Raw genomic sequence first — 72,089 nt, 5'->3', positions numbered from 1 at the left:
AGTCCATTAACAGCCAGGTTGAATAAGAATATGTACATGGGCTTATGGAGAGATGTGTCCAAGCAGATCACCAGCATCAGTGTTATATTTGCAAAAACAGTTGTAAGATATACTACAAGAGAGATTACAAAAACTCCATAGTTAAGTGCACCAGGAGGTCCATAACTGGTAAAAACCAGAGTGATGTTCAAACTTTGCAAAATCATTTTCCTGTTGAAGAGAAACAAATGCATTTTGCATTAAAAATAAAAAATGCAGTATATAATATTTTAATTCAATATTACATTATGAAATATCCATTTACATACTGTTTCTAGATTCCCTTGTCTTCTGAGGATATGAGCTGCTGTACAGTAGCTTTATATTATTTTGTTCTACAAGGCCCACCTCCACTGGATTTCATCTTATAGGCCCTACCCCTTTTTATCTCAAACTTTTAAACTATAATAGCAGACAGAGAAGTGTTGATCTTTTGGCAGCAGTTTTATTAAATATATGAGATAATGCAGGATATGGGTAATAATATCCACAAGAATGGGAGAACATCAACATAACAGCTTTGTAATTTTTCAAAGTACCACACATAACAAACAAACAACATTGTACTGCACACACACTCACAAAGAAATAAAAAGAACTAAAATAAAGTAAAAAATAAAAACAAATTAAAAAATTAAAATAAAAAATACATGTAATAATAATAATAATAATAACAACTAGTAAACTAGTAACTAGAGGTTCCATGGTAAAGAGCTGCAAAACATTTAATCATCTGGAATGCCCAAAGATAATGTACATCTCAACCCTCAAAGGAAACATTAGACGTTGGTTGGAGTTTGTCTAAATATCCAAGAAATAATCCCCAGACAGCGTAAAACTTTTCAATGGAGTTAGACCTCAAAAATCTTTCCAGTCTTTCCATTAGTATGACAGAGATGACTTCCAGTTCTTTTATGTAAGTCTCTTGGCCACGAACATACCCAGAGTAAGGGCCAGTTGTAAAGTTTTTGGAAGGCTAAGAGCTGTGTTATAGGCCTTAGACTAGAGTACCAATCAAAAATGCTTGTCCAAAGTCCCGACAGTAAAGGGCAAAATTGTGCATCATAGAAAATTTGATGGATACCAGGTCTTTTAATTGTGATAATTGATCATTGGCAAATTTGGTTTTTATCTGAATCAGGTCTCAGCTTGTGTATGCAAGTTTTTGAGTTAGCCTGAACTTGCATGCAGCATAGACAATTTTATAATGGATAATATATAATAACAGCATTTTGTTCACTTAGATTATTTTCCTGGCCGACAACTTTTTTTTCCCTCTTCTCTCTTTCAGGGCTTTAGCTTTATATCCGAAAATATCAGCATAAACAACAGATCATGGGGATTTACTTATTTTTGTGCATGTGAAGGATTATGTTTTGGATATTGGAACATGAGTGAAGTACAAAGCCTTGTTTACATGATGAAAAATAATAATTTAGCATTCAAATGTCAGGAGCCCAATGCTTGAAAAATAATAATTTAGCATTTCATTTTAGCTTGACATTTGTATGTTGTTTATAATGAATGCCACTATAGACTAATTTGTGTTTTATTTTATTTGTTTGTTTTGTTGTTTTGTGGCTGTTACACATTTTGCTGTACGAGTGCAATCCTGACTCAATCCTGACCCAGTGACTGATGGAAATGAGTGTGAATTGGGGGCACTATTTTCAGATATGTACAAGCTAACAGAAGACTAAACTTGCTCAGGAGACAGGTAGACTACAAGAAGGAAAGAAAAGAAAACAAAACAATTTTAATTTGTTAATTAGTTTTTTTTTTTGTTTTTTTTTGACTCACTAAACTACCCTTTATCTGCTAATGTGTGTTTAAAAAGTCTCTTCTCCTGTTTATTTAATTTGTTCCTAATCAGTTTGTCTATTGTGGAAAATAGTTTTATATTTGATGAGAGATTTTCAATGGATAATTCTTTGGAATACCATTTTCTTTGTTCGTAAACTACCAGACAATGAAAAAAAGGGGGAAAATAAAATAATATAATGTCTGAAAATGGAAATCACAACAAACTGTTTAGAATAACAATTTAAATATAAATTAGAATTTCAGTCAATTTCAGTCCCAGTTGCTTCCGAGAACCTTCTTCTGGGAATGACTCAGTTCTGAAAAACATGTTTACAGCCTAGTGCAAAAAATGATTTTGGTCTATATAGCTAATTTTGCCCTTCATGACAACTGTGAGGGAGGTGAATTTTTTTTATAACTTGTCTGTTTAAATTATATTAAGCCTTAAAGTTCTGCATAATTAAGGGCGTGGCCACGTGAGTGACAGGTGGATTGCCGCTGCTGACACTGCTGATGCGCTAGGTGGGCGTGGCTTCAGGGACCAGCTACCGCCTTTTTGCCCATTTTCGATTATCCGGGAGTGATGCGCTGTGACGCGCGGCCAAGATGGCGACGGCCCGCTCTGCACACTTTGAGCTTCAAAACCGCTCTTGAGGAGTCTATGGGTGACGTCAAGGACACTATGTCCATGTTTTTATACAGTCTATGGTCATAACAAGACAACGTCACACCATGTCACATGCTTCTTTCACTGTTCCGTGTTGATATCTGACCACAACAGGACTGAGAAACCTCTGTAACCACGACATATCCAAACAATAAACACACGATTACAATAGTAAATGGCTGGTATGTGATTTTCTTGAGATTTGGGGCATGTGTATAACAATATTGAAAAATGTACATCTGAAATGATAACTTGTGCCGCGATGTAAAAGGCTATAAATAGCATATTTTTACAACAGTAAACAACCAAATTCCACCTGTGATCGCAAATGGAAGTTATTACAAACACTCGATCGGGATTTAAAGTGAGTTTTGAGTAAAAGTGTACTAATAATTTCATAAATTGTCTAATGTAGCTTGATGCTAACGTTAGCTTTAATGCAGCTACAACAGGTGCAGTACTCTTCATAATGCATTTTTGTCACAATAAATCATGTAAGGTCGTAATAAAATGTTTTGTTGTATTTTTATAGTAAGAATTTTAATAATAGAGGAGTAAAAGTATAGCTGGGAATGAAGGGAGGTGGCTTGGTAAAACTTGAAATACCAGAACAATGGCTAATAATGGCTGAATAAAAACAAAAGAATAGTGATAAAAGAATAATGCGGATAATGTCTCATACCTGGCCGATGTGTGAAAGGCTCGTTTCATAAGAACAATAGAATCATGAATGGGGGAATATTCAGAGCCCCAAATATAAAGGAACAGCATAAAGGAATGTTTACATAAGAGATTACAGGAGATGACAGGGGCCATAAATCAATCTGATTAGCCTTCTCTAAAAACACACATGACATGGCCTTAGAAATTGTTTCATAAAATTCACAGTTTTACAGATTATATTAAGAAATTTCAAATGAAGCATTAGTAGACTTGTGACTTTAGCTACATTATGTTTCTAAACTCATATCCTACATCAATTTTTTTTTAAATACATTTAAAAAAAAAAAGTAATATTTTAATTTTTGTTTTTATGTTTGAGTTTATATATCACTATTATCATAACAGTCTGAGTAATTCTGATGCCTGAACAGTAAACTTTGAAGTGTCAGCTTTGTGAACATATGTTGATTATGTATCTAGTCAGAAAGAATCATGAGCAGAAACCTTTTTATTTTGGGTATGTCATTTCTGTCTCCATGCCGAAAATAGGGGGTGACTGGTAAGGGGTTAAAACTTTCCACCTCTCGTACAACCTGCCACTTCCTGATTTCTCCCTCCTCCCGATCTTTAGTTTCCTACCTTAACACCTACGAAAAAAAAAAAAAAAACATGCCCAGTCCATCAAAAGTTATCCAATTTTTCACAAATTAATATACAGCGACCCTTCTCTTGAAATAAACAATCCTCAAACATCTCTTTTGATTGAAGGAATTCAGCGCTCTCATCCTCCAAGCCCGGATGCTAGACAAATGATAACTTTAGACATTCTTTCTAAATGTATCCACATTCTCCGCACAGGCTACAGCTCACTTCATACCATTTGTACACTCAACGCTATGTTCATACTGGCTTTTATTTATTTTGGTTTCCTAAGATGCTTGGAATGCACAAGGCAGACAGCCAAAACCTGGATGTTTTGGGCGATGTTAGGGTCCTGGCCGGGGTGTGTCCCGTGTGGGCGGCGCTTATGGCTACTCTATGTCTACATCCCCTCGTGGCCCTCTTTTTGTTGATGACATTTTTGGTTTCAAAAACATATAAAACTCACCCTCGTCCAATCAGGCATACCCACAGAAAGATTTTCCAGTCACTCCTTCCGAATCGGGGCAGCAACTACAGCAGCTCAAAAGAGGCCTCTCACAGCAGCAGATCCAAAATCTTGGCTGACGGTCATCGGACGCCTTCAGGAGCTACATCAGGACCAATCATTCTCACATAAAGAAAGCCCATCTAACTCTGATCAGTTAAATGAAATTTGATACTGCCGCTGCCATACCCTGCCCAATTTGATACCACCACTGCAGTGCCCTTCTCATTTGATACTGCTGCTGTAGTGCCCTGCTCATTTGATACTGCCACTACAGCGCCCTGCTTAATTTGATACTGACCTCCATCTGTCGTTTTGAAGCCCATTTGCTTTTTCCGCTCCCTTCGGTCATAGTGAGAGCCCTCCATCTGACACTTTAAACCACACCACCTATTCAGCTTCAAGAGGGGCGCCCCCTTCCAGTGCAGCAGAGCCGCAGCTCCCTTCAGACGCAGTGAGAGTCCCTCACCTGGCCTTCCATCATGCTTCTCATTCGGCCCTTCTCACACACTACACTTTTTCTTCACAGCACCCATATTTTTGGGGGGCTACTAACAATTTTCTCTGGCTGCTGTCTCATGCCATTAGCTTCTTGTGGGGAGTTCTCTGGGTTCGAGCTCTATCTGAGCTCAGAGCCCTCCCTCTGGACAGCACGCCAAATATGCTAATTATTGCTCTATCATATTATATGTTAGTGCAAACTCGTGAAATAAAGAAAATGTTAACCCATATCTTTGTCTAGTTGTGGTTTTATTCAATCACTAGTGTGCACTCTAGTAATGAATTGATGTGTTGCTCTTTGATCTTTAATGAGTGCATGAGGGACGACATGCACCTCTAACACAAAATATTTTGGGTAAATTGTTAAAGAAACTGAATAAATACATATAAATTTATAAACATGTAGACAAAACAATTAATCCCTCAAACAAAACATCAATTTCTCATACAAAAAAATACAAAAGTAGAAACTAGAACAAATGAAATAGAATAGCCTATGGCCTTAGCCATCACAGATGTATACTTGACTTATACTTAAAAAAAGTGTAAATTTATTTGAGCTATATGTAGAACACTGATTAAATGTTCTTAGTTATATGTTAATTGTATTTGTACCTGACACATTTCCATAGTCAGGGTGTCAGTAGAAGCCCCGGATGTGTACGGAAGTAGGTCATCTTCAGTTACATGTGATAACTATAAAGTAAAGTATTAACATCATTCAAAAAAGTCAGTTGTGTGTCCATCATTCATCACTATACTTGTGCTCTGAGAATGTTTTCATTGCTATATGGTAGGGGGCGCAACTACACATCTTCTGTACAGGATTTCCGAAAGACAAGCGAAGAAGAAACCAAAAAAACAACAGATGATTCCACATGTAATCTAACATGATCATCAGACATAAAACAGCATCAAAACTGTGAAATGTTATGGAATAAAATGTTGACCCATGAAGAGGTAATAATGATTGTCAAGCTTTGGGGTGTTGATCGACTCCATCTATGTTTTGATTATCATTCTGAATCCAATTCATAGTCTTTTTTCAGCTTTTTGTATAAAATGTTGTTTATTTCTTCATGATTTCTTTATTGATAAAACTTACCCATTCAAGTGTTTATAAAAAAAGAATGCATGAAGCTAGAATACGATGTTATTGTTTAAAAGTAGATGCCCTGTTCTTTCTTTTTGATGTTTTGCATGTTCAGATTTCCATATAACAAAGTATATACAAATTAATAAATAGGAACATTGTAGTATACTTGAAGTATGATGTAAATTTCACTTAAAGAAAACTTACAAGTATACTTGCAATATAAAACTACTAAACTAGTAGTTTACTGAGACTATATTTCAAAGTGTACTAACTTTCACTTAGTATAGTTTCAGTACAAACTAAAAACAGAGGTAAACTAGTTGTGTACTCAAAGTTGTCACACTTGTTGGTGTGTAAATCAAAGCTCACGACGAAGGAGATATCAAAATAGTTATTTTAATTATCCACAGAGGAGAGAGGGCACAACCAAACACAAACACAAATCCTCAAACATTAATAGCGGACAAAGGAATAAAGGAGAACACAGACTTTAAATAGTAATAGACTTTGAATGTAATCAGTGGGAAACCGAAACAGGTGTGGGGCTAATTAATTAACTAATTAATTAACTAAACAAGAAAAGAAACATGACCAAATAAGGAAACTCAGTAAGAACAGAAGTCCATAATTGTGATAGTTCACCCCCTCCCGGAACAGTGCGTCCCCGCACCGACAGAAATAGTCCAGAGGAGGGAGGGTGGGGGTTCAGGAGGTGGGCATGGGGCAGGCAAGGGGCAGGCAATGGAGAGGGAGCATAGACCATAGTACCAGGGTGGAGTGGATGGAGGGAGGAGCCGGGGAGGAGCCCAGAGCAGGAGGAGCCAGATGGAACTCCAGAGGCCAGCCAGGATAGTGGCCCATGGTGGAGTCGACGGTAGGAGGAGCCATGGTGGAGAAGGAGCCGACAACACCAGGGGGGCAACTGACGGAGACAGAGCCGATGGATGAGGAGCCCAGGATGGAGCAGAGCAGCTGCAGACCCAGGGTGACACCAAAGATCCGGTGGGCCAAGGCGGAGCAGAAGGCTCAGGCGACCGAGGCGGAGGCGGGGCTCCGGAAGACTGCTGTGGAGCCGGGGGGACTGAGGATGGAGGTGGAGCTGGAGGGAAGGAGGAGCCTGAAAGAGCTGGTGGGATGTAGTGATAAGGCGAAGTCAGAGGAGTGGAGTCCCGAGGTGGTGGATGGTCATCGACAAGGTGGAGCCGGAGGGATGAGGGAACCAGTGGAGCTGGTGGGATGACGGGCTATGGTGGAGACGAGGGAGCTAAGAGCCAAGGCGGAGCCGGAGACTGGAAATCCTGAGGTGGATCAGAGCACCCAGATGGCGCTGACTGAGGGTGAGCTGAGGGACTGACAGGCACCAGCGGAGATGGAGCTGAGGAACTGGCTGGTTTAGGAGGAGGTGGGAGAGGGAGGCTGGGAGGGAACACATGAGGACTTGAGCTGGACGGAACCAGCGGAGATACAGGAGATTCAGGGCTGGGCAGAACCAGCAGAGACACAGGAGATTCAGGGCTGGGTAGAACCAGCGGAGACATAGGAGGTCTAGGAGTTACCTCCCCAAACCAGTCTATTAAATCCATTTCAAAAATGTCCATAAGTTCATCTGTATATGGTCCAGTGACCAGTGGCATCTCACCCTCAGCAGCAGGAGTGTGGGCAGGGCCTCCCTCCAAGCCCTCGATCTCCACCAGTACTCCCACGATGCACGGTGTTGCCGGCTCACACACCTGGTCAGTCGCGCTCTTGAGTCCTAGCTCCGGGGCGACGATTGGCTCTGTAATCATATCTGGCTCTGGCTCTGCGGCGGGCTCTGACACTTGCTCTGTGCAGCGGGATGACAGCTGGCTGGTCTCTGGTTCAGGAGTGGGGCTGGAGATATCCTCCTCAGCGGGACAGACGGTGAACGGTGATCTGTTATTCTCCAGCACCCACTCGACAAGTGGCGAAATCCTCTTTGGGACCGTTCGCTGGTAGGCGTGCCTTATACCGCTCGCTCAGGCCGGCGCAATAGAATGCACAGAGCGAGCTGTCTGGGATGTCCGTAAGGCATGCCAGATCGAAAAAGTCCCCGGTATGGTCCTCCAGCGAACAGTTCTGTTGCTCCAGGCACAGGAGTAGGACTGCTGGGATTGCCATTCCGGGAGGGGGTAAAAACAAAACAAGAAAAGAAAGAAAAACGCCGATAAACTTTTTCACTTTTTAGCTCCGCTATTCTGTCACACGTGTTGGTGTGTAAATACAAGTGCACGACGAAGGAGATATCAAAATAGTTATTTTAATTATCTACAGAGGAGAAACGGCACAACCAAACACAAACACAAATACAAATCCAAATCCAAATCCTCCAACATCAAAGATTTATAGCGGACAAAGGAATAAAGGAGAACACAGACTTTAAATAGTGAACGTATTCAGTGGGAAACAGAAACAGGTGTGGGGCTAATTAATTAACTAAACAAGAAAAGGAACATGACCAAATAAGGAAACTCAGTTAGAACAGAAGTCCATAATTGTGACACAAATTAAGTAAAGTTATACTTAAATAAATAAAGAAATTTAGAATTAAGTTCTATAATTTGGACCAATTTTATTGAAATAGTACACTTATCATGTATACTACTAGTACAATGATATTTGTATACTTACTCCATAAAGTATACTTAAAAATATACTTGAAGTCTACTTAAGTATATTTAATAAAATAATAATTAATAATAATAATAATAATAATAATAATAATAATTCCTTACGTTTATATGGCACTTTTCTGGGCATTCAAAGCACTTTACATAGAAGGGGGATCTCCTCAACCACTACCAGTGTGCAGCATCCACCTGGATGATGCGATGGCAGCCATATTGCGCCAGAACATCCACCACACACCATCTTATTGGTGGAGAGGACAGAGAGTGATGAAGCCAATCAGCAAATATGGGGATGCTTAGGAGGCTATAATGGTCAGAGGCCAATGGGCAAATTAGGCCAGAGTGGTGGGGTTACATCCCTACTCGTTTTCAAAAGACATCCTGGGATTTTTAAAGATCACAGAGAGTCAGGACCTCGGTTTAATGTTTTTTTTCGAAAGGCGGAGCTTTTTGTCAGTACAGTGTCCCAGTGATCCAAGTGCGGGAGCTAAATAGGCCTCGAGGCCAGAATACGTTTTAGTGAATAAGCTGGTTCCCTATCTACGAAATGCGGCGGGGGGTGGGGTGGGGGGTGGTTGTGTACCGGGACAGGTGGATTAATGGGTGAATGAAAAACAGGCTTTAATTTGGATACATGAAACACAGGATGAATTCTCCTGTACGCCAGAGGGAGTTTGAGGCTGACTGCCACCGGACTAATTATCTTGGTGACAATAAATGGACCACTAAATTTGGGAGCAAGCTTATTAATGATGGATCGGAGAGGGATATTCTTAGATGAAACCCACACTTTTTGATCCATGATGAAGACGGGAGGCTTCTACCGGTGGCGATTGTTGTGAACCTTGGTGCGCGCCCCCACCTGGAGAAGGGTCAATCTGGCCCTGGTCCAGGTGCGTCGGCACCTCTGGACAAATGCGTGGGCAGAGGGGACTGTGACTTCAGACTCCATACTCTGAAAAAGTGGTGGCTGGTACCTTAAACTACACTCAAATGGCAATAGGTCCGTAGCTGAGACTGGTAACGAGTTATGTGCGTACTCAACCCATGAGAGCTGCTGGCTCCAAGAGAAGGGGTTCTGAGAAGCCAAACATCGCAACCTTCGTTCTAAACCTTGGTTGGCGCTCTCCGTCTGACCATTACTCTGGGGATGAAACCCAGAAGAAAGACAAACAGCCGCCCCCAACAATTTACAAAACTCTATCCAAAATTAGGAAACAAAATGAGGCCCCCTGTCAGACACCACGTCCATCGGGAGGCCATGTATGTGAAAAACGTGGTCAATGACAGCAACCGCTGTTTCTCTGGCAGATGGTAATTTAGGCAGAGGAATGAAATAGTTGCCTTCGAGAACCGGTCCACCGTGGTCAAAACCACTGGAGGTCTCTCATCCAGATACTGACCAGGCTTAACCCTGCTTAGCTTCAGTAGGCAACCAACCTTGGGCTGCAGGGTGATATGGCTGCTATAAAGCTATGAAGTATACTTCTTTTTGGTAAAGGTATACATCATTAAAACACTAGATATTTATTTTAATATTAACACATTGAAACTGCATAAATGATTGAATAACATTTCCGAGTGACGTGTTTAGGCCTCATCTGCCCATAATACGTTCTGCCCACAATTAGCAATTAGCTCATAGCTCAATTACATGATGTAACAATTAAAATAACACTCATAAACTTTTCAAAAGTACCTTTCAACCTCAAGTTATTTGGCACATTCACATAATATTCTTACAGTTTTAAACAGAACATTTATTTTTTTATATGTCTTTAACATTCAACATGTATATAATACTACAGCATTTAATATTTGAACACCATTTACCCAACATTCAAAAAAAAAAAAAAATCAGTAATTGAGAATTCAGTTCACTTATCAAGATAATTCAAATGACTCAAGAAAGGAAAAAACTCTTTGTAGCGTTCATGCAAACATCCACTTGTAATCACTGATTGATGATCTGCAATCTGCAATTCAATCTGCACTTCTATCTCAAAATCTCTATTATTTCTCTGATACAACTGTAAGTTACACTTGTTTAATCTTATTTTTCTCTTCTTTTTCAGGAGCACCAAACTAATGTCTGCATCAGGAGCTGATTCACCAGCCATTTCTTTCTGACCAAAGAACATTCTCTCCCAGTCTCTCTTGGTATTGCCAATTTAGGCAGGGCTAACTTTCTATTAATCTAATAGAGGCCAATTGTCCACATGTTCAATTAAATAAATATTCTAAATGAATTTATTTGAAAACATTATGAATTTTCTTATTTCCTTAAAAAAAAAAACACTCTCAACTTCAAAGATAATAAATAAAAACTTATGCATTTAAGTTCTATCCTAGCCATCTAACAACAATTACCCCAATTATAATAACATGATTCTTTTAAAATGTTCCCACACCTACAGATTAATAATGCTAAATGTAGATCAGAAACATGTCGTCACATCTGGTAGAGCCCTGCATTTCAGCCTGCGCCCGATGGAGCCCGACTTTTTTACTCCCCTCAGGCCGGGCTTCGGACCAGTTTTTACGTCATAAGTTCAGACGAGGGCCTGTTTTAGGCTTCTCCATATTTTTATATTTTACATCCATCAATTAGTGATGAAAATAAATTGCCAAACTGGTAGAAACAACACGAGACCGTGCTGCCGTGACTGTCAAGAGCGGCTCGATGGTGTTTATTGTCGTGCCGTCAGCACAGCTGAACAGTTCTGCATAGTAATTGCATAAGTAGTAATTTAAAACTTTCTATAGATATATTTATCATGTCTGTGTGGCATGTATTCACTGAGGTTTTGTTCATTTTTGAACTCCTGTTAAAGATGAGACGGCAGAAAGTGCATCATTTTTGTGTTCTTTGTCTTATAAAAGCACAAAGTTTTGTTGATAATATGAGTGCACACAAATATAAGTGGACCCTTTGATGGATCACTCAAATCAGAAAGAATGTGTAGCTATGATGATGGCACTGGACAAGAGCGGGAAGTTATAGTTCTCAAGGAATTTGTTTGTTACTTCTAGATATGCTACTGAATATTTTCAGCTGAAAACATGATTTAAACCAGTACTATAACACGCAATCACTCTCTCAATAATGCATTCAACCAAATGTAATCTTACAGTGCTACTTCATCTGTATCTGATTTTGAATGAGCAGAAATCTGTAAGAAATGCATTGATCCATAGGTCAAATAACTGATGAAAACCTAGTTATTTTCATCACAAACAAAATTTGCACTGCAAAAAGCAGCAATTATACCTTTTAATGCTGACAACCATGTTATGTCGTAGGAAAAAAGTTTGCACACTAGTGTTCCAATAAGCCACTTTTAAACTCCCCTGTTATTTTATTTGTTTTATTTTTTAATATGTTATGAACAGAACTATGATATTTCAAACATACTGAAATACTTTAGCCACGGAGTGAAGGGTGAAGGCAGAGCAGTGTTTCTACGAGGAGTGGAGCGGGAAATGGTGAACCCGGAGTGGATTGATTATTAAATGCTCAGAGCGCGGAGGGGAAAGTGTTGACGCTTCAATCCGCTCACACTCTGCCGGACACCGCCACACAAATGTGGATTTTTGTTAATGACTGTCCTCTTACAGGATTTAACAAAGGCAGCTCACTACCAATTACAAAAGACACTGGAACAGTCTGTCACAGGCAATTCTAGTTGCATTTCTCATCAATTAATTTCTTAAATTATCCTTTGACTATGTTCTGGCCCGCAATCTAGTGGCGGTTTTTTTTTTTTTTTTAGCCTGGATGCCAAACTCACTTGCCAACCATAGCTCTATGGCAATGTTTGAGTGACTTCTAGCCTTCCTGCATAAAGTATGCTCTGTAAAGGGAATGTCTCGTAAAGTTATTTATTTCTACAAGCCAATGCAATTCAGTGGTCAAGATATGTGAAGGAAATTTGCTCCCTAAAGAAATCACTTGAAAATCTGTTGAGCTCATCTCCACCCTAGCAGCAGAAGGGCTTTATAAAACAACCCAGCCACAATCTTTTGCAATGCACATGAAGGCTGATTTGCATTAGCAACAAGGTACAAGTTGATGGATTTTTTGCTGAGTATTATATTTGCAAATCCTGCATGTTACACAAGGTTTGCAGAGATGTATTTAAAGTTAGTGTAACAACCATTTAAATTGACACTAATACTTTGTAATATTTTTTCATTTATTATATTCATTATTATTATATGTTCTTTAATAATAATACTTTGTTATGATGTTAATTCATTAATACACTGTTTTCATGTTCTATATTTGTCTTTCCATCCTGAAGGATGAACAAGTCTATTGGTTTTGATCTGGTATTTTCAACCTATGACTCACTGGGCCCACGGAAATATGTATTGACCATTTTTATTTTTTTTGTTTACTCAGTTTCAACCTTAGCAAACATATTCATAATGCTTGTTATATACTTAGAATCGAGTCTCCATAAACCAATGTATATATTTTTGTTTAACCTGTTATGCAGTGGACTGCTCGGAAGCAGTGCAGTTTGGCCAAAAGTGCTTTCAAATCTCCTAACTGATTTGCACACTAGTTCATATGAGGGGTGTCTTCTTCAAGTCTATTTGCTTAGTATTTACACTGTTTGCACTTACTTTACTTTAACAGTAATGGCCTATGATAGGTATATATCCATTTGTAAGCCATTACAGTACCATAATATCATGAATCCTAGTAAAATTAAAAGTTGGCTAATGATAAGCAACTTAATTCCTGTTTTCTCAGTAGCTGGTCAAATATATTTGACATCAAGAATTCCCTTATGCAGCCATACTCTTAACAAACTATTTTGTGATAATCTTTCAGTCATTAACATATCATGTAGTACAAGTAGCTTCAGCCTTTTAAGCAATGTGTATGGTTTGCTTATAATAGTTTGTTTATCCGTGCTCCCTACATTTCTAATTGTGCTGTCTTATGTTAAAATACTTTCTGTTAGTTTAAAGGTGTCAGAAAATAGTCAAAGCAAGGCACTTGGAACTTGCATTCCTCATTTGATAATCTTCATTAACTTTTCAATTGCCACATTTTTTTCTGTTATATATAACAGACTGACTGTGATTATGCCTATCGAGATGAATGTTTTTATATCATTCCAAGTAACACTATTGCCACCACTTTTGCATCCAGTAATATATGGTGTTAGAACCAAAGAGATCAGAAAATGTACATTTAAAATAACACAGAGATTGTATGCATCAACAAACTGTTATTATACTTCAAAACTAAAAGTACCTAAAATATTTGCAATTTCAGGATCTCTGTAATATACTTGTTTTATAAACAGTTCTATGTAAACCTATGGACAACCAAGGGCATAATTAAAAGCAAATACTCCTGTACAATGTTTTGTCTACTTTCAGACTGTATACAGAGCCCACAGTGCAACATGTGCAAATTATTCTAATATGTATTCTTCTTCTTTTTCTTCTTATTTGTCTTCTTTTTCTTTCCATTACTGATTATATTATCATCATAACAGTCTGAAGGAAAAGCTTTAGCATGTGTCCATTTGGTTAAATGACAGCAGGACTCAAGCTGACATGGACACAAAACCTAATGATATGTTGCCCAGCATGATTTGAGAATGTTATTTTGCCTCAGTTGAATGAAGAACATCTGATCTTAGTATTACAGTGGAGTTCACATACTGGATATGCTTTTTCCAAGTTTAAAGGGGGAAAAAAATGTAATGTGTTCAAAACATTAAATTGTGATCTCAGATTTTTGACCCCACTGCAAGCTTATTTAATTGGTTTAGCATATAAATCTATTTTCGCTTGTGTAGACTGTAAAATGTACTAATAGTGGCCTAGAAAATTAATTCTACCATTACTTTGTGCTAATATGGTCAAGCCATACAGTAGCTTTACCTGTCCGTTTAGTACTGTGACACTATTATTTTAATATATTTCAGAAGAAAATAAAAAAGGCACATTTTGTATGATTACATGATCAGCACTCATTTATTCAAATCTCCTACATCTCAATAATATTTATGAAACATACATCCTGATTAGTGGTGATTTGTCACCATCTAGTGTTATCTTTGGGTTGGGTGGTTCTTTTCATCAACATGGTAAAAACAGAGATTTTTGAAAGAGACACAGACTTTATTTCAGTTTTTTAGCAAATGTGTTCTTACTCTTTCTCTTTGTATTATGTGTTTAAATTATGCTTTAAAATTCAGTAGCCTACATCAGCTTTTAATTCTCACTGATAGCACATAATAAACTAAATAATGCATTATTGACTCTAATGTTACCTTATTCACTACCATAACTGAGATTCATTTAATGTTTTGTTTCAAAAATTAATTTTGCTCTGACTGAAGGTATAAGATATTTACATAAATATGAAAATTAATATATAGATATGCAGACCAAAGCTTCATTAGCCTTTTTTTTTTTTTTTTTTTTTTGGTTAATGCAATAGTGTAATCTTGTCCACATGATGGAGCATGTCTATAAGGAATACTAGCCTACATAAAATGCTGAAAGTAATGCTACTGTGTACTCGGTTTATAAATTTAGGTTATTAAGTTTTAAAGGTGAGCTCACAGAATAACAAAAATGCTGTTCTGTCCAAAATAGAGAGAGAGAAAAAAGTTAGATTATTGTAATGCTTTATTTGGGTGGTTGTTCTGCACGCTTAATAAACAAACTCCAGCTGGTCCAAAATGCAGCAGCTAGAGTTGTTACTAGAACCACGGAGTATGACCATTTTAACCCGGTTCTGTCAACACTGCACTGGCTCCCTATTAAACATCATATAGATTTTAAAATCTCTTTAACCTGGCTTACACATAACGCACTAATACGCTTCTAATATCCAAATCCGTTAAAGGATTTTTAGGCTGCATTAATTAGGTAAACCGGAACCGGGAACACTTCCCATAACACCCGATGTACTTGCTACATCGTTAAAAGAATGGCGTGTTTTGTTTAAAGCGCTATATAAATAAAGGTGACTTGACTTGACAAAACATGCACACAAGATGCAAAACATTACATATCTCTTGCAAAAGCAAACACTCACAAAAAACTCTTTATACTCTTTTTTTTTTTTTTTTTTTTTTGGCAGTAAAAGTAACTCTACACACAAACATCAAATGGTTAGCCATATACACTCCAAATTGCACGTATATGACAAATGTAAAACACTACTACTGTATCTTATGTATTTTGCTTGGTCAGTGTGCAATGGAGTGCACACTGCAGTTTGTCAGAGCGCTCACATGTACAATTATGTGCATTAATACTGTATATACAGCATATTGTAAGGATCCACCCGCTAGCCCAAAAAGCGGAATCCAGTGGCCTGGTCAAAGGTTTAATGCATATTCGGTCTTTTATTTGCGCTTCTGAATTTATCAGGATTTAGTTTGAATTTTAGTCTAGCTGCGTGTTTAATCTGACTCCAATTTTATGTGATCAATAAATTTGGGCAATATTTCTATCAAAAGCTGATCACAGATATCAATTGTTTATTTATTTAGATATTTGAGTATTCTGAAAATCCCATACTTTCAATTATTCGTTCACTGCAGACCCGGTATCGCTTTAGAAGTAACATTTCGGCCGATTGAATGCTCTTCCCGGACACAAACTCATCAGTTCTGATCTTAAACATTGGATGCAGGGTAAATATCTACCTTTAAGTCGGTCGCGCCCTGCTTACTCGTACAAAAAGCATAGGTTTTTATATATTTACGAAAACTGCAACTTATTTAAGACAGTGATAGTCAGAAATCGAAATGGAGTCAATTGATGTGCCCCATGCTCCATCTATTAAACCTTTCGTATGAACTATCCTGAGCACAGATTTGAGGTAATACCTTCGCTTTAATCTACTAGTAATAATGAATTAAGAATAATGCAGAATAAATCAAATATAACAATTTATTATCAGTCAGGTAAAATTGTATCATGCCAATTACATAATGAAAATAATTAGAAGCCAATTTAGAAAGGATAGTGTAATTGTAAATCACATTGTAGTTGTGTTGCAACTTTGCTTCTGCACAAAGACACTGTAGCCATATTGGGAACGGCCAAGTGATCCATGCAGGAGGCACACAAATTTAACATAGTCACACATGTAACAGTTATCCTAATTTAAGACACATGGTCTAAAATGCATAGCAAAGCACTCAGGTATTTTAGAGAATAAACTATACAGTGTGCTCTGTAGGCACAATGTGTTTAACACAATTAAATTTTTGAATAAATAATAGTATACCTGACTTCAGGAAGATACATAGTATGGAACATATGAAATACACTCCACACTACGGGCTTTCTGGCTACAGAATCACGCAGTAGTGTTTTGTAATTTCCCTTAAATACTCAGACCAGACAACAAAGAAATCTTCAAATCAGTTGTAAAAACATAAAAGACCTTTTGGTTCTTTAGGTTCCAGTGATCACATCAGGGTCACACCTGGCTGGAGATAAACATTCTCAAAGACCCCTAAAGGGGGACACACCCGCTTCACAGCAGAACACAATTCTACAAAAGTTTTCAATCTCTCTTATAATACAAGTGACTACTGTGAAATTGAGACCATTTACCAATTGCACAAAGACCTTTAAAATGATACCAAACATGAAAAGTTTACAATCATGAATCCTGAAGATATAGTAAATGTTTTATGTGAGCGTAACAACTTTTAGTTGCCTGGACCATGTGCCCTAGGGGGAAGGATGGGTGAAGGTACCAAAGAGCAAATGGTCTTTCTTCCAGATCTTCCTATCTGTTTGTATGACTCCACGAGGAGATCAAAGCCCATTGTCTTGTTGCATTTGCATTTGCATTGCGAGAGTTCCTGAAAGTCTGGCTTCACAAAGAATTCATTTCATAAGGAAATAATTTCACTCCTTACAATATAGTTATACATATTCAGTATTCGGTACACATTTTCTCTGTAAAAAAATCAATAAATAAATAAGAGGGTGGACATCATTTCATTCTCAAAACACAATTTTTATTGGGTTTTGATTTGAGGATGGACAAAATAATACATCATGTGCATCATGTCTCCTATTTGGGTCTGGCCACTACACAGGCCTACTCCATCGCATGTCAAGAATGGGGTATGCGTTGGTGGGGCTAGTGATCCTATAACTTTCAACCTATAAAATTCAATACCATGCTGATAAGAACTCTTCGACGGGGTTCAGAAATGAAGAATATAGAGGCAGGCTGAGCATTAAAACTTGTGGATGGTTGATGAACCAGTTGTGGACCAGATGATAACAAGCCTTGACTGCTCTGGTTCATTCCTAGGGTCACTGGGAATAAGCATATTATGCAGGGTAAAAAGAAAGGTGATAATGTGGGTAGCATTGTAAGGACCAAGAGTTGCAAGATGATGAAGGACACCATTCTGACCAATGGCTGCACACATTGTGATGTTGCCACCACGCTGTCCTGGAACGTTGGAAATGGCACAGAGTTGTTTCCCCTACGTCTTGTTTTGGTTAAGTGAAAGCGAACCTCATCCACATAGATAAAATAGTTCCATAACTCTCTGAAACAGAACAAAACATTATTGTATGACGGTATGAACACACTTAGACCAGTCAATAGCCGCATTTCCACTGTCGGGCCAGTGCGAGCCAGGGCTTAAAACGGGCCAGGCGGGGCTAATAGCCTCGGGCCAATAGCACGAGGCCAGAATAGCGCTGCGTTTCCACCGTCGGGCCAGAAGCTCCGCTGCGCTTCACTAAAACCTGCCCTTTACACGCCTCTCTGGAACAATGTCATGCAATCCAATCATTTCACTAACAAAGAGAAGTTATCAGAAAACTAATGAGAAATAAGTCACTGGAACTAGCGCGATCACAAAATGAACACAATAACAGCGGTCTTTTGTTTGCATGCTTTGTTAAATATTCAAATTCAAAAGCATCAATGCTTTACTATAAGTGATACATTGAGCATAATGAATCAATTTATCAGGACTCAAAATTAATCACACAGAAATAAATGTATTTCTACTTTATTTATTTTTAACGCTTATGAAAATAGCCTGCTTATTCAGTGAGACTGTTTCTGTTTATTTGTAGCCACAGCCTATATACGTCACATTTAGAATGAATGATAATAACTCTATTTTTATAAAAGCTCCTGAACAAAAATCATTATTATATTTTGATGACATGCTAGGCGGAGCTAAACTCTCGAGACGAGACTTATGACAGATAAAATATGTTACTAAATAAATACACAATTGCGATAGAGAATAAGAAGCTGACGTCTGATTTCTCCAAGTGGTTGCATTTACCATGTTTAGTATGGTAACGTTAATGTTTAGCGTGCATAGTCTTTACATCGCTTATAAATATTTCTGCCTTTTATGATGATTATAATCCACATCGGATCGCGTTATTTCAAACACTCGCTGCTGACTGAAAGTGAGTTTTGAGCTCAGCTTATTTTTTAAAAGTTTTTAATGTTGATGTTATAGCGGTAATCATTCTGAAATGAATGGCGCTGACACTCTCCAGATGCAAATAACCACTCCTCTAGCCCCAGCTGGCCCGCTTTGGCCCAAGGTTTTTGTCGGGCCAAAAAACCTTGGCCGTTGGCCTCGAGGAAGCCACGACGAGGGACGATCAAGCCCCGGAAGTGACAGTGGAAACGCGACTGGCCCTGGCACGCACTAGCTCGCCCGCTTTAAGCCCAACAGTGGAAACGCGGCTAATGTAGCACAATAGACTGTACTAGTGACACAGTATAGCTTACCTTTACATATTCATAGTGCAGTTCTTTTACTCAGACAGATTTTTGTTCAAATGGTAACTGAGTTGCTTCATACAAATCTGATGGTTTAACAGTAGTAGGCTAAGTCTGGTTAAACTCACCCCATTTTTGTTTCTGAATATTATGTTCTCAGTGATTGTGTTGTTGTGGTTTTCATAAAGTTTATGCTGTTGATTGCTATGACCATATTTACATGTGTTGTTCCAGCTCTGCTTTAAACAACCATTTTATTTCATACAGTGAATGGTCATCTAGCAATTCTGCAAGATGTAAATGGTGAGGCTGCACAATTTATTTCAGTACGCCATACTGTGTACACAGTACAGTATCTGTGATTTTTATCCTCTATCCTCTTCCTTGTTGCACTCGTTGTCCTCTTCCCACTTGCCTCTTCCTCATCCTCCTCTTACTCTCAAATTATCAAATTAGGAAAAGGTTTTTTCACACATAATCAATGGGTGTAAGTAATCAGTAAATAAGTGTGGCATTTAAATAGCAGCATTAAACACAAGAGCTGTTAGTTTTAGTCTAATGTAGAGAACTGTATTTATTGTTTTGGAAAAAGTCTAACTCATTCAGCCCTTTTTTCCCCTCTCAAAAATAGTACAGAAATTCAGTGTTATTCTATATGATCCTACTCATTACCATTGACACATTAACCAGTCCAGTCAATACTTTCTGGAAAATGACATTAATAATAGACAGAAACAGAAAAAAGCCTGTGTCATAAGCCCTATTCGCACGGGATTAGTATTATCTAGGGACCCCCACGCCCCCCCACCCCATCTGAATTTTGTGAGGTGCATTCGCACGGGATAAGCGAACCCTGTGATTTTACTCAAATTTACTGACTTATCTCCCGGATACCCGGATGTCAAGGCTTTGAGAGTCCCGTTCTATGGTCCAGATGGATTTTAAAAACATTTAAAAAAAAAAAATTAATATAGTTTCTTGTGCTGTGTCATTTACATTCCACCAGGTTAAAATAATATCTCAAGCTTTATTCTTGATTTATTTGTAACACATTAAAACTTTTTCAGCTTTCTCTTTCTTTAAATTGTATGGTGTAGTGATATGACAGCACCCAAAATATTATTAAACACTCCAACGCAGCTCCATTCTTCGCGGAAGATGGATAAAAAGGCGCACAGGAAATAAAAACCTCGAAAAATGATATACAACCTGCCAAATCCAACCAAAATCAAAGAGATGTCGATTTGCACGGGACTAATATTATCATAGGACCTCGGTTTTCGGAGAAATATGGTAGGTCTTTTGCGGGGGAATTTTTATTTTACAAATTACAGACATGACCAATTTGCACGGGATTAAGATCACAGACCACCTCCGCAATTTTTACAAATGACTGGAGGTCACCAGGTAATACTAATCCCGTGCGAAAAGGGCTTTAGGTTACAGAAACAGAAACTGCAGTCCTATGATACAGCAAAAAGGAGATAAGCTCAATTTCTCTGTGGGAGTAACACACAGACTCATGGGAACAAAACACTTTGTATTTAGAGACCATGATATATGTCAATCTTTCATTTAAATGTTCAGCAGTGTAATGGGGGAGTACAATGTGGGTTGATTTAATACTTTACTTAGTTATATATTAATGTTATGTTAGTCACGTTGTGAGTCATTCATTGGACTTGCTGAAGGGCCAGAGTTTTCTTATTCAAATTCATAACAACATAACAATCAAAAACAAAAAAGGTAAAGTTCTGTGGATGATGATGATGATGATTATTATTATTATTATTGCCATTAGCAGTGCAGAAAATGATTAAGCTTCACACTACAGAGTTTACATTTGTTGGTACAGTATTAATTATATGACTGTAGTGAAACCTGCTTATGTCTCTTTTTATTTTCATCAGGTTCATTTGGTGAACAATACACTGTGTACAAAGGTTTTAACATGAAGCATCTTTCTGCACAAAATCTCTCATTCAGCGAGTTCAGGTTAAATGGTTTCTACAGTCTAGGAGAATGGAGGCCTTTTTTATTTATCCCTTTCTTTCTGATGTTTTTATTGGCTATCACAGGAAATTCTATTCTTATGTTTTTGATCAAAACTCAAAAATCTCTGCACTCTCCCATGTATATTCTAATAGGTGTTATGGCAGGTGTTGACTTGATTATGCCTATATTTTTTGTACCTAACATGCTTCTTAGTTTTTTATTCAGTTGGAGTGGGATATCTCTAACAGGTTGTTTAATACAAATGTTTGGCATTCATTTTGTTGGAGCACTGCAAATTACTTTGCTGTTTTGGATGGCACTGGATCGTTACTTTGCGATATGCAAACCTCTTTACTATCATAAATACATGGAAATTCCTAACTTTCTAAAGTTTGTTTTTGCACCATTAATCAGAAATGGACTCCTGATTGTCACCATGGTCTCTCTGGCTGGAAAACTGACATTTTGTGCAACAAATGTTATTGATCACTGTTTTTGTGAGCACATGGCATTGGTTCAGTTAGCATGTGAAGATATAACTTTTAATAATATTGTAGGACTTCTGGCTGCTTTCTTTATAGCAGCGGCAGATTTTATTCTCATTACTGTCTCTTATGTTGTAATGTTTATCTCTGTTCTGAAATCTGGAAAAGTTCACATGAAGGCCTTTAACACCTGCATTACTCACTTAATTGTCTTGTCAATTAGTTTGACAACTGCTTTGATTTCATTTTTGTCATATAGAATAAGAAATAACATTTCTTCCAATAACCGTATATTTATAAGCATCATCTATTTATTTTTCCCAAGCTGTCTACACCCACTAATCTATGGATGGAGAATAAAAGAAATAAGGCAAACATTTCTTAAGTTCATAAACAAACCAAATGTATTTCCTTTAAAAAATTGAACGGCTGTTACAAATGGATCTAATCTATACTACATAATATGATAGTACTTTGAACATGTAATTAATATAAGAATCTATTGTTATGATTGTTATAAAAATTGTAAGATTTCTTGTAGTTTTTTGTTTATTTCTTTATTTTTACAAACACAACTAAAGAGATGGGATCCTAAATACAGATGCAAATCTAATTTGTCATTTGTAGTTTGACATGAACTAGTAAAGTACTGCATATTATCAACATTACATAAATTATTATTATGATTATTATTATTATTATATTAAAAAATAGGCACGTTTTTATCGGTGACGCACAAAGGTGTATTGTCACACTTTGTGGTACAATAAGCAATTTGATTTAAATTCAGTAAAATAGCACAAAGAAATTTAGGAAAAATAGATGCTGTAAACAACTGCACAATGAAAATGGATACTGCATTTTAATACATGTGTGACATTCTGACTGTGGTAAGTGGATCCATTGAGCTATTAAATCAGGGCCCGGTTCCCCAAAACGTTCTTATCGCTAAGTAGTTCTTAACCTATTCCTTAACCTCTCTCTTAATGTTATGGCACGATTCCCGACACGTTCGTACGCTAAGTATATCTTCTGTAAGTCACACTTTCGTAAGGTTGGTCTGGACCATTCGTAAGCTCTCTCTTAGCGTTGTCTGAGCTCAAGACGCTAGTCGCCGCCACTTTGCAGCAGTCTTTAGAAATCAGCGCAGCGCAGTACAAGTCCAACTATGGTATGTTGACAGTGTTGTGGCTCAAAAATGATTTTATGTTATGGACATTTTAAGACTAATAATAAAATATGTTCGCAATGGATACAGGCCCAGGGGCATGTCTAGAGCATTTTAAATGGGGTGGCCAGTCTGGGGCACTGGCTCAAAAGAGGTTGGCGGGGGGACATCTGCATATTTATGTGGGATTCACTCTCGAAGTAGCAGTGATTGACACAATGATGACCAAAGCAATAGACGGGAGAAAATATGTGCAAATGGGCATTAAGACTAGAGCACCCTCACTAATTTTAGAAGCACCATCAGTGATTATTTCTGGAACCTGGTTAATACGCTTTTATTGCAAAACTATATACAAAACAACAAAATACAAATGCACTTAATAAAACAATTGAATAAATGCATATTTATAAGTTAAGCACTTAACTAAAATAAGAAGACTATTAATAAAATAAATAACTAAGGCTGACTATAATTAGCTTGCTTCCATTTAATGAGATAAGCCTACTCATCTGAATTAGAAAAAAGGCGCTTCTAGTCTTCAGTGATACAAGAACGTTTGAGCATACACGTTATCTTTGAGCAAAAGCAGAGCCAATTCATAAAAGAACAATGTATATTTAAAAGCACACATCCAGTTTTGTGTGAATGAAGGAAATCCACTTGCGAGTGGAGATTCGTGCTCGTGCATTACATGGATCACTAAACATTATGCGCTCTCGATATGTCAAATATCACGTTATAGAAACTGCCTAAAATTAAGTATAAAGAGGAGAAGAAAGCGGCCGTAGGCAGCTACACATGCCAGGAACCGCCACTGCCAGATGCAGTTAGAAAATTACTTAAAAAAAGTCTATCTCAAGACATCTGGGGGGGTCACCTGGGGTGGCCAGCCAAATTTCAGGGGGGGCCGGTGCCACCCCTGGCCACCACGTATAGACACACCTCTGTTAACAGGCCTATTTATGAAGTTGACTTTATTTGGTATCAGAACTAAAATGGTGGTAATTAGCCTAGGCTATTTCGTAATGTCATTAAAGTGTTTAAATTGGCAATCACTTTTGATAATTAAAATCTGGCAAACAATTTGGCTCTAAATGGCTAAGATCTATAAATGGGTAAGCATGGTGGTGTCCAGTGAGCGACCAACTATGGCAGCGATCCAACGTGTCCTTGTATTGAATCAAAGACGGCGCCGGCCGCGGAGCCGTTTAGTCCATGTCAATTTTTTTATTCGGCAAAACTTAAGCCCTTTTGAGATTTTGCCTGACGTGCTATATTAAAAAAAAAAAAATCGCCTCCCAAGACAACTCATTATGGAGCTGCTGGACCTTCTCAGACCTGCGCTTGCCAGGGTAACGCGGTGGAATTTTGCTTTAAGCTCTGAAGTCCAGCTGCTTGCAGCGCTAAGGTTTTTTTTTTTTGCCACAGGGAGCTTCATCGAGGTCGTGGGAGAGGGCTACGGCCTAAGCAAGACCTCGTGTGGAGGTGCGTCCACACTGTCACCAACGCCCTTCTGCACCATGCAGGGGAATTCTGATTGTAAAGTACCTTACCATTAGTATAAAAGTGTATTACATAATTCTTAGAAGTCGTTAAACCCTTGTCAAGAAGCGGCACAAGTGGCACAACGGGATAAGGAGGGTGGATGATTAGCGAGGGATACCCGGTTCGTCTACCCGTCACAACATATCGTGTGAACATATTACTGAAGATTTGATAATTTAATTAATAGTCTATATTTTACAGATAACTTAAACTATGTTAAAATAAATGTTACTGGAATAATTTGAGGAATGTTTCATTTGCATAGAACGTGTTGTCTTTCTTAACGCCGTAATGCACCTTTGCGTGAAGTTGAAAATCAATTCCTGAGCAATCGATGCCAACTTATTCAGCACATTCACTTGGGACAGCGCCTTTGTAACGTCGGATGTAAGAGGCAGCTTGTTAAGAAGCTTCCTAAGGCAATAGTATGTTCCTGCACAACTGGAGGCTGCAGTTTCAGGACCACATATCTAGGACCGCAGTTCTAGGACCCTAGTTTTTCGTGACAGCGCCACCTACCATAATGGATGATATAGCGATGGCTGCAGTTTCAGGACCGCAGTTATAGGACCCTGTTGGTTTAGTTTGTAGTCATGTTTGTATATAGCATCAATATATTAATCTCAGTAGTATTTGTTTTTAAATGTGAATTTTGATTTAAAATGCATCAGAGGTTAATTACTAAGTGTGCTTTGAGTCACAATTTTAAATTTAAACATGAATTTACACAAAATATAAATGAAAACTGTATATCAATTTTAAAACAACTGTAAAAAAATGGAGAACCTCAAAAGTCTTAGTCTCTTGAATTATACAGTATACTGATTTACCTCCTTAAGGTGAATTAGCTCATTATCAGGTAAGTTAAAGTTGGAATCAGCGTATGCAGTCACTAAATTACAGCCGATATTTTAAAGGTTGTTGAGAGGCAAGGCAAGACACAAGAATGATTCAAGAATGTTTATTTATATATAAATTATGTATATATGTGTGTGTGTGTGTATATATATATATATATATATATATATATATATATATATATATATATATATATATATATATACTACCGTTCAAAAGTTTGGGATCAGTAAGACTTGTAATGTTTTTTTTTTTAAAGAAGTCTCTTCTGCTCATCAAGGCTGCATTTATTTGATCAAAAATTCAGAAAAAAAAAACTGTAATCTTGCAAAATGTTATTAGAATATAAAATAATGGTTTCTATTTAAATATCCTTTAAAATATAATTTATTTCTGTGATGAAAAGCTGAATTTCCATCATCATTACTCCAGTATAAAGTGTCACATGATCTTCAGAAATCATTCTAATATGCATTTACATTACATTTACATTTAATCATTTAGCAGACGCTTTTATCCAAAGCGACTTACAAATGAGAACAGTAGAAACAATCAGATCAACGAGAACAACAACGGTATACAAGTGCTATGACAAGTCTCAGTTAGTGTAGTACAGAACACGTAGCCAGGGGTTTTTTTTTTTTTTTTTTTTTTTTTTTTTTTTTTTGGGAATATGATAGAAAAGAAAAAAGGTAAGTACTAGTATTAGTTGGTTAAGTGCAGGCGAAAAAAGATGAGTCTTTAGATGTTTTTTGAAAATGAGTAAAGACTCAGCTGTTCGAATTGAGATCGGGAGGTCATTCCACCAGCTGGGAGCAGTCCAGGAAAAAGTCCGTGAGAGTGATTTTGAACCTCTTTGGGATGGCAACACAAGGCGTCGTTCACTTGCAGAGCGCAAACTTCTGGAGGGTGCATAAGATTGAACTAGTGAGTTTAGGTAAGTTGGCGCCGTGCCAGTGGTCGTTTTGTAGGCAAGCATCAGTACCTTGAATTTGATGCGAGCGGCTACTGGTAGCCAGTGTAACCTGATGAGGAGAGGAGTAACATGGGCTGTTTTTGGCTCATTGAAGACAACCCTCGCTGCTGCATTCTGGATCAGTTGTAGAGGCTTGATAGTACATGCAGTAAGGCCCGCCAGGAGAGCATTGCAATAGTCCAGTCTGGAGAGAACAAGAGCTTGGACAAGAAGTTGGGTGGATTGCTCTGACAGGAAGGGTCTAATCTTCCTAATGTTGAATAAGGCAAATCTACAGGAGCGGGTCGTTGTAGCAATATGGTCTGTGAAGCTTAACTGATGATCCATCACAACTCCTAGGTTTCTGGCTGTCCTGGAAGGAGTTATGGTTGACGAACCCAGCTGTATAGAGAAGTTGTGATGAAACGATGGGTTAGCTGGAACCACCAACAGTTCAGTTTTAGTAAGGTTGAGGTAAAGGTGATGGTCATTCATCCTGCTAGAAATGTCACTCAGACAGGCTGAAATGCGAGCAACTACCGTCGGGTCATCTGGTTGGAATGAGAAGTAGAGTTGAGTGTCATCAGCGTAGCAGTGATAGGAAAAGCCATGCTTCTGAATGACAGATCCTAATGACGTCATGTAGATGGAGAAGAGAAGCGGTCCAAGTACTGAGCCTTGAGGAACCCCAGTAGCAAGTTGTTGTGACTTAGAAACTTCACCCCTCCAAGACACCATGAAGGATCTATCAGACAGGTAGGAGTTAAGCCACTGGAGTGCGGTTCCAGAGATGCCCATCTTTCTGAGGGTGGACAGGAGAATCTGGTGATTAACAGTGTCAAAAGCAGCAGACAGGTCCAGCAAAATGAGTACTGAGTATTTTGAAGCTGCTCTTGCCAGTCGCAGGGCTTCAGTAACCGAGAGCAGGGCAGTCTCAGTTGAGTGGCCACTTTTGAAGCCAGATTGATTGCTGTCCAGGAGGTTGTTCTGTACAAGAAACATAGAGAGCTGGTTGAACACAGCTCGTTCGAGTGTCTTTGCAATGAATGGAAGAAGGGATACCGGTCTGTAGTTTTCTAGAAGTGCTGGATTTAGAGATGGTTTCTTCAGCAGTGGGCTTACCCGAGCCTGCTTAAATGCTGAGGGAAATGTTCCAGAGTGAAGAGAGGAGTTGATAATGTGAGTAAGTGAAGGTATGACTGAAGAAGAAATCGCTTGAAGGAGGTGAGTGGGGATCGGATCCAGAGGGCAAGTAGTAGGATGACTGGACAGGATAAGTTTGGAAACGTCCGTCTCTGAGAGTGGAGAGAAGGAGGAGAACGAGTGAGCATTAGTCGTTGTGAAGTTATCCTCAGTCTGCGGCGTGGAGAATTGGTCACTGATGGTTCTTGTCTTATTTGTGAAGAAAACTGCAAAGTCATCAGCTGTAAGAGTCGATTGAGGAGGAGGTGGAGGCGGATTAAGAAGAGAAGAGAAGGTTTTGAAGAGTGTCCGAGCGTCACAACAGTTGTTAATCTTGTCGTGGTAATATGATGTTTTAGCAGTGAAGACGTTTGCAGAGAAGGAGGAGAGGAGAGACTGATACACACTGAGGTCGGTAGAGTTTCTTGATTTAAGCCATTTCCTCTCTGCAGCCCTGAGTTTAGAGCGATGTTCACGGAGTACATCGGACAGCCAGGGGGCAGATGGGGTGGTGCGTGCTGGTCTAGACGACAGTGGGCAAAAGTTGTCCAAGCAGGAGGTCAGAGTGGAACAAAAAGTGTCCGTAGCACTGTTCGTGTCCAGAGCTGAAAACTGCGAGAGTGAAGGAAGTGAGGATGCAACCACAGAGGATAGGCGAGATGGAGAGAGTGAGCGTAGGTTCCGTCGAAAGGTGACCCGCGTTGGAGCGTGTGCCGCTTCTGGAGTATGTGTTAGATTAGGAGTAATGAGGAAGTGGTCTGAGGTGTGCAGTGGAGTAACTAAAGTGTTGTCCACTGAGCAACAGCGCATGTAGATGAGGTCCAGTTGGTTGCCCGATTTGTGAGTGGCTGTAGTAGAGACTCGCTTGAGATCAAATGAGGCGAGCAGAGTGTTGAAGTCAGCAGCCTGGGGTTTATCTAGGTGGATGTTGAAGTCACCAAGCAGTACCAGAGGAGTACCATCTTCAGGATAATTTGATAGCAGCACGTCCAACTCCTCCAAGAAGTTTCCCAATTGACCTGGGGGACGATAAATGACCACAAAGTGGATTTGAACAGGGTGGGTTACAGTAACAGCATGTGATTCAAATGAACCGTGACCTGTAGGTGGTGGTTGAAGATCAAATTTCCAATCTTTCGATATAAGGAGACCAGTACCTCCACCCCTCCCAGTCGTACGAGGGGTGTGGGAACAAGTGAAATGAGTGGAGAGGGCTGCGGGAGTGGCAGTGTCCTCAGGTTTGATCCAGGTCTCAGTCAGTGCCATGAGGCTGAGACCAGAATGAGTAGCAATAGAAGAAATGAAGTCTGCTTTGTTAACAGCGGACTGGCAGTTCCAGAGACCAAGTGGAATAGAGAGCGTCGGAGTAGAGGTCAGAGGGACAGGCCTTAGATTTGTCAGGCAGGCCTTCCTTCGACGTACATAGCGTGCTCTCCGAGTGTTAGTAGTGATAGTAGAGATCTGAAAGCACATAGTGACTACAAGTGAGCAAAATAAGTATTTGCGGAAGAGCTGTACAAAAATTGAAGGGGAGAAAAGCAATACTCAAGTGCCCTGTCGGTGTCCTTGCTCGGTGGAGTCGCGCAGGTAGAGTCGATGGTCTTTACACTCGTTGGTCTTCACACGAGGAGGCTTCACACGAGGGCTGCCGCGACCGCTGCCGCGGTGACACCTACCACTTATATATTTGCCTGATTACCTGTGATTGAAGTCAGCTTGTCACGCCTCTCTATTTAACAGACCGAAACTGTCCAGTCCCGCGATAGGCAGACGCAAAACCAAACGCCACAATTCACACGTAAGACACACAGTGATTAAAGCAAAGTTTCCCTAGCAACGATAATCACGCAGTACTCTAATGAGAAAACGAGGCAAAAACACTTACAAACTGCTGTCCTTCTCTGTCGCTCGACTGTTTCTTCTGACAGGCGTTTACAAAACAGCTCTTTAAGTACTTTTTACCGGCTTACTGGCTATTGTCACGCCTCTCTATTTAACAGACCGAAACTGTCCAGTCCCGCGATAGGCAAACGCAAAACCAAACGCCACAATTCACACGTAAGACACACAGTGATTAAAGCAAAGTTTCCCTAGCAACGATAATCACGCAGTACTCTAATGAGAAAACGAGGCAAAAACACTTACAAACTGCTGTCCTTCTCTGTCGCTCGACTGTTTCTTCTTTCTGCTGATTTATTATTAGAATTATCAATGTTGGCAACAGCCAAATATTTTTTTGGAAGCTGTGATGCTTTTTTTTCAGGATTCTTGGATGAATAAAAAGTTAAAAAGAAGAGCATTTATTTAAAATAGAAATCTTTTCTAACAATATACACTACAGTTCAAATGTTTGGGGTCCGTAAATTTCTATTTTCTTTTTTTGAAAGAAATTAAACCTTTTATTCAGCAAGGATGTGTTAAATTGTTAAGAAGTGATAACAAAGATTTATATTGTTAGAAAAGATTCATATTTTGAATAAATGCTGTTCCTTTTAACTTTTTATTCATCAAAGAATCCTGAAAAAAAAGTATCGCAGCTTCCATAAAAATATCTGGCAGCACAACTGTTGATAATTCTAATAATAAATCATCATATTAGAATGATTTCTGAAGGATCATGTGACACTTTAAACTGGAGTCATGATGCTGGAAATTCAGCTTTGCATCACAGAAATAAATTATATTTTAAAGGATATTAAAATAGAAACCATTATTTTATATTGTAATAACATTTTGCAAGATTACTTTTTTTTTTTTCTGTATTTTTGATCAAATAAATGCAGCCTTGATGAGCAGAAGAGACTTCTTTAAAAACATTACAGGTCTTGCTGATTCCAAACTTTTGAACGGTAGTGTATATATATATATATGTATATATATATATATATTTTTATATGTATTTTTTTTTTTTATTTTTTGCGACAACATCACAACAGCACCAAAGCGAACCCCTTTTCCATCAGTTGCTGCATGGGTAGAATGGCTGTAGGCTTCAACTCTAGAGAAAGAGAGAGCGAGAGACAGAGAGAGAGAGAGAGATAAATAAGAAACATTTGTTTAACATATTCAACTGAAATATATATATATCTGATGCACACTTATGCACTGTTGGATAACACTTATGCACTGTTGGAGTTTTAGAGAGAGAGAGCCAAACAGAATATTCATTTTACTGACATCTAATCACAAACTTCAAATGTGTAAGTACATAAGAGCAATACCCACCAATTGAATGATCTCCCTTCTTTCCTCAGTTGTTTGTCAATCTTTCTATTAAATTCTTCCACTTCACTGAAATAGTTATCAGAGAACAATCACTTTTGTGATAACAGAAATATCAGTAGCAAAATGGTGCACTAGGCATTGTGTGGTGATCATTCATATTGTACTCTGACCTGAAATGATAATCTGGAACAGAAAGGAAGACTTGTTAGAATATTTTGAGATCATGAAAATATCCCTAGTGCCTTTTTAAATCATCTGTCCTACAATGAGCCTAACCAAATCCATAAAATCACTTCATATTGGCCATGCAGAACATGACAGAAACTAACACATGATAACAATGGACTGTATGTGGAGTAGGCCTGCAGATTAGGCCAAATTGTAACGAGCTATTAAAACTGCCAAACGCCTCATTCATCATTGCAAAACAATGCCAAAACAACAGGCTAACACATAGTGCAACTAGGCAGTCAGTGCAGTTTAATTATGAAAGATATTTTATACTTAAATATGGTAAAACAACGAGTATTAAGCCAGTATTCACACTAATACATTAAGCTGCAGGTAAATCTTACAAACCTTACATCAACCATGCTCTTGTCATCTGATAAGTTTAATTAATGTGATGGCTAGATTCACTTATAATACTTTGTGATTAAAACTCAACAAGGATTTATGAAATTATAGCCACGAATTAACGTCGTAGCAATTAATAAAACTAGCTCACGAATTCTTAATTTGGTGGGAATTAATTATTAATTCATAGTTAGCAGTTCTCACTATGTAAACTTCGCACCGTTTAATCGTTATAAAATAAAACTTAATTAAATATCGGTACTCACAGTCTGATTGCTGTCCACGTCGTCCATCTTTAATTAGTGTTGATCCAGAACGGTAGGTGGCGCTGTCACAAAAAACTAGGGTCCTAGAACTGCGGTCCTAGAACCGCGGTCCTGAAACTGCAGCCTCCGGTTGTGCAGGAATACCCTTCTCTCCTAAGGGACACTTCAGGGAACACACTTAGGAACATAAACAACTTTGGTAAGATATATCTTTCGAGTCTTCTTACCGCGCTAAGATTGAGCGTTATCGGGGAACCGGGCCCAGTTTCAATATTTGTAATAAATGTGTGATACATTATTGTAATGTCCAATAGTTTTGATCACTATTTAGTGATAGGTGAGCGGGAAAAAAAGGAATTAGTCCAGCAGTAGATATTCAAAGTATATCTTTCAATATGCTTGAATATTAAAGTGATAGTCCACCCAAAAATGAAAAGTTATGGCACTGTTTTGCCATATGTAAAGCAGACACCGACCTTGTTGCTCTTAGGCATTTCAAACATGTACAATTAACACAGTAAATAAAGCCATTTGATATAACAAATGCTGCATTTACACTTGGCATTAACATGCGATCACCGTGACCTGATCAAGCAGCATGGTTGATTGCAAATGCTATTGATATTTCTAAAAAAAAATGTTTGTAAACTGTAAACGCTAAACATCAGTTTCCAAATGGTGAATTAATAAAAAGAAATTAAAAGCCACAGGCAGCTGGAATTATTATATATTTTTTACAACAATAAGGCCCTATAAAATATTTGTAACACTTTACAATAAGGTTGTATTAGTTAACATTAGTTAATGCATTAGTTAAAATGAACTAAAAATTACCATTAACAAAGCATTTACTAAGGGAATTTGTGAACCTTATTGTAAAGTGCACTAGTCCAACATTAACTAACGTTTAACTAACATTTGTAGACTGTTTATTAACATGACTCACCATTAACAAAGCATTTACTAAGGGAATTTATGAACCTTATTGCAAAGTGTGCACTAGTCCAACATAAACTAACGTTTAACTAGCATTTGTAGACAGTTTATTAACATGACTTACCATTAACAAAGCATTTACTAAGGGGAATTGTGAACCTTATTGTAAAGTGTGCACTAGTCAAACATTAACAAAGCAGTCATTATTGATTTTACTGGACCTTAAATGAGTGAAAGCCATTCATGCATCTCTTACATTTTCAGAAACTTCATTACATATTATATTATTACATAACAGTGGTATACATTTATATTATATAATCAATGCATTCAATAAATAAACAAACAAACTTAGAGAAGAAAAGGTGTTTTTCCTAAGGTTAACTGGAAGTGAGCAACCATGGTCAGGATTGACAAACAGTTGGTAATCACCTTTGCGTTTTAAAGCTGCTATTTTTGATGAATGTCACCAAAAAGTATTCCAAGAGGACCATTTCTATACTGCTTTCCAAGTCAGTTAATCCACTGCTTCAGTTGTTGTTTTTGTAGGTCCAGTCCGTCCTGTTCCCGCGGGCGATTTAACCGCCGAACCCCGAGAACAAATGTGCATGCGCTCAGTAGATCGTCACATGGAACGAAGTGATTTCCAAAGGAAAACGGAAGCATTAATATCCTCCAGCTCGCGCTGTAATATATAAAGTTCAGGTTCACACCGTCTCCACGACTTCATCCAGACCTTTTTCTTTTTTCCCCATGAACTTTTGGTAAAAAGATTTCCAAATATTATAATCCCAATTTCTTCTTGCAAGTCGCCACCCATTTGTTTACTGTAAAGTCACATTTGTCCGTGCGAGATTTCCCGCATTTACAGTTGTGATTTGTGATTTTGATGTGAACGGAATCTGTTAGTGTGTGGTGTGCTGTCACCATGGACTGTAAAAAAAAAAGACACACATAAAAAAAAAAAAAACGCCTGTCACACTATAGCAACACACTATAGGTACGAATAAGTAAACATGAGCAAAGATTAAGTAAAGCTGAACAGATGCGTTGTTCATTTTTTAGTTCATTTTAACTAATGCTTTAACCACAACGTTAACTAGTTAATCTGTTAATGTGAAGAGATGCATTAGTAAATGTGTAAGTTAACATTAACAAAACATTAAGTAATCCTGAACAGTGGAGTTGTTCATTGTTAGTTCATTGTTAGTTCATTTTAACTAATGCATTAACTAATACACTAGTATATGAATAAGTTAACATGAACAAAGATTAAGTAATGTTGACCAGATGTGTTGTTTATTGTTAGTTCATGTTAACTAATGCATTAACTAATGTTAACTAATACAACCTTATTGTAAAGTATTACCATATTTTTATCTTTTTTTTTTTTTTTTTTTTTTTTATGGTAACCAATCGGCATAAAACATTAATTTAATTTATCCTTATCAAATGAAAATTAAACCCTTTTATTTTTGGCAAACAAAGTGCTGCACAGAGGTTTGCTATTAAAATTAAAAACAAAACAAATGTGATTATTCCTTTAAAAATAAAGATTTATTAATATTTAGTTGTAGTAGTAGCATTGTTTTTACATTGAGTCTTAAGACTGCTAAATAATAGTAATATATTTCTGACAGTTTCTTCACGTTAAACGACACTTTTATTTTGAGGGGTTGCAGTGAAGAACTTGCAGCTGCTGTGTATGTAGTCTCAGCCTCAGACTGCTGGCTGAACGTCTGATGAATATGGCACACAAAAGTGGAAACACTTCAGGAGTTTTGAAGTCGTCATTTCGAAGTTCCACCTGGAAACAAAGATGCCAAATCCCCTCACAAAAGAAGAAAGCCATAGTGTTTACAACTGTGACAACGAGCACTTATCAAGATCAAATAAACACTGGATTTTTAAAAGTATGTGAAATATTCAAAGTTCGCGGCATAGAATCTTTAAAATAAGTCAGAGAGTTTTACACACTGGCCTGTTATTGTGGCGACATTTCCGCGACATTTCCACACCCCGAAAGACGATGCTTAACAAAAAAAAATGTGATTGGTTGTTTGACATGTTGGGCAAATGGTATCATGGGCGGACCTTGGCCAATAAAAGCTGCCATGGATTCCAGACCTTCAGTCGTCAGACTACTGTGTATGTGATATGATGGTAGTTTTCTCAAATTAAATGATAAAATACTAATGAAGTGACTCTCAGAGCAGCTGGAGATGACATTTGTGTGTTCATATCATCATATAGTGATACTGTAGAGGCTGAAAAAGCTGTGAGCGTTATCCGTGCATTAGTGTGTAGTAAACAAAACAGTGCGTCGCGCCATCCGCCATTCATTCATTAATGTCAAATGCTTCTGCGGATTTGTAGTATTAGAATATATATACAGTCGTGGCCAAAAGTTTTGAAAATTACATAAATATTGGAAATTGGAAAAGTTGCTGCTTAAGTTTTTATAATAGTAATTTGCATATACTCCAGAATGTTATGAAGAGTGATCAAATGAATTGCATAGTCCTTCTTTGCCATGAAAATTAACTTAATCCCAAAAAAAAAACCTTTCCACTGCATTTCATTGCTGTCATTAAAGGACCTGCTGAGATCATTTCAGTAATCATCTTGTTAACTCAGGTGAGAATGTTGACGAGCACAAGGCTGGAGATCATTATGTCAGGCTGATTGGGTTAGAATGGCAGACTTGACATGTTAAAAGGAGGGTGATGCTTGAAATCATTGTTCTTCCATTGTTAACCATGGTGACCTGCAAAGAAACGCGTGCAGCCATCATTGCGTTGCATAAAAATGGCTTCACAGGCAACGATATTGTGGCTACTAAGATTGCACCTAAATCAACAATTTATAGGTTCATCAAGAACTTCAAGGAAAGAGGTTCAATTCTTGTAAAGAAGGCTTCAGGGCGTCCAAGAAAGTCCAGCAAGCGCCAGGATCGTCTCCTAAAGAGGATTCAGCTGCGGGATCGGAGTGCCACCAGTGCAGAGCTTGCTCAGGAATGGCAGCAGGCAGGTGTGAGCGCATCTGCACGCACAGTGAGGCGAAGACTTTTGAAAGATGGCCTGGTGTCAAGAAGGGCAGCAAAGAAGCCACTTCTCTCCAAAATAAACATCAGGGACAGATTGATCTTCTGCAGAAAGTATAGTGAATGGACTGCTGAGGACTGGGGCAAAGTCTTATTCTCCGATGAAGCCCCTTTCCGATTGTTTGGGGCATCTGGAAAAAGGCTTGTCCAGAGAAGAAAAGGTGAGCGCTACCATCAGTCCTGTGTCATGCCAACAGTAAAGCATCCTGACACCATTCATGTGTGGGGTTGCTTCTCATCCAAGGGAGTGGGCTCACTCACAATTCTGCCCAAAAACACAGCCATGAATAAAGAATGGTACCAAAGCACCCTCCAACAGCAACTTCTTTCAACAACCCAACAACAGTTTGGTGAAGAACAATGCATTTTCCAGCACGATTGAGCACCGTGCCATAAGGCAAAAGTGATAACTAAGTTGCTCGGGGACCAGAATGTTGAAATTTTGGGTCCATGGCCTGGAAACTCCCCAGATCTTAATCCCATGTGGAACCTAATATGGTTTTCACTCACACAGAAACTGCGGCCCTATAACACAGGCAGAGATGAGCTCTATTCTCTATTCTAGTTCTATTCCTCTGTGGAAAACACAGACTCATGGGAACATAACATGTATTTAGAGCTTATGATATGTGTCAAGCTTTCATTACAATCTAACAAGTGAATCATATAACACAACTTATCTGAAAAATTATAAGTTATCTATTTAGCAATATAAGACGGGAGAACACAAATTAATGAGTATGGTTAGATGTAATATAATTTGTGCTGCCATATATTGAGTCATTCATTTATTGTACTTGTGACTTGTTCAGGTTTTAAATATAATTTTTTTTTAAATTTACATCACAGTATTAATCTTAAAGTATTTCATTTTATGTAAGTTTTTTTTTTATTATATTAGCATTAGAAGAACAGAAACAATGTTTTAGCTTCACACTACAGCGATGATATTTGTTGTTATTGTACAACTTATATGACTGAAAATTGATAGTGATTTAGAAAATTACAGAGATTATATTTGTTGGCAGACTATAATTTATATGACTGTAGTGAAACTTTATCAGCTGCTATATGATTTGTCTTCTCAATTTCATCAACTTAATGAGTTTGAAAGGAACATTCTGTGTGTTAAAGGGTTTTTCAGAATGAATGTACTTGTGCAAAATATCTCATTCAAAGACTTCAAATTAATTGGTTTCTACAGTCTAGGAGAATGGAGGCCTTTTTTATTTCTGCCTTTCTTTCTGATGTTTTTATTGGCTATCACAGCAAATTCTATTCTTATATATTTAATCAAATCTCAAAAGTCTCTGCATTCTCCTATGTATGTACTAATAGGTGTCATGGCTGTGTTAGACTTGATAATGCCCATGTTTTTTGTACCTAACATGCTTCTTAGTCTCTTATTCAATTTGAGTGGAATATCCCTAACAGGTTGTTTGATACAAATGTTTGGTCTTCATTTTATTGGAACATTCCAATCTACTTTGCTTTTCTGGATGGCACTGGATCGTTACTTTGCAATATGCAGACCCCTTTATTATCATAAATGCATGGAAATCCCTAAATTTTCAAAGTTTGTTGTTGTGCCAGTAATCAGAAATGGACTTCTGATTGTCACCATGGTTTCTCTGGCTGGAAGATTGTCATTTTGTGAAACAAACGTTATTGATCACTCTTTTTGTGAGCACATGGCATTAGTTCAGTTAGCATGTGGTGACATATCAATTAATAACATTGTAGGACTTTTGGCTGCTTTCCTTATAACAACAACTGATTTCATTCTCATTACCGTTTCTTATGTTGTGATTTTTTCTTCTGTGTTTAGATCTGGTAAGGCTCATTTAAAGGCCATCAATACCTGCATTACTCACATAATTATTATGACACTTTCTTTGATTTCTGCTTTGATTGCATTTTTGTCGTACAGAATAAGGAATAACATTTCTTCTAGTAACCGTATATTTATAAGCATCTTATACTTACTTTTTCCAAGTTGTCTACACCCACTAATCTATGGATGGAGAACAAAAGAAATACGACATACATTTCTGAAATTTATAAACAATGCAAAGGTCTTTCCTATTAAAAACTGAATGGTTTTTACAAATGAATGGAAATACAACGTGATAACACTTCAAACAAATAAGCTGTGTCTGTCTGTCTTGATGAAAGCTCTATGATACTGTGTAGATAAATGCATAATAAATATAAATAATGTCTAAACACAGTTAAATCATCTAATAGAAATGTTAACCTATCCACAAATGTAAAAGTGTAATCTGTACATTGACATCAGCTAGTACACTATGTCATCAACAAACAGAATCAAAACAGAAGGTATGCTTTGTATCTGTGATGCATATAAGTGTATGGTCACATTTTGTGGTACAGTAAGCATTTTAATTGCAATTTAATAGCATGTAGAAAAACATCCTGTTGCGTGAATTGTGTCTTGAATCTGTCTGCTTTGTAAACAATGCAGAATCAAACTGCATTTGATACATGTGTTATGAGAGAATGGGTGTAATTTTGTAGACACTGAAGCTCTCAGCATTCTCAGCATTGTAAGACTTTCTGACTTTCTGACTTTCTGACTGAATTGTAACAATTCAGTAGTCCCAGTGGAATTAATAAGTTTTATAGTTAGAATAAATTTGTCAATGTCAATATTATGTAAATCCCTGGGAGACCACAGAAAATGTTAATTCTCTGTATTGCATTAATATAAAGGCAGTTAAAACTGGGTAGTTTGGTCACACTGTCCTTAGGCTTAGTTAAAATGGACAGTCAACCACCATGAGAGGTTAATCACAATGCCATAAGCAACTTTGAGTTTACTGTTTCCTGTTGTGCCCTTATTTTATATATTTTATATATTTTGCCATATGTAAAAAGCACATGCCCACCTAACAAGCAATGTTGCTCTTAACCATGTTCACAGAAACATTTCATTTAACAAATAGTGTTAATTAATTATGTGATTTTCCCTATACATACAGTATATCACTTGTAATAATTTGTAGTCACAAAAAGTCAAAATAACTTATTGGGCCCAACATTTTCTCAGTCCACTCCATTCTTATTTCTACACTGCTCGAGTACTATCTGGCACATTAGAAAGTCTGACCCTTGTTGTAATAGATAAAGAAATAACAGTTATGAGCACTTGGGAGGGTTTGTTTTATAAATAAAACCCAGTTCCAAGTTACAGTAAAGCCTGGTAAACTGTAGTTGCAACAAATTGTTGTGTGATGACACAAAAGGCTTTTTTATTCCAACCTTCAGTCAAACAAGCAAACAAACAATAAATAAATAAATAAAAATAACAATAGTAACAATACTACTACTATATAATTACATGTATATTTATAATAATAACTATTTTTACTGAACTTGATTCAATTATGGACATGGATTTCACATGATGGAAAATCCTGTAAGTAAATGACGTGTCTAAACTTAGACATATTGAAATAATTTGAATAGTGTGTAAATTAATTGACTCAAACAATTTATAGAAAATGTCTTATAGCTATATTTCTCCCTGTAGCCAGTGGCAACAGGTGCTTTTTTTAATTAAAATAGTTTTTTGTCAAAAGGTCATCGAAATAAGCACGCATTTAACTCTTCATCCTAAATAAATAAATTAATGACTTATTTACATACCAGCATAATGGAGCATTAAATATTAACAAATCTCCACATTGTCTCATCTTGCTAAAATGCAAAGCATTTGGGAAATGGAAATATTTTAGTGATAATTTAAAACAAATAAAATCATTATTGTTTTCTCAACATAAATGTATTACTTAAGCAGATTGATATTTTAATTTGTTGGATTATTTTTTAAAGTAAATTTATTCAACTGCAAAATTCATTTTTAATATCGTCTTTGGTCAAGCTCATTCGAAATAAGTGACTGCCTACTGCACAACTGCAAAAATGTACCTATGCAGATGCATATTGTCCTAAATTTGCTTCTGTGAATATTAATTATTTTAACTCCAGAGTTTTTCTTAAATTATTTTACAACAGTAAAATCTAGCCCATTGGCAAGGCAAAGTTGCTGTGAAAATGCACTTTGATACATTTGTCTTCAAAGGAGGTAAAACAACTTTTTTTTTTTTTTTTTTTTTTTTTTTCACAAACATTATAATTATAGGGGTAGATTATTTATTTATAAAGACTTATTTTTGTGCAGTTCCTTGCACAATACTGTTGTAACATCAAAACAGTTTCATAAATTAGTACATTGTTACGTTTGCATCACATAACCAGCTCAATATGTATGTCTTTTTCTACAGTAAGATTGCTCAGTAGCTGACTGTCACTCCCCTGGACTGTTTTTGTTGTGTTTTCATCCCTTATGTTCTCCGTGACCTAGTTTTCCCTCTTGTTTGATTGTGTCATTTGGTTCAGGTGTGTCTTGTTAATTGTTCTCGTCATCCCATGTATTTAAGCCCTAGTCTGTGCAGTCTATGTTTGTCCAGTCTACTACGTCTCTATGTGTATCTCCTATCTGTTCTCTCCTGGATTTACCCTTGTGTAGATTTATTAAAAACTGCATTAAAAAACTTTGTATTAATCTTCATCTTCTTTGTGCGTTTATCTCACCTAAGCGTGACAGAAGACCACAAAAATAGGAAAAAAGAAAGCTGCGCCTTTTCCCCTGTGTTTTGTTTGTTGTTTTTTGAAAGTGTTTCTTCTTTTTCTCTCTCCCACCATGGATACTGCCGCCAAAATCATCACCCCAGCCAGTAAAAACCTTCCCTTATTGGAGTATGCTGTGAAGTTCAGCTAGCTCACCATTCTGACAACATTGGATGATGCGATGCTGTTTTCCATCCTCAAATTCCCATCGCCCCATCGACCTCCCAGACACCACTGGACTTTATTGGAGGGAGGTAATCATTCGGTGTCTGGAAAGTGTCTATCCTCAATCCAGAACACAGTCAGACCCAGAGCCCAGCCCACCATCACCCCGCTGCATGGAGCCAAAGCCCGAGCCCAGCGCTGACGGAGACCCAAAACCTGCCTCCACCGACAAGCCATCGCATAATGGAGCAACAGAGCTGAGGATCGCCCCGGAGCCAGAGCCCTTGAGATCAGACCATGTGCGAGAGCCAGCTACAGTGCTCACCATGGGGGAGAGTGCCATGGACAGCGAGAGCGAAGAGGGAAGCTCCTCCCACTGCACTATGGCTGAGGGTGAGCCGAGCTCAGTGGAATCTAATTTTATTATATATGCAGAAATACCTCCTCTTCTCTTGCCTTTGGCTGAACTCTCTGCCTGCCCTGAAATGTCTGTCTGCTCTGAACACACTGTCAGTCCTGTTTTGGTCATGGAGGCTGTTTGTGAATCATCTGCATGCCCTGAACTATCTGCCAATCCTGAAACGACCATGGAGGTCATTCCCCTACTGCTGGAACTCCCAGTGCTGGGAGTGGCCTTGTGGTGTGTGTCGGCAGCACACACCTTTCCTAAACTTCCTTATCATTCTGAACTCCCGCCTAGCCTCCCTCTCCCACCTTCTCTGTATCAGTCTTCACCATCGCCACCGCTGTCTCATGATAGCCCCTCAGCTCACCATCTGTGTGGTGGGATCACCACGGGTCTGCCAATCTCCATCAGCGTCGTAGCTGGAGGATCCCTTGTCTCTGCCTCCAGCCTCTGAGTCCAGGACTCCGCCTTGGCCCCTCGACCAAGCGGCTCTACCATGGCTCCTAGCTCCCTCCTCTCCACTGTGGCCCGTCAGTCCACCAGCTCTGCCGGACCCCCTTGTCCCTCCGGGTCTGCCTTGGTCTGTCATCGACCATCCACCGCCTCGGGACTCCACTCCTCTGGCTAGACCATCATGGCTGTGGCCTGGGTCCTCCTGCTCCTGCCTGTCTCCTCTCTGGCTCCTTTTTCCAATTGATCTGCCCTGGTCCCTTCTGCCTCCAAGATGGCTTCTCCGTCTGTCTGACCCACCTTGGATCCTCCCTCCATCATCACCATCCTGGACTCCGTTCATCATCCTCCACCTGGGGGTCGGTCCTCCATCCAAACCTCCTCCAGTATTCGTCTGCCTGCCTTCCTGCCAGCCCTCTGCCCCCCCCTGTAAACATCCCACATCCAATCCTTTGTCCTCCTCCTAAGTCCCCCTCCGTCCCTCCCTTTGTTGTTTCTGCGGTGTGAGGTCGCGCCTTCTGGGAGGAGGGCGAATCTGTCACACGTCTGTAATGTTTTTGTTTTGTTTTCATCCCTCATGTGCTTCATGACCTAGTTTTCTCTCTTGTTTGATTGTGTCATTTGGTTCAGGTGTGTAATGTTAATTGTCCTCGTTATTCCATGTATTTCAGCCCTAGTCTGTGCAGTCTGTGTTTGTCCAGTCTACTATGATCCTATGAGTGTCTTCTGCCTGTTCTGTCCTGGATTTACCCTTGTGTGGATTTATTAAGGACAGTTTGCATTAATCTTCATCTTCTTTGTGCGTTTATCTCACCATAGCGTGACACTCACCTGGTACAACACAAACAAGAGTCATTCTATGAAAGAGTCTAAACCATGTAGACCCATATGATATTCGTTCCCTCTGATATTATGAAAGCTACTTTTGCCACAATTGTCTGTAGTCTCCAAAACGTTTAGAAATTTGTCCCAAGAGGCTTTAAACCTGCTGTTCTATCCAATTGCTCCCATTTTTTTTAACTTTTTAATCAGATTTTACAGCCTACAGCACTGGATCTGCTCCACTAAATGAGACCAATGATCGATTACCGGCAGTCGACCCAGGAAATAATGCTGTATTGATTATGTTAGACCTTTGCTTTTCTGTTTGACGGAGTATATCACAGTATCCTTCTGTCATGCATAGAACACTAGGTACAGCTTTACAGTGTTTTAATCCCTATATCTCAAAGACAGGACTTTCTCTGTAGCTAATGCTAAGTTCATGTGTAATGTAAGTTCTCATGTAGATGAGAGAGAGAGAGAGAGAGAGAGGGAGAGAGAGATGTTAAACACACACTTTATTTTACAATCATATCATGCGAACATTTTGTAATTGATAATTCTCAACAAATTCAAATAAATTAAATGTTGACTCTACTTAAAGTGTTAAAGTGAGTGTTCACCCAAAAATGAAAATTATGTCATTAATGACTCACCCTCATGTCGTTCCAAACCCGTAAGACCTCCGTTCATCTTCGGAATACAGTTTAAAATATTTTAGATTTAGTCAGTGAGCTTTCTGATCCTCCATTGAAAATGTATGTTCGGTAGACTGTCCATGTCCAGAAAGGTAATAAAAACATCATCAAAGTAGTCCATGTGACATCAGAGGGTCAGTTAGAATTTGTTGAAGCATCGAATATACATTTTGCTCCAAAAATTACGACTTTATTCAGCATTTTCTTCTCTTCCGGGTCTGTTGTGAATGCGTTCATGATGCTGCAGTGACGCCGCTGACGTACAACGCTGCTGATGTGTTTTCTGGTGTGCCCAATAACAAAGATAACAAAATGTATATTCGATGCTTGAGCAAATTCTAACGAACCCTCTGATGTCACATGGACTACTTTGATGATGTTTTTATTACCTTTCTGGACATGGACAGTATACTGTACATACATTTTCAATGGAGGGTCAGAAAGCTCTCGGACTAAATTTAAAATATCTTAAACTGTGTTCTGAAGATGAACGGAGGTCTTACGGGTTTGGAACAACATGAGGGTCATTAATGACATAATTTTCATTTTTGCCTGAACTAACCCTTTAAAACTCAAAAAATACCAATTTATCAATTACAATTCATCATCATTGTCATTCACAAAATAAAATTTGTATTTATACACCACTTTCTTTTAAATATTAATATATCGTTATTCCTTTTATAAAATTCATACTCTATTTTAACTATTAAACTATTTTCCACTAAGGTTTTAAACAATTTTACTATATTAATTATTTTCCCTTCATTTTCAACTTTATATGCTTTCCAAATCGTTAACTTTGCTTGACCAATAAAAAATTTGGAAAAAGTACAATGCTCATTTTGAGAGAATATTTCACACTGTCTTCCAAAAAAACCCACCTTATTACGACCTATATTTACGTTTAAAAGTTTAGTGCCCTCTAGTGAGTGTAAAAATAATGACAGTGTTGTGTTGCATGGCTATGATAAGGGGCATGACATTTCTCGACCAGGCGCCAAGTGCTATCAGTCACAACACACACTGGCCCAGCTAACCAATCACAACACAGACTGGCACAGCTTGTCAATCACAGCGCATTTCGTATTTCAGAAGACAGGCTTCATTTGATGCAGGAACTATTCCAGCCGTTCTTGCCAGACTGGGGAGAGAGGTGTTGTAATAATGTAAAATATGCGAAAAATATATATTTTTTCGAAACAACCTAGCATGAGAGCCTGTTCTAGTACAACCCCAAAACAAACTCAAGACATTGTAAAAGAGCATAATAGGACCACTTTAAGGTTCCATTTATCTTCAGGGTACTACAAACATCTGTATAAAGTATCTGAATCCATGAAAAGAACTGTTCTCCAAATCCAAAGGCTGACAAAGTATTAAAAAGATATCCGTAATTGACTCTGTCACATGCCTTTTCCTGGTCAAGAGACAAATGCCCTATATAAAGTTTATATATCTCATTAAGATGTAATAGGTCACACACCAGAAAAAGGTTATCAAAGATGTTCATCAATTATAACCTTCTTCAAAAGATTTGTTAAAGTTTTTAAAAGGATCTAGTTATCTATTACCAATAAGGAGATAGGGCACCAGTTTTTCAAGAATCCTAAATCTCCTTTCTTCGGCAATAACGTTATTACAGCTCTTCTACAACTGAGAGGAAGAATTTTAGATTTTTCACATTCAAGAAAAACAGTATGCAAATCTGGTCCAATCAATGACCAAAAAGTTTTATAAAACTCAGAGGTCAGTCCATCTAACCCAGAGATCTTCCAGAAGATTGCTGTTTAGCAGCTGTAAAATAAACACAAAATAGCACAACAGTTCCTCGCGGATGACTGTCGAACACAAACAGAACCAAAACACAAAATGAAGTCCAGGGGCCTCATGTATCCACCTTGCGTACGCACAAAAACTTTGCGTACGCCAGCTTTCACGCTCACGGTCTGATGTACAAACAGTGAAATTAACGTGAGAATGTGCGTTCCTCCATGCCAATTTCATGTCTGGTGTACGTACATTTCTCATTGTTTTTGTCCGTTGGCGACTCTTACAGGGAATGAAGTGAAGTTGCAAGCATTACACAATGAATTGTTCTTACAAGTCTATCGCACCACCACCTGTGGGAAGCATTGTTATTAATTTGCAATTTATAAAATAATTGACATATATTGTCACACAAGCCTTATGGGAATAGTCTATCAATTATGCAATTAAGTAAGAACATATAAAAGCATATGCAAATTGATACAACCCTTAGTCTATGGCAATGGCAGCTTTGGCCTTATTAGAGGACATTGCTAATGGCAGAATCCGAAGAGAACGAACGTTTTTAGGGACCACAATGATTTTCTGGCCCAGGATGATGACTGGCTTATCAGCCGTTTCAGATTTCCAAGGGCTATCCTCTTGGAGCTCTGTGCTGAGTTGGGTCCGAATCTAGAGAGAAGCCACGCAATACCCGTTCCCTTGCAGGTGCTGACAAATCTTGGTTTCCTGTCAACTGGTTCTTTCCAAAGGGAACTGGCAGACCGCTCAGGAATAAGCCAGTCGTCTTTGAGCCGCGCAATGCCAGTGGTATGGGACGGGATCATCCGCATGTCCAGCAGGTATATAAGGTTCCCATATGATGCAGTTGACCAGCCAAACATTAAAACGCAATTTGCAGCGATAGCCGGTTTTCCTAATGTAATCGGAGCGATCGACTGCACACACATTGCTATAAAGGCGCCATCTGAAGAAGAATTTGCATATGTGAATTGGAAACATTTCCAATCAATAAATGTGCAGATAATATGTGATGCACAAATGCGCCTAACAAATATTGTGGGCAAGGTGGCCTGGGTCAACCCATGATTCATACATCCTTACAAACAGCATGGTTGGGATGAGGCTCCAAGCTGGCAGGGTTGCGTGATGGGTGGCTTCTTGGTAAGTGATGCATTAAAGTTATGATTCTGTTGGCCTGTGGTGTGCTGCACAATGTCGCGCACAGGCATGGAAAACCACTTGGTGAGGTGGCAGCACCGCCAGATGACCCTGACCCAGGACCAATGTATGTGCAGCCCAACCAACAAGCCATTCAGGCCCGTCAACATGTGATTGCAACAATATAAATGGTAATCGGAGACAAAGTAAATTTTTTTGACCAATTCCTTTAATGAGTGGCTTATGTCTGTGAGTGCGTCAGTGATATTTTTCAGGTGACTGTTCTACTTTTTCTCCGATGGCCATAACGATTGATGTTGTGACTCCAAAAAACAGCATGCGTTAAGACACGGCCAGACGGACGGGCCTCAGCACTGGGGGGAGCACTGGAAACGCTGGGCACAGTGGGTGCTGGCTGCTCAGGAGGGGCGGATTCTGAGTGCGTGCCAGTGGATTTGTTTCGGCTGTTGCACCATATGAGTCTAAATAAACACAGGCACATGTTAACTGTGATTTGAGTCTGTTCCTTATTAATGGGTTCACGCATTTGCCACAAATGCAATGGATACGTAAAATCTCTGGTGTACTTTTGGTCAGCTACATTTGCATGCATTTGACAATTAAATAGGTACGCTATGTGTACCAACGTAAAAAACAAAATGAGAAATTGGTTACCTTCAGGGCATTGGTATTTACTCCACACCGGCCTCGCTCCGTTCCCACGGCTCTCGGCCCCGCCTCTCTCATCACATACCCCCTTCACCCCTCACAGGCCGGGGCGTACCCACAAGACTGCGCTCTACTCCTCCCTCCCCCCTCCGGGGGAACTGATCACAGTGGCCGCGGTGTACCTGGGGGTAATGACAGACAAACAGGCGAGAGAAAATGAGATGAAAGGATGTGGAGAGTCAGAGTGTTCATCCAGCTGCTGGTAGACTGTTATGTGTTCTTCAGTAATCATGGCAGATGGCAGCAGGATCCGGCCTCCTGGCGAACCGCACAGACTCCTCCGCTCCCTCTTGGACAGCAGCCACCGCGCGCCTCAACCCAAGAGCATGGCAACGAGCCCTCTGTCCCACCTTGTCTTCCATCGTTCCAGCACCACCGCCTCGGGCAGCCACCGGCAGTCTCTCCGCTTCTTCCTGCTGCCCGATCTCCTCAGCACCACGACACCCCTCAGCAGTGAGGGCTCTCTGGCAGCATCCCCCTCTTTCCTCCCGGGTTTCGGCACCAATGTAACGTAATAATGTTTGTTGCTCGGGAAGAAGGAGACGGGAAACGGCAAACATTCAAATAAAACTTTAATAATAAAATAAAATAGCAAACAGAACCAAAACACAAAATAAAGTCCAGGCCTGGTCCTCTCTCGTTCAACACGATCATCACTCCTCCCTTTATCCTTCCAGAGCTCCTCTGTGGGACTCGAGACCGGTGAGTGACGCAGGTGTTGTGCATTTTGGCCCCGCCCCTCTCGCCACACTTTTGTTCCTTGATCTCTTTCTTCATGCAAAAAAAAAGGTTATATTGTTCAAGCAAATCTCCACTTGTCCCATCTCTCTCCCTTATGGAGCTATTCAATCTCATCACTCTTTCCAGCTGTTCAGTTTTCTTCTGGATTTATTTTGCATTGTTTTTTTACATACTGTTGACAAAACAACTGCATCTGAATTTTTCCAATGTCCCACCATTGACTTATGGACTTAAACTCTGTCTTTCTCTCTCTCTCCATGCTCTCCAACAGAAAATAAATGTACAAATGTACGATCTTGCAGCAAGTTTTTATTAAAGTGCCAAGAGTTGTAAATAGTATTTTATGTTGTAACCATAACAGAAACATAATAATGACCAGAAATTGATGTAGGATTAATTCTACTATCAAAAAAATCTTCCTCTTTTACCCTTCTGAACATATATTCTGTCTAATCTAGCCCCTGATATTATATTGGAATTCACTTTTAGCCATGTATATTAAAGGATTCTCTCCACACATCTACAAGCAAATGAAAAGATGAGGTTCATTATGAATCCTGTCGACTGTATGATCAAGAATGCAATTAAAATCTCCAGCCACAATAATAAAATTATTATAAAACAATATAAAACAATAATATCTGTGTGTGTTTCTTGCAAGAATATCACACTAACATTTTTAAAAGCAAAAAAATTGATGAGAACACTTCTCTTTTCTTTATTACAACATTAATTTAAATTTAATGATCCAGTTTGTAAGGATGTCATAAAAAGTTGCTCTAATGCATCAATCAAAACAAAACTGTCCCTCTACCAAATCAATAATAATTTAGTCTTTTCCTTGATGAATCATCTTCTTTACTTTGGTGATTATTTTTTTTTTGATGGTATTGTTTTTGTTTGCTAAGCTCCTCAGCTGTGGTATTATCATTACATCTCTACAGAAAGCTAAAAATTTCCTCAAATATGAGAAAAAAAAGATCAATTTAGGCATTCCGCACACCTTTCATTTCATCAAGAAAGGTGCTAATCTGTCTCGCAGAGTAGAATTTCACTTCACATCTACTCAGTTCTGATGTCCCTGTTTGAGAATCATTGTCGCGGACTTCAAAGAAACTCTCTATACTTTCACATTCATTGTCTGAATCACTGTCAGACCTCGCAACACCAGAGCTAACTGTGAACTGACTACAATTTTCATTCACCTCGTCATCTAATTTGTTCTCACTTTTATCATTTGTCTCTACACACTCCATCAATGGAAATTCATCCTCTCTACTTTTAGACTGTAAATGTGTTTCTTGTACTTCTGTTCTTACATTTTGCATTTGTGCATTGGCACGCTGACATTTAATGGCATCTGCTGGCTGATCAACATCAACATTTGAGTTGTTTGTTTCACTACTACACTGTAAAACCTGACAAGTCACAGTAACTCAAACCGTTTGAGTATACAGAGTATACAGATTGCCTTTACTTAAACCATGTAAGTTTTAAAACTTTGCAATTATGTAATCAAGTGATTAATTAAGTGCTGATTGAGCATTAGTGATGAACAGCTGCTGTTAACAAACATCATCACCAGCTCCACTTATTAGTAACCAGACTGACTTTATTTCTGTCAGACGTCTACAGAAGATCTTATTGAGAATTAACTAAGGTTTAGATGTTGATTTATTGCTTCATTTGAAGTAACCATGTTAGAGATCAGTGTTTGCTTTAGTTGGGCTCTTGACCCTTGACTTTTGTCTTAGATTATTTTTTTTTTTGGACGTTGTAACCATGTGTTTTTGAAACATGTTTGTTATAACTCAGAAAACCCAGAGAAAATATGATCAGGTATTGGTTGTTATACAGCATATTGGTGATGAAAATCATCAATTAAGGAGCTGTTTAGAGTTCAAAATCTTACTAAATAGGTGTTCTATAGTTAGTTCAGTTGATTACAATGAAAGCCATTCATAAAGTCAGTGCTCTTTTTTTAATCAGTTAATATAAAGGACTATCCAAACAGTTTGGTCTTCTATGGTATCAATTAGTCACACACAGACATCAACAATCAGAATATGAACCTCAACAATGGTGAAGAAAAAAAAAAAAAACACATGCTGCAATGAATGCTGGGTACTATTGTAGTACAAAACTCATCCATGGCTCCCAGCATTCTCTGCTGGAATGTTTTTTTTTTTTTTATGGTCACCATTGTTGAGGTTCATATACTGATTATTGATGTCTGTGTGTGACTAAATGACACCACAGAAAACCAAACTGTTTGGAAAGTTCTTTATATTAACTGATTATCACAGAACCACTGGCTCCTAGAATCACTTTAACTGTAATCAATCCAACTAATTACACAACACCAATTTCATCATAGATTAGACTCCAAACAGTTCAATAATCAATGATTGTCTCATCACCAATATACAGTATAACAACCAACATCTAGGTACAGGCTAGATAACAAAAAAATTCTAACCTGAATGCACTGTAAGTTGCTTTGGATAAAAGCAGCTTCTAAGAGTGTGAGTGTGTGTATAACACCTGATGATATTTTCTCTGGGCTTTTGAGTTACAACAAATGGTTACAACAGCCAAAGAAAAAACTAAGACAGAAATCAAGGGTCAAGAGCCCAATGAAAGCAAACACTGATCTCTAACATGGTTGCTTTAAATGAAAACATAAATCAACATCTAAACCTGAGTTAATTCTCAATCAGATCTTCTGTAGACGTCTGACAGAAATAAAGTCAGTCTGGTTATTAATAAGTGGAGCTGGTGATGCTGTTTGTGGGGTTGATTTAATGTATTTTATTTCAGTTTATTTCATCTAAGGCTGTGTCTGAAGTCAGTTGTAGTTATTGTGTTTGTCTTTTCTTCAGTAATTCTGTTTGTCTTTAACAGCAGGTGTTCATCACTAATGCTCAATCATCACTCAATTAATCACTTAATTATTTAATTGCAATGTATATCTTCTTTCAGTGAACTCAACTGAATTTAAGTTCAGAGTACTCATAACTGTTAAGTTTTAAAACTTAAATTGTTTAAGGCAATCGGTTTCCTCAAACGGTTTGAGTAAACCCAACTTGTCATGTTTTTAAGGATATTTGTTTACACAAAAGGTTTGAGTTACGTTACTTGTCGGGTTTTTACAGTGTGTTAGTTTTAAAACTTAAATGGTTTAAGGCAATCGGTTTCCTCAAACGGTTAGAGTAAACCCAACTTGTCAGGTTTTTAAGGATATCTGTTTACTCAAACGGTTTGAGTTACTGTGACTTGTCAGGTTTTACAGTGTACTCTCATTTTCCCCCTATATTATTTTCAGTCTCTTCAGCAATTACTTCATGAATGACCGTATAGTTGTTCTCTTGAACAGTGTTTTTTTTTAATAGTTGTTTGTGAACCTGTCAAATCAGCTACATCCATTTTGTTTACCAGGGACATAGTTTGTCTAACATGTCCATGTTCACCACACAAAAAGCACCAGATTTGACCTGAACTGACAAAGGTCATATAATCTTTACCCTCCACTGCTACTTTTAACACCAGATTAAAGGGGTCGTGTTGTAAATTCGGTATCATGTAGGTAAATAACCTAAACCTTCTTAGAAGTATTCGACAAAGGCAATATCACAAAAGATGATATTTACAACTAGACCTTTCTCTAACAGTTCATCAACCACTGAAAACTCCAAAGCTTGCTCCAAACCAAGCACTCTCACTACAACTACCCACAATCCTCAGAGAAAGAGAGAGGGAGAGAGAGAGAGATTATTTTAACTAAGTGGAGATATGCATTGCAATAAGTGATATTAAGTGATGTGATGAATTTTGAATGGTTATGCATAAAATTCTACAACATTTTGAAGAAAACAAGTACGCATAACACAGAAACTGCAGTCCTAGCATACAGGAAATAGAAGATGAGGTCCATTTCTCTATGGGAGCTGCATACAGACTCATGGGAAAGCAACAAAGAACAGAGATTTGTATTTATAGACCATGATATGTGTCAAGCTTTCATTTCCTCTGGAAAGAAAATATGAAAGATCTCCATTCATCAATGTAATGAGGAGAGCACTGATTAATGAATGATGTTTGTAGATAGGAAAGGAAGATACATGGATAATAATTGAATTTTCCTAATTTCCAATTTCTGCCTCATAAATGTATTTTTTTTATTTTAATGGCATTAGCAGTATAATTTTGCCTCACACTGCAGAGATATATTTGTTTGCGATGGTATAAAACATATGTGATTATAGTGTGGTTAAAAGGAAAACTTGATCAAGTCTGTTATTTTCTTCTTAGTTTTATCAACTTCAGTAGTTTAAACAGCACACTGTGTGTGCAAAGGGGGTTTTCGGCATGATGGATTTTCATGCACAAAATGTCTCATTTACTGAGTTCAGATTAAATGGTTTCTACAGCCTAGGGCAATGGAGGCCTTTTTTATTTATCCCTTTCTTTCTGATGTTTTAAGCTATCACAGCAAATTGTATTGTCATATATTTAATCATATATCAAAAGTCTCTGCATTCCCCTATGTATGTACTAATAGGTGTTATGGCTGTGTTAGACTTGATCATGCCTGTATTTTTTGTACCTAGCATGCTTATTAGTTTTTTATTCAGTTGGAGTGGGATATCTCTAACAGGTTGTTTGATACAAATGTTTGGCATTCATTTTGTTGGAACATTTCAAATTACACTGCTTTTTTGGATGGCACTTGATCGTTACTTTGCAATATGCAAACCTCTTTACTATCATAAATACATGGAAATCCCTAACTTTCTAAAGTTTGTTTTTGCACCAGCAATAAGAAATGGACTCTTGATGGTCACCATGGTTTCTCTAGCTGGAAGACTATCATTTTGTGCAACAAATGTTATTGATCACTGTTTTTGTGAGCACATGGCATTGGTTCAGTTAGCATGTGGAGATATATCTATTAATAATATTGTAGGACTTTTGTCTGCTTTCCTTATACCAGCAGCAGATTTTATTCTTATCACTGTTTCTTACACTGTGATTTTTACCACTGTGTTGAAATCTGGAAAAGCTCACATGAAGGCCTTAAACACCTGCATTACTCACTTAATTATCCTGTCAATGAGTTTGTTTTCTGCTTTGATTGCATTTTTGTCATACAGAATAAGAAATAACATTTCTTCCAACAACCGTATATTCATAAGTATCATTTACTTATTTTTTCCAAGTTGTTTTAACCCAATAATCTATGGTTGGAGAACAAAAGAAATAAGACAATCATTTCTAAAGTTTATAAACAATCCAAAGGTCTTTGCTTTAAAAAAATGAATGTTTTTTATTAAAGAATTGATACTACATCTAACCCTGACATGATAATACAGTACATTGAAAACAAGTCCTTAATAAACGAAACTATTGCTTTGAGGGAAGAAAACTATGTGATATATTGCAGATAAATGCATACTAAATGTAAAGATTAAAATAGTACAAACAGAACAAAAAGTATAAACATCAAATACAAATATGCAGATGCATAAATATTGAGATTAATAAAGCACAGTATATAATCACTTAATTCAGTGATAGAAATTAGGTAATTCTGAGTACTTTTCTATTAAAATAAATAACTTTAAAGATTAAACGTATGTGCACTTATGTGTATCATAGATGCAAAGCATGCCTACTATTATATTGCTGTTATTTATTTTATTTATTTTTTTCATGGAATGGTGCATGAAATATCGTACCTGCCCTAGGCTCTGTAAACAAAGCAAAAACAAAATAGCTACTGCATTTAATACATGTGTTATGAGCACAATATGTTTGTCAAAACTGTATGTTCTTAATGTCCTAAAGACTTTCTGACTGTTGTAACAAGCTTTATCAAAGCTAATAAACCATTCAGAAGCCATCTCAAATAATTCATTCGTCCAAGTGAATGATCTTCAGTACATGTAATAATACCTATATATACCATTCTGAGGGCTTTTGCTTTTGTTCATCCTTAAGGCTTTTTCCGCACTGAGCGCGATGCGAAAAAAAGAGGGGCGAGGCACAGATGAACAGTGCTTTCACACTGAGTGCGAAACAATTGTTCGCCTTCTGCTAATTCACACCTGCAAACTAGGTGGCGCTGACCAACAATGTATTTCTCCTTAGATATGTATCTCATATATGGGTTACTGCCAGTTATATACAGCACAATATACAGCATTAAATTAAGTAAATAAAGTTTGGTTCTACACCAGAAACACAAATATCTTTAATGCTTATACGAATATCCCATAATATAATCAGAAGTACAATTAGCATCAAGCTACACTTGAAAATGTATGTAATTATTAATGTATTTGTTTAAAAGTCACTTTAAAACCATCATCGAGTGCTTGTAATAATTTCCAATTGTTATCTATATTTGATACTTTGTATGTTGGTTGAAGTCCTCTACTTCTGTATTTTTACCACTCTTGTTCAATACAGAGTACTTCTGGAACTTTTAAGCGCCATCACCGCGTCGACCTTTTGGGTAAAAGCAGTTGCTCTGGCCACGTGATGTCATGCTCATATCTTATCGGGCAGCCCATGTTTTCGATTTGTGAAAGATTTGTCGGACTGGTTTGGAAAAAAACATTTGCATTTTTGGTGGGTGAATGTTCGCGGTCTATGTGGAAGCATTAATAGGAATCTCTCATTTTATTCCGATGTGTCATTGTGTCCGATATTCGTTTCGCTTTTTTGCACTCTATATTACCCCGTATTATTACATATTTTTGTTTGTTTGTTTGTTTGTTTTTGTTTTTTTCCTAAGGGGACTTATAAGAATAAAAACTTATAAGTGGATTATAAGAATAAAACAGTAAGAATATTAAGTCTTTTCTTCATTCGCAGTTCACGTTTCCTGTCATTGTTACACATTAAAATAAATAACTGTTTATGGATCTAGCTGTAACAATCTAACACTGCACTGTTCCACACTGTATGAGTATGGCACATCAATGAAGGGTTAACCTTGCTAATCTTGCTGCAGTGCAGGATTTCATAACCTTGGGTAAAATTGGTGCGAACCCTATTTCTAAATTCCAGGTGTAAAATGTTCCTTTAATTGGGGTTAAATGAGGGGGTTAGAACAATGAGGGTTTAGTACAAGCCCTTTGGTGTTAGAAGTGACATAGGAGTCCATGATTTAGACAGAATTCTTCTTCCTTCAGAGCTACAGCAAGATCTCCAATGCCAAAATCAAAAAGCAGCTGTTGCTAGTCTCTGCAAGACAACAACATCCCATGAAAGTGAAGTGCACACTCCAATGAAGAAAGGCCACATTTCTGGGCCATTTGATGAGGGATGGGGTGGCCTCTGACTCAACTAAAGTGGCCACAGGGAAGAACTTGTCCACACCACAGAATGTTGCTATGACAATGCTTCTTGGGACTGGCCTCCTAATACTGAAGGTTCATCAACAATAAAAACTTGGTGTCTGAAGTACATGGTTTAACAGATTGGTTTACCATACACAGTAGTGAGCACTATGGGGAATGCCTTTGGTATGACCGGTGTATGAAGAATGTATCCAAATGCTACAGTGACAATGACATTTGCTGGCAACAGCTAGTGACATAATACTGGTGCAACTGAAGGTGTAAAAGGGCACATGTACAATGTCATCCTCTTTTTTTTTGTCATCAGGAAGCCATTTGTTTGGAAATTATACTGTGCCACATCTTGTGCTGGAACAAGTTTGATGTAAACAGATTTCATGTTTAGTGTTTAATTTGATAAGAGATTTAAAATCTTTATATAACTTGGCTTTCTATTCATGCAAAACAATGAATCACAGAAGTTTACAGTCTCCTATAGTGGCTTATGATTGGGTAGTTTAGTGTTGAGTGATTCACACCAAAACAAAAGATAAACATCTACTGTATGCTTTAATGCCCGAAAAACATTTTTTTGTCTTACATTTCATAATAAATTCAAACAAGCTCAGTAATGATTAATTTTTTTGTCATGTATTGGAATGGTGGATGATTTGAAGATCGCAAAGGATACATCCCATGTATCCTTTAAATTCAGCTAAATGAAGGATGAGACACGGCTGTATTCCCAGGATCCTTCTGATTGAGACAGCCTTCAGCAACATTTGATGACGTAGCAGCCTTTACGTTTGAAAAGCACGCATAGTCATTGTAGCGTTTGGATACCTGATTTAGATACTGGTCATGCCGATGGCATATTCCCCATACAGTCCACTAAGAGGACACAGTGTCTTGTTCCCCTTCTTAAGCCTTCTACAGACTGTACAATTTCAACAATCTTATAAGATCCTTACAAATCACACCGTGTGACATGGATCTAATAAACTAGTATGACATGTATGCAGACTTGTACGATGATGACACCTAGTGTCAATGCTACAATGAATAAAAGAATAAAAGATCATCAGCATGTGCTAGTGGTAAACAAAAGTGCAAGACAAATCAGTTTGGCAAAAAAGAGGAAGCTGTGAAAGAGGAAAGGAAACTAGTTTGAGTTAAGCAGTTTTAAATTTTAGCGTCATGTTGCGTTGATCAACATGCTTTTTCATGTTGCATTTTTATTGGCAGGTCAGTAGACATACAGTTAGGTCTATATATATTTTGACACTGACACAATTTTCATAATTTCAACTCTGTATGGCGCCAGAACAGAATTAAAAATAAAACAATCAAGATGACATTGAGGTGCAAAATTTAAGCTTTAATTCAAAGGATTGAACAAAAATATAAAATGCATAGGAATTACAACCATTTTTATACACAGTCCCCCCATTTTCAGGGGCTCAAATGTAATTGGACAAATAAATACACTCATAAATAAAATGTTCATTTTTAATGTTTTGTTTAGAATCCTTTGAATGCAATGACTGCCTTAAGTCTTGAACTCATGGACATCACCAGAGACTGGGTTTCCTCCTTTGTGATGATCTTTTCCTTTGGAATAATTTTTCCTACATGTTTCACAGAGGATGTTGTTTGCTTTGGCTCATGAGCTATTCCAAGCCTTCTCCATACTTTTTTCTAGGACAACCGAAAACCATGCAGTGTGCCCCAGGCTTTAGGGAACCTTGGTTACATGCATAACCTGATATGTTTTCTCATATTTTTACCTGTTCTTACAGATCAAATTATTTTTTACATAAGTCTCTCTCACAGAGTAAATGCCTTAAGTTACACACTTGAAAAACAATTACCACTGGTACAAAAACTGTAGTCCTATGTTACAGCACAAAGGACATGAGTTCTAATCATCTATGGGAGTAGCACACAGACTCATGGGAACACGACACTGTGTATTTAGAGGCTAGGATTTGTGTGAAGCTTTCATTACACTTTCACAAGTAAGACGACATCTTAGCTTGAAAATTACACAAGGTTTCAGCAATGTAATGGGGGAGCACAGATTAATGAGTAATGTAGGTAGATTTATTATCATAAGTTAACTGCAGCTATATATGAATGATATATTGACTTGAAGTGTCCTAGGACTGTGTATAAAAAGGACTTTTAAACTAAAAAAAAAAAAAAAATCAAAACAGTTTAAAAACTTCAGAAATACAGTAAAATCCGCTAGTGAGCAACTCCTCGTGGTGCCATCAGAAAGAGGCACAAAATCACTTGCCAGAACATTTTTGTTTACAGTTCCTGGCTGGTGGAATGATTTTCCAACCCATATGCTGATTCCCTGACATTTTTCAAGCGACTGCTAAATACTCACCTCTTTCGTCACTATCTGACTTCATTCTAATATATATATATATATTTTTTTTCTCTCTTTTCTTTCATCTTTCTCTGTTTAGCTTGTACTTATTAGAACAATGCTTGAAAATTGGTATGACGAGCACTTCCTGTGTCTGTTTTCCTCTTTAAGATGAATCGCTTAATGGACAGGTATTCCTTAATTGTTAGTCGCTTGGATAAAAGTGTCTGCTAAATGAATAAATGTAAATGTAAAAACACTGTATGCTGCAAGTAAGCCAGATGTTGTTGTTGTTTTTTTCTTCTAATATTCTGATTGTTCTGAATTAGTTGCTTTTATTTTTTATTTTATTATTATTGTTGTTATTATTATTATTATTATTATTTACTTTTTATTTATTTGCATTAGCAATAGAAACAAAGATATATATTTGTTGGCATAATACAGCATTTATGACTATAGTGTATTGTAGTGTTGATAAAAGGAAAACATGATCAGATATTACTCTCTCTTCTCAGATTCATCAACTTCAATTGAACTTAAACGGAATAATGTATGCATAAAAGGCTGTTTCAACATGAATGATCTTCCTGCACAAAATAACTCATTCATCCACTTCAAGTTAAACGGTTTCTACAACCTAGGAGAACTGAGGCCTTTTTTATTTATACCTTTCTCTCTGATGTTTTTATTGTCTATCACAGCAAATTCAACCCTAATATATTTAATTAAATCTCAGAATTCTCTGCATTCCCCGATGTATGTACTAATAGGTGTTATGGCAGTTGTAGACTTGATCTTGCCAATAATTTTTGTACCTAACATGCTTCTTAGTTTTTTATTCAACTGGAGTGGAATATCTCTAACAGGTTGTTTGATACAAATGTTTGGCATTCATTTTGTTGGAACATTTCAAAATACCTTGCTTTTGTGGATGGCACTGGATCGTTACTTTGCCATATGCAAACCTCTTTACTATCAGAAATACATGGAAATCCCTAACTTTCTAAAATTTGTTGTTGTGCCAGTAATCAGAAATGGACTCCTGATTGTCACCATGGTCTCTCTGGCTGGAAAACTGACATTTTGTGCAACAAATGTTATTGATCACTGTTTTTGTGAGCACATGGCACTGGTTCAGTTAGCATGTGGAGATATAACTATTAATAATATTGTAGGACTTGTGTCTGCTTTCCTTATACCAACTACTGATTTTATTCTCATTTCTCTTTCCTATGTTGTGATTTTTACATCTGTGTTGAAGTCTGGAAAAACTCACATGAAGGCCTTAAACACCTGCATTACTCACTTAATTGTTTTGTCATTTAGTTTGACGTCTGCACTGACTGCTTTTTTGTCATACAGAATTAAGAATAACATTTCTTCGAGTATCCGTGTATTTATAAGCATTGTATACTTATTTTTTACGTGTTGTTTTCACCCAATAATTTATGGATGGAGAACAAAAGAAATAAGACAAACATTTCTTATGTTTGTTTTGTATGCTATGGTATTTTCTTTCCTTTAAAAATATGAATGAGTTCTGTAAACAGCAAAAACAGTTTGACAAAACACTGAAAATTGACTATTGTTTTGAGGAGGGAAAAAACAAGACTGCCCTTAAACACTTAAGGAGTCCTAAAATATGACATCTGACCTTGGTTCTGACAAAGCAAAAACAAAATGGCTACTCCTTTAAATAAATATGTTACAAACAAAATATTGTCAATTTGTCATTATTAATTACTTTAGACTGAAAAAATTAATAAATAAATAAATAAATAAATAAAAGGCACCTCAGGTACATCCTGATATTTGTATATTTTGTCTGTCTCTAAAGATATATTAAATTCTACTTTAAAATTCTGTTGATTGGACATGATTTATAAAGGCACACACCTGTCTATATAAGGACTGACAGTTGAAAATGAAATGAAATGAAAATGCATATTAAACCATGAAGTCAAAGGAAATGCCTCCAGAACAATTAGGCAAAGGTCTGATGAAGGCTACAAAAAATCTGCATCACTGAAGGTTCCCAAAAACAAAGTGACCTTAATAAATCTTAAAATCTCAACCAGGACTCCTCCTAGGCTGACCGCCAGGCCAAGCAGTTGGTGGATATTAATATTATTTCATATATTTGGATTATTCTTCACATACTTTTGCAAGTGTGGATTGCCTGTTTAGGACATTTTGTCCAGTTTTTGCTTCGGATTATAGGAATAAGTTACATTTATTTGAACTTTTAAAGGATTTAAAATTATCTATAAATTGGTAAAGGTGCAACTATATAAATATTTTTATGATATATTTGGCATTTCTTCAGCTGTAAATATGTGTGTACGTTTATGGTTTAGATGTACACTTTTTAAAGTGCATTCATATTGTCACAGGGACGAACTCCGTGATTCCCTCCTCTGACCAGCAGAGGGCGGCGCCATCCCCTGAGTATTGACTGTCTTGCACAACGTATTCTGACTTCATTTGCTTGCTGCCTGCCCTGATCCTTTATCTGACTTAGGACAACGAGACTGTTCATTCTGTGATATTGTGTTTGCTGGTTCCTATTTCTGCAATATAAATATAAATATAAACTATAAGACCAGTCTGACCTATCAGTGCATGATGGGGTTTCTCTGGTCTGTGAGCATACATAGATTGTGCACTTATTACTGCATTGTGTTTTGGGACTGACTGAGTGCACTAGAAAATCTTCACTATTGCTCTGAAAAATAAGACTACAAAATGTCTGATATTCAAAGATTTACATAAGAGGCAGAGCAATTTTTGAACATGGAAACTGATATGTTCTGTTAACTTAAACTTCCACTGACAATCACATCATTTATACAGCAGATGTCTCACTCATTAAATACGTCTAAGGTTACATGCTTGCCATGCTACTATATCCACATCAGGCTACAAATCAATTAAATTATTTATCTTATTACATTTGTTATGACTTAATTGCCGGTAATAAAAATCCAGAGCTTACAAAACAGCCAACACTGCCACAGAAACTGCAGTCCTATGATATAGCAAAAAGGAGATGATCTCTATTTTATTATTATTATTATTATTATTATTATTATTATTATTATTATTATTATTATTTTAGTTTGAGTAGCACACAGACTCATGGGAACATGACAATGTATTGAGATACCATGATATTGGTCAAGTGTTCATTACACATGAGACGTCCTATCTAGAAGAAAAAAAAAAGAAAAAGAAAAAACCTTTAAAGGTCTCTATTCAACAGTGTAATTCAACAGTGTAACAGTGTAATAATATCTGGTATCCAATTATGTATGCGTTCCATGCTCGTCATATGAGTCAATATGTTGTACTTCTAAATTGAAGTGTCAAAGGAAGCTTTATTTTGTTGTTCAGATTTAGATGACAGTATACTGTAATAAAGCAAGAAACTTCAGAATTAAGGTGATTAATTCTATACTAATATAATAACTATAGGTACACTAAGTGAGACAGATTTTTTTAAATATATTTAGAGATTCTGAAAAGTATGAAATGGAAATGATCTTAAATACTGAACAGTTTTATTTATTTATAATATTTATTTTTATTCACAATGCCATGGCTGACAGTGAAGCATATTTTGGTGTTGTTGTAGATGAAACTTAACTATTATTTATTCTCTCCTTTTCTATGATGTAATTTCTTTGAACAGGACACTGTGTTTGGAAAAGGAGTTTTGAAGGATTGAAGCATGAAGAATTTTTCTGCACAAAATATCTCATGCATAGACTACATTTAATGGTTTTTACAGTCTAGGAGAAAGGAGGCCTTTTTTATTTATTCCTTTCTTTATGATGTTTTTATAGGCTATCACAGCAAACTCCATTCTTATATATTTAATCATAAGATAAAGGGCATTTTTCTATATGTGTACTAATGGCTTTAATGGGCGTTGTAGACTTGCTCTTGCATATATTTTTGGTACCTAACATGCTTCTTGGCTTTTTGTTTACAGTTTTTTTCAGTCGCTCACAAGCGTTTGTCCAACCAGTTGTCACATTTTCAAAACTCTAAACACAATTAGCACAGCATCGGTCTTTTGTGGCCATACCATTCACACATTTCATGTCGTTTTCACACAATATGCAGTCAGTGAACACATTTCCACAATGCTTACATTTTCTTAACAGACAAGCTATACCTCCCAACAAAATTATGGATTGTTTTTGTAGTATTTATGAATGTTAACACACAACATCCCACAATAGCAAAAACAATGTTCCAAACCTTAGATACAATATAAAAACCTCTGCTTCTGCAATGATATCAGTTCAAAAACAATATATCTCAGCTGATAATAAACAAACAATTGAATGATTGACACACAGCTGATTTATGTTGGGTAAATTGGGCCAACCACAGCTGATTCCAGTCTGGCTTAGACTCAGTGGGAGGGGTTATTGTCTATTACATTGACACTTACACGGTAAAAGGAGGACTTTGAGGAGTGATGTTTTGGAAACAGAAACAGAAAAAGACAAACACTGTAATGTCTGGATGAGGAAGAGTAAGAGCAAGGGGCCCAGGGAGAAGAGCAGGCCCAGTGAGAGATGCAGTGAGAGGTGCAGGGAGCAGTGAGAGATGCAGTGAGAGGTGCAGGAGCAGTGAGAGATGCAGTGAGAGGTGCAGGAGCAGTGAGAGGTGCAGTAAGAGGTGCAGGTGCAGTGAGAGGAGCAGGGCCAGGGAGAAGAGCAGGCCCAAGGAGAGGGCAAGGGTAGAGGTGTAAGAATGCGTGGTGGTGGCATTCCAAGGGCTGCAAGAACAGTAGTCAGTGATGAAATTCGTGCCACTATCATTGACCATGTAATCAACCACGGTCTTTCATTAAGAGAGGCTGGTGAAAGAGTGCAACCCAATTTGAGGCGGTCAACGGTTGCCTCCATTATACGCATCTTTCAACAAACCAACAGGTAAGTATTGCATTTTACACGGATTGTTTCTATTCTCACTTGACATGTCAATAAGGTCATACAGTAATGCATATGTAGAATTTTTTTGTCCCTCTAAAGAATTGAATGTCTTTCACCCTCTGGGGGAAGAGGAAATCTCCTCAATAATGATCAAGAGCTTGCCATTGTAGAAATGGTTGTTGCAAATAATTCAATTCAATTCAAGTTTATTTGTATAGCGCTTTTTATGATACAAATCATTACAAAGCAACTTTACAGAAAATTAAGTTTCTACAATATTTAGTAGTAGCTTATCAGTGATGACTGTCAGTTCATGTGCATATGGCAGAAATGTTCAGAAAAATCAGTAAAAGACGTAAACAAACAGACGATTAACACTATTAACATCAATTATGCAATCAAACTTATAGCAAAATGTGGTAGTTCTGTATGTTGTCTCTGGGTTAGCATCATCTGAGGTCCTCTGAGGGGTTGGCATCATCTCTTCTCAGGTGTTCTGGATCCAGACTGGAGCTTGTGTAAATCCTAGTTACCACGGGATTTACATCAGAGAAACAGAGAAAGCAAAGCAGAGAAACAAATAGAGACATAATTAGCGTAGCTGCTGTTCCAGCCTGTTGTTATTATTTAGTTTAACCCAAGCTAAAGTATAAAAATGCACATTTGATCAGATATATCTGCAGTCCAAAATTATGAGATGCATTATTTGAATGCTTGGCCAAAGAGGTGTGTGTTTTAATCTAGATTTAAACAGAAGAAGTGTGTCTGAACCCCGAACATTATCAGGAAGGCTATTCCAGAGTTTGGGAGCCAAATGCGAAAAAGCTCTACCTCCTTTAGTGGACTTTGCTACACTCTAAAAAAATGCTGGGTTAAATATAACCCAACGCTGGGTTAAAAAGGGACCAACCCAACAGTTGGGTTGTTTTGACCCAGCAGTTGGCAGAGGTATAAAGTCCAGGGGTCAGAAAGTAAAAGTCCTGCCATATGTTTATTCCACCCATGAACTCAGCAAGCTGTTTTAACCAGAGGAGAACCAAGTCATTCCTTTCACATCACAAACGAGTCTCGAGTCAGATCCCAAGTCCTCAAAGAGTTAAAGTTAATGAGATAATTAAGTGACTAATTAAATGAAGATTGTGCAATAGTGATGAACACCTGCTGTTAACAATCAACTTAACAGAAGAAAAGAGAAACACAAGAACTACAACTGACTCCAGGCACAGCCTTGGATGAAATATACTGATTTATTTCTTTTTTTTTAAAAGCACACAAGATGCCACCATAACTGTGGTCAAGGTTTGCTTTAATTAGTCTCTTGACCCTTTTAATAACTCAAAGTAGTTGGTTTCTAAGCAGTTACAATATTGTTTCACAGCAAACATTTGTGCATTGCTGAATCAAAAGCTTGAAGTAGCAGAGTAACTTGTGATTTCTGCTAATAACTCATGGTAAATAAACATCATAAAGCGCTCTCTCTCTCTTTGGTTTATTGTTCAGGTACTGTATAACTACAAAAAAAAAACTATTAAACAAATACCACCTTAATGTGTCAATATTGAATAAAAAAAAAAGCTATATCAGCTCAGGAATTTAGCCATGAACATTTATCATACTATCCTCAACAGTGGTGACAATAATTTTTCATACTGCAGTGCATGATGGGAGTTTTTGCTATGGTGTTACCCAGCATTCATTGCATCATGAAGCATTTTGTTGATTGTCACCATTGTTGAGATTGGTATACTGGTTCTTGATGTCTCTCTGTGTCTAAATAGTATAGTAGTTTTTTTTGGTGTATTATATGTATATATACACACACATGATGTCTCTCTGTGTCTAAATAGTATAGTAGTTTTTTTTGACACACATACATATATTTTATTATATATAAACATACTTTTTTTTATTTTTATTAATTCACTATATATTTTAGAACAACAGTGTTCTGTAGTTTCACATAGTTCTTAATGCAAAACCTGAACATGTAAATGGAAGCAAGTTATTTTAAATGAAATCAGGCCATTTCATGAGGCTTGTTTCATCACATATAAACAGCAAATATCTCATCATTGTAAAACACCACATGCATTTCTACAGAGAGAGAGATCTAGCGCAACAAGTCAAGGGTCAAGAGCACAACTAAATCAAACACTGATCTCCATGATGGTGGCATCATTTTAACCAATAAAACATCAACATCTGATCCTCTGTAATTTCCAATAACAGCATGTGTTCATCATTAATGCACAATCATCATTTAATTAATCACTTATTTATCTCATTAACTTTAACTCTTTGAGGACTTGGGATTTGACTTGAGACTTGTTTGTGACTTGAAAGGAATGACTTGGTTCCTCCTCTGGTGAAATCAGCTGCTGAGTTCATGGATGGAGCAAAAATATGGCAGGACTTTTACTTTCTGACCCCTGGACTACCCACCTCTGGTCAAAATAACCCAACCGCTGGGTCAAAACAACCCAACCGCTGGGTTGGTCCCTTTTTAACCCAGCACTGGGTTATATTTAACCCAGCATTTTTTAGAGTGTATCCTAGGTACTATCAAAAGTCCAGCGTTTTGTGACCTTAGGGAGCGTGATGGGTTGTAGCGTGGTAGAAGACTAGTTAGGTATGCAGAAGCTAAGCCATTAAGGGCCTTATAAGTAAGTAATAATCTTTTGTAACTGATACGGAACTTAATAGGTAGCCAGTGCAGAGACTGTAGTATTGGGGTAATATGATCATATTTTCTTGACCTGGTAAGGACTCTAGCCGCTGCATTTTGGACTACCTGTAGCTTGTTTATTGAGGATGCAGGACAACCACCTAGCAGTGCATTACAATAGTCCAGTCTAGAGGTTATGAATGCATGAACTAGCTTTTCTGCATCAGGAACAGGTAACTTGTTTCGTAGCTTTGCAATGTTTCTAAGATAGAAGAATGCTGTTTTTGTAACATGGGAAATATGATTTTCAAAAGACAAGTTACTGTCTAATATAACACCCAGATTTTTGACAGTAGAGGAAGTAACAGTACATCCATCTAAATGCAAATTGTAATCTACGAGATTCTGTGTAATGTTTTTTGGTCCAATAAGTAATATCTCTGTCTTATCTGAATTTAATAGGAGAAAATTATTGGTCATCCAATCTTTTACATTTTTAACACACTCTGTTAGCTTAGATAATTTTGAGTTTCACCTGGTCTTGTTGAGATATATAGTTGAGTATCATCAGCATAACAGTCGAAACTAATCCCGTATTTTCTAATGATATTACCAAGGGGCAACATGTATATTGAAAATAGCAGAGGACCTAGGACAGATCCTTGTGGCACTCCATATTTTACCGGTGATATATGAGATGACTCCCCATTTAAATAAACAAAGTGGTAGCGATCGGACAGGTAGGATCTAAACCATCTTAAAGCCTGCCCTTGGATACCTGTATAGTTTTGCAATCTATCTATGAGTATGTCGTTATCTATGGTGTCGAACGCAGCACTAAGATCAAGTAAAACTAGCAATGAGATGCAGCCTTGATCTGAAGCAAGAAGCAAGTCATTTGTAATTTTAACAAGTGCAGTTTCTGTGCTATGATGGGGCCTGAAACCCGACTGTAATTCTTCATAGAGATAATTTTTTTGCAGGTAGGAGCACAATTGAGCACACAACTTTTTCTAAAATTTTAGACATAAATGGAAGATTTGAAATGGGTCTGTAATTTGCCAGTTCACTTGGATCTAGTTGTGGTTTCTTAATAAGAGGCTTAATAACTGCCAGCTTGAATGGTTTTGGGATGTGACCTAAAGATAACGACGAGTTAATAATATTGAGAAGCGGTTTTTCTGCTACAGGTAGCAACTCTTTCAGTAATTTAGTGGGTACAGGATCTAATAAACATGTTGTTGGTTTAGATGCAGTGATAAGTTTATTTAGCTCTTCCTGTCCTATAGTTGTAAAGCCCTGCAGTTTATCTTTGGTTGCGATGGATAAAACTAAAGTATTAGATGCTGTAGAATCTACATTTGTTATTGTATTTCTGATGTTATCTATTTTATCAGTGAAGAAATTCATAAAGTCATTACTATTTAACTGTGAGGGAATATTTAGATCGGTTGGCGTCTGGTTATTTGTTAATCTAGGCACTGTGCTAAATAAAAACCTTGGATTGTTTTGGTTGTTTTCTATGAGTTTGTGGATATGCTCGGCCCTGGCAGTTTTTAGAGCCTGTCTATAGCTGGACATACTGTTTTTCCACGCAATTCTAAAAACTTCCAAGTTCGTTTTTCTCCATTTGCGCTCAAGACTACGAGTTTCTTTCTTGAGAGCGTGGGTATTACTGTTGTACCATGGCACAGTACCTTTTTCTCTAACCTTTTTCAATTTGATGGGGGCAACAGCTTCTAATGTATTAGAGAAGATAGTGCCCTTGTTGCCAGTCATTTTGTCTAGTTCATGTGTATTTATGGGTACACAGAGCAGTTGAGATAGATCAGGCAGGTTATTTGCGAATCTGTCTTTGGTGGCTGGAACAATAGTTCTGCCCGGACGATAACGCGAAGCTATATAGTTATTATCATCAATACGCAAAATGCACGATACAGGGAAATGGTCAGTAACATCATCACTTTGAGGTACGATATCTATGTCAGTAAGATCGATTCCATGCCATATAATTAAGTCTAGCGTATGATTAAAACGATGAGTGGGCCCGGTGACATTTTGCTTTACTCCAAAACAGTTTAATAAGTTAGTAAACGCAAGTCCTAATGCATCATTTGTATTATCAATATGAATGTTAAAATCTCCGAGAATTAGCGCTTTATCAGTGGTAACCAACAGGTCTGAGAGGAAATCTCCAAATTCTTTTAGGAATTCTGTATATGGCCCTGGTGGTCTATACACAGTAGTCAGAGAAAGAGATACAATAGATTTTCTTTTGCATATCTGACAGTGTAACATTAAGCATAAGTATTTTCAAATGATTTAAACCTGTATCCTGTTTTCTGGGTAACACTGAGAATATCACTATATATTGTTGCAACACCTCCCCCACGACCAGTCTGACGGGCTCATGTTTATAACAGTAGTTTGGTGGAGTAGACTCATTTAGACCAATATAATCATTTGGTTTTAGCCAGGTTTCAGTCAAGCAGAGTACATCAAAACTATTATCTGTGATCATTTCATTTACAATAACTGCTTTGGGTGTGAGTGATCTAATGTTTATGAGCCCAAACTTTAAAAATTGTTTTTGTTCATTTATTTTACGTTTTTCAGGTTTAATCACGATAAAATCTTTTTCTAGATCCTGAATTAAATGTATATTTTCACCTCACTATTAGGGGAACAGAGACAGTCTTTATATACTGGACAGCGCAAGTACTTCTAACATTTAAGCGGGTAGAACAAAAGCCATCATAGCAGTTATTTGAGAATTGGTTTACTAGTCAAATGGAGCGTAGAGTCCTGGAGATGTTGTCCGAGAGCAGCTCCGCTCCGACTCTGCTGGGGTGCAGGCCATCAGCACGAAAAAGCCTAGCTCGCTCCCAGAAAAAAATGACAATTATTAACAAAGAGCAGTTTCTGTTCTTTACGCAATGACAATAACCATTCATTTAGAGCAAACAGTCTACTGAACCTTTCATGTCCTCGTCGATACGTGGGCAGTGGTCCTGACACGATGATCGACGTTGCGGGCGTAGTGCTCCTGAAGTCCCTCTTCAGCGTCTCCGTCTGCCGCTGCGTGGTGTCGTTAACCCCGGCGTGAAGCACGACCGCTCTGGGGCTCTCGTCGGCCTTCAGGATCGTGGGTATCTGGGCAGAAACATCGAGAATACGAGCACCAGGGAGACAGTGAGTGTGCACTTTATCTTCGGTTAACGTAGCACGTACGTGTCGTACGATGGAGTCTCCGACGATCACAGCGTCGCGTTCCGTCTCGCGGAGGGGAGAGAAGCGGTTCCGTGTGGAGATCTCGAAGACCGGAGGGGGAGAGGTCGTCGCCCAGGGCCTGGCTTGCGTCCTCTGCTGTGGGTGTACCCAGGGTCCGTGGTGTCCCGGCACCGGCGTGAAGGACATCTGGGCAGATCGCGTCCTGGGTGCACCGGCCCTGTGCAGAGAAACACACAGGGTGGAGGTCGTGGGACTGTTAGTAGCACACTGCAAACTTACCCTGGACTTGTGAGAGTCAGCCCGGGAGGTTTCCAGCGCGGCTCTCCGTTCTCTCAGCTGGGCCTGCCTCTGCTCCAGGACCCGAATCTGCTTCTCCACGGCCTCCAACGTGTCGTCACCTGCAATCAAAGGTAGACAAACATCCGCCATTAAAGCAAGTAACAGTGAGTAAAGCAATTGTAATGTGTGTGAATAGAGTATTAGCGATGCACCGCGGGTTTAGCGACAACCACGCTGGTGATGCTAATGGGCTATAAGCTACTAGCGGACTCGGGAAATCACAATAAAACTAGTGATAACAAGGCGCTCTGATTGTTTTTGTTGTAGAATACGATAGAGGATATATTCACACATTATAGAAACGAAAATGATGGTGTATAAAATAGATTTCAACAATAAAAAATAGACGATAGAGAAATAACGTGACGGAGCTCAGACTAGAGGCATACGACAAATAATGCAATAGAACTGCATGAAATTAAAACTAGAATTGTGGAGGACCATGAGATATTTGACAATATCGATAGCATCAGCCTCACAACCATTACGCGGACATTGTCCAAACACAGAGTGTGGATGAAGCAGCTCTACACTGTTCCCATTGAGAGGAACAGTGAGAGAGTCAAGGAGCTACGACGACAATATGTCCAGGTATAGTGTATATTCAATGCAAAGTCCAGTTCTATAAGCTTTGCACTTTGCAAGTAGATAACCTACACAGTAATAGGTCAGAGTACAGTATGGTATACAGTAATGACATGATTTACATAAACTTTGTTTCAGAGAGTTTAAGGAATTGGAGGCCAACCAGGCCCCTCGTGAATTCATATACATAGATGAGGCAGGATTCAATCTGGCCAAAAGGTGTCGATGTGGACGAAATGTGATTGGAAAAAGGGCCACAGTTGATGTGCCAAGACAGAGAGGGGCAAACATTACCATGTGTGCAGCAATTACAAATGCAGGATTACTCCTTCACAGATATCAGGTTGGACCCTATAATACAGAGCGCCTCCTTGCCCATTGGTTAAGTTAGCCTGTGGAGATACATCTATTAATAACATTGTAGGACTTTTGACTGTTTTCCTTGTGCTTTCCTTTTATTCTCATTACTGCTTCCGATGTTATGATTTTTACCTCTGTTTTCAAATCTGGCAAAGCTCACATGAAGGCCTTAAAACCCTGCACAACCCACTTCAGCCCGGAAAATGGAGCGCAGCTGGAGGAAAAAAACAAAACTAAAGGTATTTTGTATTGCTTGGAGGGAAAGTAACCTATCCTATAGAAAAGCATTAAAAACTGCTAGATCTGATTACTTTTCGTCTCTTTTAGAAGAAAACAAACATAACCCCAGGAATTTCTTCAATACAGTGGCTAAATTAACGAAAAATAAAGCATCAACAAGTGTTGACATTTCCCAACATCACAGCAGTAATGACTTTATGAACTACTTCTAAAATCGATACTATTAGAGATAAAATTGTAACCATGCAGCCTTCAGCTACAGTATCACATCAGACAGCGCACTATAGATCCCCTGAGGAATAGTTCCACTCATTCTCTACTATAGGAGAGGAAGAATTGTATAAACTTGTTAAATCATCTAAACCAACAACATGTATGTTAGACCCTATTCCATCTAAGCTCCTAAAAGAGGTAATTCCAGAAGTCATAGATCCTCTTCTGACAATTATTATTCCCTCATTGTTATTAGGATATGTCCCCAAAACCTTCACATTGGCTGTTTTTAAGCCTCTCATCAAAAAACCACAACTTGACCCCAAAGAACTAGTTAATTATAGACCGATCTCGAATCTCCCTTTTCTGTCCAAGATACAAGAAAAGGTAGTATCCTCACAATTATATTCCTTCTAAGAGAAACATGGCATCTGTGAGGATTCCCAGTCCGGATTTAGACCGTATCATAGTACTGAGACTGCTCTCCTTAGAGTTACAAATGACCTGCTCTTATCATCTGATCGTGGTTGTATCTCTCTATTAGTGCTATTGGATCTTAGTGCTGCGTTCAACACTATTGACCACACCATTCTTTTGCATAGACTAGAACATTTTGTTGGCATTAATGGAAGTTAATTAGCATGGTTTAAATCATACTTATATGACCGCCATCAGTTCGTAGCAGTGAATGAAGAGGTATCATATCGATCACAAGTGCAGTATGGAGTACCTCAAGGCTCAGTACTAGGGCCGTTACTCTTCACGCTTTACATGTTACCCTTGGGAAATATCATCAGAAAACACAGTGTTAGCTTTCACTGTTATGCTGATGATACTCAGCTCTATATTTTTTCATGGCCCGGTGAAACATAGCAATTTGAAGAACTAACGGAATGCATAGTCGATATAAAAAACTGGATGACGAGTAATTTCTTACTGCTAAATTCTGAAAAAAAACAGAGGTGTTAATTATAGGACCTAAAAGCTCTGCATGTAATAACCTAGAATGCTGTCTAAGACTTGATGGCTGCTCTGTCAGTTCTTCGTCATCAGTTAGTAACCTAGGTGTGCTATTTGATAGCAACCTTTCACATTAGCCCGGTTCTGTCAACACTGCACTGGCTCCCTATCAAACATTGTATAGATTTTAAAATCTTGCTTATTATTTATAAAGCCCTGAATGGTTTAGCACGTCAGTATTTGAACAAGCTCTTGTTAAATTATAGTCCTCCATGTCCGCTCCGTTCTCAAAACTCTGGCAATTTGATAATACCTAGAATATCAAAGTCAACTGCGGGCGGCAGATCCTTTTCCTATTTAGTGCCCTAACTCTGGAATAACCTACCTAACATTGTTCGGGAGGCAGACACACTTTTGCAGTTTAAATCTAGATTAAAGACCCATCTCTTTAACCTGGCTTACGCATAACTAACTAATACGCTTCTAATATCCAAATCCGTTAAAGGATTTTTAGGCTGCATTAATTAGGTAAACCGGAACCAGGAACACTTCCCATAACACCCAATGTACTTGCTTCATCATTAGAAGAATGGCATCTATGCTAATATTAGTCTGTTTCTCTCTTATTCCGAGGTCACCATAGCCACCAGATCCAGTCTGTATCCAAGTCAGAGGGTCACTGCAGTCACCTGGATCCAGTACGTATCCATCCCAGATGGTGGATCAGCACCTAGAAAGGACCTCTACAGCCCTGAAAGACAGCGGAGACCAAGATAACTGGAGCCCCAAAGACAGATCCCCTGTAAAGACCTTGTCTCAGATGACCACTGGGACAAGACCACAGGAAACAGATGATTCTTCTGCACAATCTGACTTTGCTGCAGCCTGGAATTGAACTGCTGGTTTCATCTGGTCAGAGGAGAACTGGCCCCCCCGACTGAGCCTGGGTTCTCCCAAGGTTTTTTCTCCATTCTGTCACTGATGGAGTTTTGGTTCCTTGCCGCTGTCACCTCTGGCTTGCTTAGTTGGGGACACTTCATCTACAGCGATATCGTTGACTTGATTGCAAATTATTGCACAGATACGATTTAAACTGAACTGAGCTGCATGATGACATCACTGAATTCAATAATGAATTATTGACACACTGTTTTCCTAATTAATGTTGTTCAGTTGCTTTGACGCAATCTTATCAGGCAACGTGACCCACGAGTCACATAGTTTTATTGTCTTTTTTGGGGCATAAGAACAATTTTTTTATTAAATCCTTTTATCATTTATCAATGCCTGGTCTGTCTCAAGTATGCTGGTCACATGATTTGCTTCAAGTTTTTAGTGATCTATTAGTTAGCCTGATCTAAACATGGCTGCCAGTGGTGGAGAACATTCAGATTTTGAGGTAGGTAATTATATATTAAACTTACTTTTCTTTTGGAAAAATTTATATTACTGCTAACATCAATTCTGAACATTGTCTTAGGGTGCTGAAGAAAAAAAAAAGAGTCATATGTTGTTTATGTTGTTATTTAGCACGTTTTGAAATGTATGTGACTCCTGAGTTAACCCATTAACCCTAATTTAAAACATC

At 37.9% G+C, this 72,089-nt stretch overlaps 4 protein-coding genes and 2 pseudogenes across 4 annotated transcripts in view; 5 read left to right on the top strand and 1 right to left on the bottom strand.

The window, feature by feature from the left end:
* Nucleotides 1–206, bottom strand: part of LOC109068791 (olfactory receptor 52K1) — a 990-nt gene extending 784 nt beyond the window's left edge. The window contains exon 1 of the mRNA XM_019085523.1: nucleotides 1–206. This exon is cut by the window's left edge and continues 784 nt beyond it. Coding sequence (XP_018941068.1) covers nucleotides 1–206 — 206 coding nt within the window.
* Nucleotides 207–6,856: 6,650 nt separating this feature from the next.
* LOC109068789 (olfactory receptor 56A5-like) lies at nucleotides 6,857–13,974 on the top strand. The gene is made up of 4 exons (XM_019085521.2): nucleotides 6,857–7,112; nucleotides 7,538–7,649; nucleotides 12,869–12,885; nucleotides 12,970–13,974. The coding sequence occupies exons 1-4, from the start codon at nucleotides 6,857–6,859 to the stop codon at nucleotides 13,866–13,868; spliced, it is 1,284 nt and encodes a 427-aa protein (XP_018941066.2). The 3' UTR covers nucleotides 13,869–13,974.
* Nucleotides 13,975–21,292: 7,318 nt separating this feature from the next.
* On the top strand, nucleotides 21,293–22,246 carry LOC109090051 (olfactory receptor 52K1-like). The gene has a single exon (XM_019103910.1). It carries the CDS (start codon nucleotides 21,293–21,295, stop codon nucleotides 22,244–22,246), a length of 954 nt encoding a protein of 317 aa, XP_018959455.1.
* Nucleotides 22,247–36,678: 14,432 nt separating this feature from the next.
* LOC109072583 lies at nucleotides 36,679–37,651 on the top strand (annotated as a pseudogene).
* A 13,950-nt stretch (nucleotides 37,652–51,601) lies between these two features.
* Nucleotides 51,602–52,648, top strand: LOC109072623 (annotated as a pseudogene).
* Nucleotides 52,649–57,509: 4,861 nt separating this feature from the next.
* On the top strand, nucleotides 57,510–68,740 carry LOC109085523 (olfactory receptor 52K1-like). Its single transcript, XM_042738858.1, has 2 exons — nucleotides 57,510–58,456; nucleotides 68,653–68,740. Exons 1-2 carry the CDS (start codon nucleotides 57,534–57,536, stop codon nucleotides 68,738–68,740), a joined length of 1,011 nt encoding a protein of 336 aa, XP_042594792.1. The 5' UTR covers nucleotides 57,510–57,533.
* Nucleotides 68,741–72,089: the final 3,349 nt, after the last annotated feature.

Source organism: Cyprinus carpio, chromosome B15 (assembly GCF_018340385.1).
Source record: "Cyprinus carpio isolate SPL01 chromosome B15, ASM1834038v1, whole genome shotgun sequence".
Taxonomy (NCBI): domain Eukaryota; kingdom Metazoa; phylum Chordata; class Actinopteri; order Cypriniformes; family Cyprinidae; genus Cyprinus; species Cyprinus carpio.
This window is presented reverse-complemented; position numbering and strand designations above follow the sequence as displayed.

Excerpts from the sequence above, each read along its gene's own strand:
- LOC109068789 (XM_019085521.2), top strand. The coding sequence starts at position 6,857 with ATGGATGAGGAGCCCAGGATGGAGCAGAGCAGCTGCAGACCCAGGGTG. Across the intron at positions 7,113-7,537 it reads GGTGGATGGTCATCGACAAG|TGACCAGTGGCATCTCACCC; the intron begins GTGGAGCCGGAG and ends TATATGGTCCAG.
- LOC109090051 (XM_019103910.1), top strand. The coding sequence starts at position 21,293 with ATGAAGCATCTTTCTGCACAAAATCTCTCATTCAGCGAGTTCAGGTTA.
- LOC109085523 (XM_042738858.1), top strand. The coding sequence starts at position 57,534 with ATGAATGATCTTCCTGCACAAAATAACTCATTCATCCACTTCAAGTTA. Across the intron at positions 58,457-68,652 it reads ACATTTCTTATGTTTGTTTT|AGTGTGGATGAAGCAGCTCT; the intron begins GTATGCTATGGT and ends GTCCAAACACAG.